The sequence below is a fragment of the Aquarana catesbeiana genome, linkage group LG05 (genome assembly GCF_042186555.1).
Source record: "Aquarana catesbeiana isolate 2022-GZ linkage group LG05, ASM4218655v1, whole genome shotgun sequence".
NCBI lineage: Eukaryota > Metazoa > Chordata > Amphibia > Anura > Ranidae > Aquarana > Aquarana catesbeiana.
In genome coordinates, this window is record NC_133328.1 from 381,877,158 (window position 1) to 381,949,246 (window position 72,089).

At 41.1% G+C, this 72,089-nt stretch overlaps 1 protein-coding gene across 1 annotated transcript; it reads left to right on the forward strand.

The window, feature by feature from the left end:
* Window positions 1-650: 650 nt before the first annotated feature.
* Window positions 651-26,053, forward strand: SNRNP48 (small nuclear ribonucleoprotein U11/U12 subunit 48). The gene is made up of 9 exons (XM_073631019.1): window positions 651-835; window positions 9,584-9,691; window positions 10,521-10,581; window positions 13,692-13,772; window positions 21,057-21,239; window positions 21,386-21,507; window positions 22,336-22,442; window positions 23,220-23,375; window positions 25,960-26,053. Exons 1-9 carry the CDS (start codon window positions 692-694, stop codon window positions 26,006-26,008), a joined length of 1,011 nt encoding a protein of 336 aa, XP_073487120.1. The 5' UTR covers window positions 651-691; the 3' UTR covers window positions 26,009-26,053.
* The last annotated feature ends 46,036 nt before the right edge of the window (window positions 26,054-72,089 follow it).

The window sequence follows — 72,089 nt, forward strand, 5'->3', positions numbered from 1 at the left end:
ACAAAGTCCCTCCTCATTTGTCCCTCATTTTGATCTGTATTGATGTATATAAAATGCACTTTTTATCTATCAAAAAGTGTTTTCCAACACTAAACCTTTCATCTGATTTCTAAATTGCTGCATTTGTAAATTCCAAAAGCCAATATAAAGGAGTAGTAGTGTTAAAAAAAAAGCACTTGTGAGTTTAACCAATCTTGTTTTTTGTACAATTCTCTTTTAAAGGGGCGTTACAAGAGGTGTGTCCTATGTCTGCATACTTTTGCTGATAGGTGTCCCTCATTCCCATCTCAAAAAGTTGTGAGGTATGTGTAACCATTCAAAACAAACCATACCTTTAATTCACCCTAAATAGTGCATTTTATACAGGTCTATGCAGCCGACCAAAATGAAGGACAACCTAGGAGGAAGAAAGAGCAGTAAGATTTTGTTAAAAAAAACGTTTCTCAAACTACAGCTATGAAATATACGAACTAAAAGATCTTTAACACACTCTAAAACGCTGTTATTTGCATATCAAAGAGCAACAAGCTGAATAGACCAGCTAACCATACATAGGAGGACAGTGCCCGGAAGTAAGATGGCTGCTGCAGGCTGTGAATCTACTTCCGGACACTAGGGTGAGAAGGAGGCTTGGAGTGCGTATTCCCGCCTGTTCCGCTTCGTCTCTTCCGTGCAGGCTATGTGCTGGTAGATGGGGGACATGGAGACTCTGAGCGCCGGTAGCCGACAGTCTTTGGTGCAGGAACTGAAGGAATACACTGAGCGATGTCAGAGCCGGCTGTACGATCTGCTGCGGGAACTGGGTTGGGAGCAGAGCCACTCGGGAAAGGAGCAGGTGACAAAAAAGGGGGGGATACACCTAATACAGAGAGCACACATGCCTGTATAGTATTGTCTTCTCATGGACACTGCTGTGCACTGATGAGGATTGCACTTAGCACCAAAATTCAAATACACATTCCCAGTCTTCGTTTTTTTGCTATTCAGCACTGCGCTACTTTAACTGGTACTTGTGCGATCATGCAACACTGTACACAAATGACATTTTATGTGTGTGTGTGTGTGTGTGTGTGTGTGTGTGTGTGTGTGTGTGTGTGTATGTATGTATATATATATATATATATATATATATATATATATATATATGTGTGTGTGTGATCAAATAAAAAGCTTTATTCGTGTGAAAAATAAATATATATATATATATATATATATATATATTTGTTTTGCTCACCACTTTGTCACTTTTTTTAATTAAAAAAAAAAAAAATTTTGGGAAAAAATCTACCTTTTTGTTATAAAGCATATCCAATAAAATGTATTCTGCTGCATGTCTTTTGTTAAATAATAATCCCAATAGGTGTATATGAAGTGGTTTGTATGAAAGTTATAGCATCTACAAACTATGGTGTGTGTGTGTATACTGGGATTTAGGCAACTGTAGACGGTATTCTGTAATGGCAGTGATCAGCGACTTATTGTGGGACTGTAATCATCTCCATACACACAAGCTGAATGTCAGGGGCCTGGACCGGTTCCATAGAAACTGTTCAGTACATTCGGCCTGTGTGTACTGCAGCCAGTCCCACAAGTTGGCTGAGAGCGCTGACTGGAGTGTTCTGGTTGGGGCCCCCCTTTCCCCCAGTCAGAACACAATAGAACAGCAGGGAGATTGTTGTACTAACACGGGAGATCGCTGTACTAACATGTGATTGTTAGTACAGTGGCTCTGACCTGAGCTATCAGTTTCTCTTTTTTCGTTCAGCCCCCTGAGTTGAATGGGGGGGGGTGGGAACTAGCAGTGTGTACTAGGCTATAGGGTGGCGGGCAGTCTGGTGCTTATAGACACTATCTAGAAGGGTCACTAATTGACACTACGGTCGCTAGTGACACTACTGCAGTATTAATACTGTACACTGACAGTGTACTAATGACACTTGCTGGGAAGGGGTTAGCTGTGTGCCTAACAATGTGTAATGTGTGTTGCTTTTTTCTCTACTATCTGAATGATTGTTTTCTTTTTCTCCCTGCTTTTCAGGGAAAAGAATCGGCTAGATCGCTGTTCCTACGCACACAGTTCTGTGTGTCTATGCACACAGAACTCTGAACCCCCTCTTTATTGCACTTCTTTACCTTACCTGATCCGATTGTGTGGACTAAATACAAAATGAAATGCATCGCTCAGATAGTGGATCAGGGCTCATTGCGTCCTTTAACCCGTCTATGTGAAGACTTTAACCACTTGCTGACCAGCCTCTGTCATTAGGTTGGCACGGGTGCATAAATCGCCCTATTGGTGTACGTCGGCCGATTTAAGAGCAATAGCAGGCACGCGCCCGCGTCGCCAGCCACCCGCGATCGCTCCACAGAGAGCCAGAACGGGGATCTGTCAATGTAAACAAACAGATCCCCATTCTGACAGGTACAGAGAGATTGTCTGTACCTAGTGATCAGGAACAGCAATCTCACTGTACTTCCAGTCAGTCAGTCAGTTCCCCCCCCCCCCACAGTTAAAAACACCTCCCTAGGGAACACTTAACCCCTTGATCGCCCCCTAGTGTGAACCCCTTCCCTGCCAGTGGCTCTATTTGTGGGAAAAAAGTACATATACATTTTGTTTGTATACAACGTCACATGACTGCACAATTGTCAGTTAAAGGGGTTGTAAAGGTAAAAATTTTTTCACCTTAATGCATTCTATGCATTAAGGTGAAAAAACTTTTGACAATACCGCTGCCCCCAGCCCCCCCGTTTTACTTACCTGACGCCTCGAATCTTCGCTGCTCGTTCTCGTCATCTTCATTGCAGCTCAGCCTGGTCGCTGATTGGCTGCAGTGGATGGATTGAAAGCAGCGCAGCCATTGGCTCGCGCTGCTGTCAATCACATCCGATGACGCGGCGCGCCGGGGGGCGGGGCCGAGTGATACAGCGAGCGGCTATAGCCGCCGGCTGTATCACGGGAGCGCGCCCGCAAGCACTCACCACCATGCGAGGGAGCTCGCATTAAGGTGGTTAATGCTTGCGGGGAGGAGCTGAAACAGCCGCCGAGGGACCCCAGAAGACCAGGTTCGGGGCCACTCTGTGCAGAACGAGCTGCACAGTGAAGGTAAGTATAACATGTTTGTTATTTAAAAAAAAAAAAAATCTTACCTTTACAACCCCTTTAAAGCGACGCAGTGCCGTATCGAAAAAAATGGCCTGGTCAGGAAGGGGGCAAATCCTTCCAGGGCTGAAGTGGTTAATATCACACACACACTTTTAGCTATAGGCAGCTCTCCCACTCCTTCCATACCCAATTTCCACTGACTTCTTTGAGGATAGTGGAATCGGAAGTTGAACAGATACTCAGAACTGAATGCTCTGAAAAACCCGCGTTTATGCCTACCTGGTGTCAGTTGCCCTGCCTCCATTAAACAAACTGAGAGACAAATGGCTGAGAGATGCACCACGCTTAGATAATGACGACTGGGATGACATTTGGAACCTACCGATTTTAAAGGGGTTTTAAACCCTCGAGATTTTTCACCTTAATGCATTCTATGCATTAAAGAGGGAGTCCACCTAAAAAAAAAAAAAAAAAAAAAAAAAAAAAAAAATTAAAAGCTAGCAGCTACAAACACTGCAGCTGCTGACTTTTAATAAATGGACACTTACCTGTCCCAGGGTCCAGCGTTGTCGGCAGCCAACGCCGATCACTCGCTCGATTCTCGGCAGCTGCCGCCGCCATCCTAGGTGAGGGAATCAGGAAGTGAAGCGTTGCGGCTTCACTTCCCGGTTCCCTACTGCATATGTGCGAGTCGTGCTGCGCATCGTAACTGGTCCTCGCTATCTCCTGGGACCTGTGTGTTTCCCAGGAGACATCGCGGGGGGACGGGAAGTGGCGTAGACTCCTGTGGGAGTCTATGCCAGGAATTGGGTGCAAATACCTGTCTTAGACAGGTATCTGCACCCCCCCTCCCCCCTGAAAGTTGCCAGATGTGACACCGGAGGGGGGGAGGGTTCCAAAAAGTTCATTTTTTGTGTGGAACTCCACTTTAAGGTGAAAAACCTTCTGTAGTGCAGCAGCCCCCCTTTAACTTACCTAAACCCGATCGTTCCAGCGATGGGGACCAACACAGCAGCTCCAGCTGCTGTCTTGGGTCCTCATTGGATAGATTGATAGCTGCGCAATCATTTTCTCCTGCTGCTGTCAATCAAATCCAGTGACACGGGGGGCGGGGCCAAGTCCTGCTGTCTGTGTTAAGATGCAGCAGCAGGACTTGGGAGCGTGCCCGCATGGGTGTCCCCTTGAAATGCAGGTCTCCGAGGGGGCACTCGATGCCGGGAGTAGCCAGGAGTGCCGCTGGGGGACCCCAGAAGAGGAGGATCAGGGCCACTCTGTGCAAAACCTTTGCAAAGAGGAGGTAAGTAGAACATGTTTGTTATTTAAAGAAAAAAGGAACCTTTACAACTCCTTTAAAGGACTAGTTCCTTTACGTAATAGATTAATCCAGTACAATTTAATCCAGCTTATTTCACCCCTTCTAGGCTCCATATAATGCATATGTAAATAGAAGGTGCAATCAGCGCAAAAAATACTAACCCCCCCCAAATGCAAGCTGGACACTAAAAGATTTTCACAAATATCAATAACAAATGATAAAAATATAAGAAGTGCAGCGCAATCAAGCAATAAAACACAGTCCAAAATGCTGGTGAACAACAAGTCCCAGAAAGACGAAAAGATGACTCCACCTGTGAAGTGCTCACTGCAAACATTTAAATGTTTGCACAGTGAGCACTTCGATCTCCCATTTCTTTATATACATACGGTTTGATGCCCCCACTCAGAGTATCGATCTGGAGGAGAAATTCTACCTGATCTGTTTTGCTACCTACCTTTTGTGTGGGACCTGCTAGAATGACTACCTGTTAGCTCAGGAGTCCATGCTTTGAGGTGAGCGTAGAACTTATATCGAAGGTGGAAGGTCTGTCACTATTGTTGAAATTGCTGATCTTCACCGGTGGAGTCCTCTTTCTGGGACTTGTTGTTCACCAGTATTTTGGACTGTGTTTTATTGCTTGCTTGCACTGCACTCCATATAATGAATCCCTCCCATTCCTCGGAATGTTGGAGATGTGGCTATTCCCAAGGGGAATATTCCGATATCTTTTGGTCATGCTCTGTAATTGCAAGATTTTGATCGGAGGTGCTATCCGGCATCAACACTTGCACATCAGTACCAGTCCCTCAAGCCATTGAAATCTGTCTTAGGCCTTGCTGAAAATCTTCTTTCTACTAGGGTGGAAAAAAAACCCTTGTCAGCCTTCTTTTTTTTTTTTTTTTTTTTTTTTTTTTTATGCAAGAAAGGCAATTGCCTTGCATTGGAAGAAGCAAGTTCCCCCCTTTTCTTCTGGAAAAAATTGATTACCAATAATATTTCACTATATAAAGATACTTATGCGAACAGGAGATGCCCTACTAAATATGATAAAGTATGGGCCAAATGGTCAGCAGACCCTGCCGCGGCTTCCTATATACGAAACAACAAAAGGCCTGGAGACGTCTAGCTACTTTTTTGATAGCTTTGTGTTGAGTGCGAATAATTGGGTCAAATTATCTCCATGTATTTGATATTGTCACCAGATGGCAAAGGTTACACATTCACACCATTGCCATCCTGGTGTTGTTCTCACGCTGACATTTGTACCATGTATTCTGACCCCTGCATGGGCAACACTGCTTTATTTGTTGTATTGTTTTTAGGGTTGTTCTGGTCGTACTTGTTTTGTACATTGAAACTCTAATAAAGGTTTAAGAAAAAGAAAAAAAAAAAAACCACAGAACTCTGTGTGTGATTGGACACAGCTGATTTCAGCCAAAATCATTGGCTGAAATCTGCTGCCAAACTTGTGCTGTGTCCCATCAGAGCATGGGTTGACAGGGGGCGCATGCATGTGTGCCCCAAACCCAGAAGAAAAGCCCGACGTACAGGTACATGATTGTGCCTACACCAGCCACCTGCTTGTAGTATGTTTTACAGTCGGCAGGTGGTTTTAATTGATGGTCAGGGGATCAACAAAATAAAAAAGGACCTGTGGGGAAAGCGCTATTTGTTTGCTAAAATAACACTCTGTAGCAGAGGACCCAGCACCGATCTGATTTGTATCAGCTGATCAAGTACCGGGTTCCCCCACTGGATGCTGTGTTTCTTTGTGCTGACACCTAGTCACTACTAGATGTAGCTGTGATGTAGAGGTTTCTGGGAGGAACCACTGTGGGCAGCGGGGGACATGTTTTTCTAGATTCCTGAAGTGTGGAATATGACTGGGAGCTCTGTGACTAAGTGAAGATTTGGTATGTATCTTATGACTTCCTAAACCTGCCTGTCTGTTTTGTTGACCTTTGTGGGGGGTAACTTTAAACTCAATTGAATTTACAGTACCTGTTAAATTCATTTCAAGTGCAGAGACTAAGGCTAGCCATACATTATTCAATTTTCTTTCCTTCAATTACAGTTTGAAGGAAAGAAAATTGCTTGATTTCCCTACCAACACAGTCTGTGTTGACGAAAGGAATCCCTCCTGCGGAGCTATTGTATTCTGAAAGCGGGAGGTTTCCCCGCCATCAGAGTACAATGATCACTGCTGAATGGTATAGCTGCCAGCAGTGATCGAAAGTAGAAAACCCAACAGGCTGGTTGTACTGAAGTTGATTGATCAACTTCAGTACAACCAGCCTGCCCATAGATGGATCAAAATTCGGTCTGTCAATGGCCGGCTTTAGGCTACATTCACATAGTCGCCACTGAGAATCAACAGATTCTCACCAGTGGTTCTAAATGCTGAATGTGCATACTTTGTAAACAGCAGTCTTTAGCACTGGCTGTCAGATTTGTACTCTACAGAATAGAGCTACACAATTAATTGTTAAAGAATCAAAATCGCGATTCTACCCCCCCTCCCGATCTTAAAACAGCATTTCCCCGATTCTATGTATTAAGTGCAGAGAGTTCTCTGCTCACTTCTGACAGCTGACAAAAAATAAAATAAAAATCCAGGCAGCCTGCTAAGTTTATCTCAACATCGGGAGAGAACTATAAACAAAGTAACATTTTGTTCTTAGATCAAAGGGGTGAACTTTGGTCTGCAAATGAGGTCAGTTCAACCACTTAAAGCGGAGTTCCACCCAAAAGTGGAACTTCCGCTTTAAGCACTCCTCGCCCCCTTACATGTAATTTGGCATGTCATTTTTTCGGGGGGGATAGGGTCCCTGGTTTTGACAGGTACTTCCTGTCCCATTTCCTCCTTCCGTTGCTTGGCCACCTAGGCCACCCCTCCCTCTCTGCAATCTTCTGGGACACCTCACAGGTCCCAGAAGATTTCCTGGCCACTAGGAAAGCGCGTCTCGCGAATGCGTAGTGCGTGCCTGGCTGTGAAGCTGCAATCTGTCACAACCGGGCACCCACAGTGGTAATGACGTCGGAGAGGAGTGAGGCTTTTCAGAGACCCCTAGAGAATAAAATGGTGGTTGTTACAATATTTTATGTCGCACTGTATTTGTGCAGCGGTCTTTCAAATGCATTTTTTTAAAAATACGCTTTAATGAATATAAAAAAAACTAAACAGTGAAGTTAGCGCAATTTTTTGGGATAATGTTAAACATGTTACGCCGCGAGAATCGTGATCTTTATTCTAAGCAAAAAAAATCATGATTCTCATTTTGGCCAGAATCGTGCAGCTATAGAACATTGGCGCCACCGCTCTTTGCATGTAACTGCTCATCTAATCTGTTACATGTGAATAAGGCCTCCCAACCAGCCCAGCTTGTATGCAACCATAGCACAGAGGGTTACTTCTTCCAGAGGTTCATTTAGCCACTTCTGAACTCCGCAATCTGTATGCCCCTGGATGCCTGTGTGACTGTAGCTGCAGGCACTTGCACACAAATATTTTATAAAGAATCCACAGCCATAGTAGAAAAGCCTGGACCCTGCCAGTATGCTGTAGAGGAAAGACCCTTGTTCTGTGCCTGGAGGCAGTGGTCTCTCTGCAGACTTTTTATAAAGCTCATGCTCTCTGCTGCACAAAGAGAGTAAGGTTCCTTCTCTACAGCATGCTGACAGGGGACAGGATTTTCAGCTTTTTAAAGAAAAACTGTAAACTTTGCACATCATGGTTTTGATGTACCTGGAATGTATTTTGCTGATTCAAACTGATCCTTCCTTCAATTTGGCTTTAAAATTCTTCTTTCCTTCTTTCCTTCTTTCTTCTTTCCTTCTTCCTTCTTTCCTTCTTTCCTTCTTTCCTTCTTTCCTTCTTTCCTTCTTTCCTTCTTTCCTTCTTTCCTTTTCTTTCCTTCTTTCCTTCTTTCCTTCTTTCCTTCTTTCCTTCTTTCCTTCTTTCCTTCTTTCCTATTTCCTTTTCTTCTTTCTTCTTTCTTCTTTCTTCTTTCTTCTTTCTTCTTTCTTCTTTCTTCTTTCTTCTTTCTTCTTTCTTCTTCTTCTTTCTTCTTTCTTTTTCCTTTCTTCTTCTTTCTTCTTTCTTCTTTCTTCTTTCTTCTTCTTTTTTTTTTTTTTTCCTTTCTTCTTTTTTTTGTTCTTTTTTTCTTCTTCTTTTCTTCTTCTTTTCTTCCTTTTTCTTCCTTTTTCTTCTTTTTTCTTCTTTTTTTCTTCTTTTTTTTTTCTTTTTTTCTTTTTTCTTCTTTTTTTCTTTTTTCTTTTTTCTTCTTCTTTTTTTTGTCCTTTTTTTTTTTTTTTTGTCCTTTTTTTTTTTTTAATATAGATTTGGATACAGTTGAAACCCTGGCAGATGTTTATTGATGTGTTCCCTCTCTTTATTTGTCCTGCTGATCACTGTCCCCAGGACAGAAAGTGATGGGAAATACACAATTTTACAATCCTCCCTGAAAGATTAGGGGAATCCTCCAATAAGCCATTTTCTATCATGGCACTGCCGTAGGCCATGAACCACTTGTTTGCATGCGCTGGATGTAGATATGCCTTACATTGGGGATATCTCTTCTGATGGTGGATTTCCTTTGACTTCTTACTGTCTGCTTCTATTGAACCTTATTTGAATGACCTGCTTAGCATACAAATAGATTTGACAGGTGCTGAAATCAACACCTGTGTTGGACAAAGGATTTATTTAAATTTCAACCAGCTTTGTTTCAGAATTGGTGTGACCAAATATTTTTACAATTTTGATGTCTTGAGCTATTCAGTCATTTTGTGTGATTAGGTCAGTAGTAGGACATCTCTATTTTTTGAGTTTAGGCTCTGTGTAGGATTTTTGCATGTGCTGTCAGTTGTTACATATAGGCTTTATGAGCCTACCTTCGCACCCCTACTGCTGAATATAGTCGGGTGCAGGGGTATCTCAGTCCCAGGAAAATCATCTCTGTGACTTGAACTAATAAAAACTAGTAACCAGTCTTCATCATTGAAATCCAGACATATATGTAACATCTACAGGTACAGAAAAATGGCATGTCAGGACTTAAGTAAAAGTTGTATTTTACTGACTTTGAGCAGCTTTTCAATAGTGTTTTTTTTTCTATTCACACTTTTGCTAACCTTGCACTCCATTCTCTTTCTGTTAGGAGACGGCGATCTGTCCCTATGACTCTAATCACAGGATGCCTATATCTTCTCTGGAAAAGCATGTGGGTATGTGCAGACTACGAAAGCTGGGCTACACTAAAGAAGAGGTAACTCTTAAGAAACGTACATTATACATTCACCTATAATCAGTATGCAGCAGGATAAGTACAGCTTGTGACAACCCCCAAACATTATATATTTTTTTAGCAGAGACCCTAGAGAATAAAATACAGATTGTTGCAATATTTTATGTCACACTGTATTTGCGCAGCGGTCTTTCAAAAGCAATTTTTTTTTAGGAAAAGGTACACTTCAGTGAATTAAAAAAAACTAAACAAAGTTAGCCAAATTTTGTTTTGTTTAATGTGAAAGATGATGTTCTACTGAGAATCATTAGAGAATCGTGATCTTTATTCTAAGCAAATGAAGCTTGAGAGGTCCTGCAAAGAATAACGGGAGAAACTGCCCAAAAATAGGTGTGCCAAGCTTGTAGCATCATACTCAAAAATACTTGAGGCTGTAATTGGTGCCAAAGGTGCTTCAACAAAGTATTGAGCAAGAGCTGTAAATACTTATGTACATGGGATTTTTTTTTTTTTTTTTAATACATTTGCAAAGATTTCAAACAAACTTTTTTCACGTCCATTTTGGAATAAGGCTTTAACATAACAAAATGTGGAAAAAATGAAGCGCTGTGAATACTTTCCGGATGCACTGTAGGACCTAAAACGCAAGTACCACTAGGAACAGCTTTCGACCGCAGCCTGCTATAGACTTTGAAAGGCTCTAGGCGGTGGGGTTGGATGTGGTACCTGTGCCGCCCAGGTGCACAGCAGATGGATGCTCCGTGTGCAAGGGTTCTGTATGCTTTTGATTATTCTTGCTTACCATGTTGCACAAAGTAACTTCTTTTTATTTATTTTTTTATAAATGCAGACAGAGGCATATGACCCAAAGTTTTTCTATGAAGAAGAAAACAAACCTTGCATTGTTCTAGGTACGTGTAATGTAATTCTCAGTTTGTATGTTTATACAATTTTTTTGTGTGGCAAGAGGAGACAGCAGGGTGAATGAATAAATGACCTAAGTTTGCTGCTGCTGTGTTGTCCACTTAGTGTTACTAACCCCACAACAGTAAAATCATTCTGTATATGCAGTAAAGCATGCTTGTTATACTCACTGTGGAACCTAAGGGGTTAATCCTCTGCATTGTGTAAAAAGGCTGTTTGATCCTGTATGTACAGATCCTCCCCTTCTTCCACAGACTCCAAAACATGTCCGGATAAGATAGAGCCTTTGGAGTCAGGCTGCACATGCTCAGTTTGGTGTGTATTGCTAGAGAGTGGGTTTATTTTTATTTTTTTGGGAGAGTGCATGTGATCCGCACAGGGCCTATCGGCACCCTCTAGACAGAGGGTCAGGGGTCCTGCATTCTGATAGTACAGCCAGTGTAGTTTGAAAACTCCTCCTACAAGCTTTAACCAGACACTGATGGAAGTGACAAGACTGTTATATACTGCTGATGAGAGAAAGTATTTTGGCCATTTTATTTACTTAAAATAATTGCATTTCCATGTACTGTGGGAGACCAGATATAGTGAATGCAGGGTCCTGGATTTAGTAACACTTTAACATTCTGGGGGGGGGGGGGGGTTGTTTGACCAGTGTTCCTGACTACGCTCTGCTTCTGCAGTGGTGGTCATTTGATTTGGATACTATGCAGTGGTGTATCATTCATGGGTGTTCGCTGCGCACGGGCCCACTGTGCTCTGACCCACCCTACATCTATGGATAAGCTGTCCCTGGCTGACAGTCAGGACAATCGGTGCGGGCAGTTACAGGCACCGATCTTCCTGTATACCTTTCCGTTAAGCAGCTGACAGCCACGGGAGGGAGATGAGGAGAAGCTCCTCCGCTCAACTTCCCATCCTCTCATTCCTGCGGTTGTCAGCTGCTTAATAGAAAGGAAGGTATACAGGAAGAACGGTGCCTGTAACTGCCCCCCCCCCCTTACCCCGAAGCAAACTGTCAGGATGGAGAGTGAACTGTGTTTACGATGCTTCAGTTTATGAATAAACAGGAGCCTCTGTCTCCTGATCATTGAAAGGGAAGATGTCAGGGGGCAATAAATAATAATAAAAAACCCATGTGAAAAAATAAAAAAAACTACTGACACCGTCCAATGCCCCAACCCCTCTCCTCCCAAAAAAAATTAAAAAAATGAAATAATGTTAAAAAAATAAAATAAAAAGTTACATTGTAAAATAAATGAATAAATAATGAACAAAAAAACTACTGAAACCATCCACTGCCCTACTGACGCGCGTCCATGATACGCCCCTGATATGTCTGTCAGGTGGGCTTAAATTACAATGGTTTAGCACTGAGTTTTCAGAATTTCAAATACTATTGCAGGTTTACCAACAGCTTGTACTGTAGATGCCTCCCTAAACTATTTGTATTCATTATTGTAGGCCCTCGTACAATGCAGCTGCTGTATTATTTTTCCCCTTTTTATGGTACTCCCAGCAAAATGACCACATACACTTTTAAATGCTTACTGAACTTTTTATCTTGTGAAAAAGTGTAATTCTGGCCAGTCATTGTGATTTGTGATTGTCAAACCTCAGCCACACTGCATAGATGGGGTGATAAAATTTGCTGTAGCAGCTCTGCAGTTTTCTGTACTACCTGTTGGAGCATTGCACTATGGTTGGGCATCATTACACTTTTGAATTTCACATTTTTTAAGTCCACTTGTTTTTGTGTATGCAAGTTCCATAGCTGTCATTTTAACCTTTGCTTCACTAATAAGGTAATTTCTTTGTCAGTGCCCACCTTGCTTTAACTCCCACCTATGCTATAGTCAAAAGATGGCTACAGCGCAGCTCTCCGGGTCTGGGAGGGTTTCCATGGATGTCCTCCTACGTGCACGCCGCTCTGACCGATGTGTCCTTTGGACATAGCTGATCACACATGACGGTAAAGGGCTAATCACAGCAGCCCTTTACCATGTGATCAGCTGTGTCCAATCATAGCTGGCCACGTGTAAACAAACGTGCCGTTATCTGCATTCCTTTCCTCGCTCTGCCTCTGTGTGAGGGAAGGAGAGCCGGTAACTGGGAAGTCTGACGGGGCACAGTGAGTACATTGTTTATACTAATAATCAGGGCACTGATCATCAGTGCCCATCAGGGTATATTAGTGAAGAAGAAAAATTACTTATTTGCAAGATTTTATAACAGAAGCTAAGAGAACTTTTTTTTTTTTTTTTTTTTTAATTTATTTAATTTTTCACAATTTTTTTTCACAAACTTTTTTTTTTTTTTTGTTTTCTGTTTTTTTTTTTTTGTTGTTTTTTGGGTGTTTTTTTTGTTTTTTAGTTTTTTTTGGCAAAACCACGATGATTAAATGCCACCAAAATAAAGCTCTATCTCCAAAAAAATTATAAATATTTAATTTTGGGTGCAGTGTTGCATGACCGCGCAATTGTCATTCAAAGTGTGACAGTGCTGAAATCTGATAATTGGCCTGTGCAGGAAGGGGGTGAAAATGCCTGCTATTGAAGTGGGTAAAGAATAAGTGTGCATATTTTTTTTACCTCTTTATCCTGACATAAACAATCCCATCTGCCAGCCTCCGCAGATGCATATTTACCAATATCCGATGGCTGCAGATTTTTTTTTCTTTACATCCAGTGGTGAAAGGCTCTCTCCTGGTCGCACCTGCACATTACAGCTCCATAGGCTTCTAGCCAGGTGACGGAATCAGATGACCCCCATAGACAGTTGTGAGACTTTACTGCACAGGAGCAGCTAGGAGAGAGAGGACTTGTGGGACTGGATGTCAACAAACCCAGGAGGCTGTGGACATTGGATGCTTGTAAGTATGCAGCTGTGGAGGGGGAGGGTGGGATCTGTTAAATTTATATTAAATTTAAATCCAGAGCAAAGCAACTGGTTTGCTTTGCTGCCCCCCTTTTTGGGAGTGCACCCCATATAGGTGCTGCTTATGGTTATTGGTATTATGTGCTATAAAAAAAAATTGTGCTGCTGACCAAGAAATTTGTTGTGTATTGACTTCATAATGTGTGCTTCACTTCAACAGATAAAGCTAGACAGTTTGAGATAATCACACAAGCTAAAGCTGCAGCACCTAATACGAGTGAAGATGGCTTATGGGAGAAAAGTAAGTGAAACCGTAACATGATACGTTCAATTAGAACTTCAGAAGTAATCTCCAGTAAACTGGAAATGTAAATGTTTTAACACAGCTGCCTAACAGTTGGCATTTTCAGAATTTATTATTGATTATACATTGAAAAGCACTATAATAAAATAAGACTCCGCAGTGAAAACAACAAAAGTATTTGCTATCCTAAGCAGCTCAACACACACAAACGTTCAATAATAATCCAGTTACAGAAAACACAATAAATAATGTGCAGCGCTAAGAGTGAGACTACCTATCTCAGTATTACAACCTATAAGCCCCTAAGTCCTAAAAGTGAAAATACTTACTAACCTTCCCAAGGTGCGTGAAAACACATATATACGATGCCTTGAAAAAGTATTCATAACCCTTGACATTTCCCACATTTTGTCATTACAACCAAAAACGTAAATGTATTTTATTTGGATTTTATGTGAAAAGTGTGGTGTGCATTTGTATTCAGCCCCCCCGAGTCAATACTTTGTAGAACCGCCTTTCACTGCAATTACAGCTGCAAGTCTTTTTGGGAATGTCTCTACCAGCTTTGCACATCTAGAGTGTGAAATTTTTGCCCATTCTTCTTTGCAGAATAGCTCAAGTTTTGTCAGATTGGAAGGAAAAAATAAAGGTACCCCAAAGGAAATGAAACTTTAACGGCAACACCAATATATTAAAAAAAACAATATATTGATACAAACTAACATATACAAACACAGCAAATCATATGATTTGCTGTGTTTGTATATGTTAGTTTGTATCAATGAATTGTTTTTGTCCCCACTGAAGAAAAGCATCTCCACAACATGATGCTGCCACCACCATGTTTCCCGGTAGGGATGGTGTGTTCAGGGTAATGTGCATTGTTAGTTTTTTGCCACACATAGTGTTTTGCTTTTAGACCAAAAAGTTACATTTTGGTCTCATCTGACCAGAACACCTTCTTCCACATGTTTGCTGTGTCCCTGACGTGACTTCTTGCAAACTGCAAACAGGACTGCTGATGGCTTTCTTTCAACAATGGCTTTCTTCTTGCCATCCTTCCATAAAGGCCAGATTTGTGGAGTGCACGACTAATAGTTGTCCTGTGGACAGATTCTCCCACTTGATCTGTGGATCTCTGCAGCTCCTCCAGAGTTACCACGGGCCTCTTGGCTACTTCTCTGAATAATGCTCTCCTTGCTTGGCCTGTCAGTAGGTGGACGGACATGTCTTGATAGGTTTGTAGCTGTACAATACTCTATTTCCATTTTCCAATGATGGATTGAAGAGTGCTTCGTGAGATGTTTAAAGAGTGGGATTTTTTTTTTTATAACCTAACCTTGCTTTACATAGTTACATAGTAGGTGAGGTTAAGTCCAACCTATGTGTGTGATTATATGTCAGTATTACATTGTATATCCCTGTATGTTGCGGTCTTTCAGATGCATATCTAATAGTTTTTTGAAACTATTGATGCTCCCCACTGAGACCACACTGCCTGTGGAAGGGATTTCCACATCCATGCCGCTCTTACAGTAAAGAACCCTCGACGTAGTTTAAGGTTAAGCCTCTTTCTAATTTTAATGAGTGGCCATGTGTCTTTTTAAACTCCCTTCTGCAAAAAAGTTTTATCCCCATTGTGGGGGTCACCAGTACGGTATTTATAAATTGAAATCATGTCCCCTCTCAAGCGTGTCTTCTCCAGGGAGAATAAGTTCAGTGCTCACAACCTTTCCTCATAACTAATATCCTCCAGACCCTTTATTAGCTTAGTTGCCCTTCTTTGTACTCGCTCCATTTCCAGTACATATATATCTATAGATAGAGATATATATAGAGATAGAGATACAGTATATATAGATAGAGAGATATATGATTTTATCTTGAAAACAACAACTGTCAGAAAAAAGGTTTAAGTGGTTAAACACTCCTACTTTACATACAGAAGTCTATTCCTTTGATGTAAAAGTCAAATTGATACAATGTTTAGACTTAACATTCCACTGATAGAATGTTTTAAAACTTGACAGACTGCCCAGACTTTGACTTTTGAGAGTAGAGAGAAAATTCTCTGCATACCGAAGATCGGGAAACCCTTTGTCAAGATCGAAACGGGCATAACGATTCTTGACGATTAATTGTGCCGCTCTAGTAGACTGTCAGTAAAAATTAGAAACAATGGTCTGGCAATTACTTGATTGAGTTCCCTAAATACCCTTGGATGCAAGCCACCTGGTCCTGGTGATTTATTAATGCTAAGTTTCCCAAGTCTATTTCTAATTCTGTTCTCTGTTAGCCATGAGGGTGCTTCCTGTGATGTGTCATGAGGATAAACGCTGCAGTTTTGGTTACTGAAGCCCCCCCCCCAATTCCCTTGTGAAGATTGAGAAGAATAAATTCAATACTTTTGCCCATCTCCCCATCCTTTCTAACCAGATGTCCTTCCTCATTCTTTATGGGGCCAATATGGTCTGTCCTCCCTTTTTTACTGTTTACAAGCTTAAAGAACTTCTTGAATTATTTTGTTCTCCTCCGCTATGTGTCTTTCGTGTTCTAACTTAGCTGCCCTAATTGCACCCTTACATTTCTTGTTGCATTCATTATAAAGTCTGAATGCTGATGATGATCCCTCAACCTTGTATTTTTTTTTATTTAATATGCTCTTAAAACAAACCCATCTCTCTTCCGTGTTCTTTGTTCCTAAGATTTTATCCCAATTCATGCCTTCTAACAAGGTTCGTAGTTCAGGGAAGTTGGCTCTTTTGAAATTCAGTGTCTTTGTATTCCCTTTGTTTCTTATTTGTGTGATTTATACTGAAGCCAATTGACCTGTGATCGCTGTTTCCTAAATTGCCCCGTATTTCCACATCTGTGATCAGGTCTGTGTTGTTGGTAATCAGTAGATCCAGTTGGTGCGTCTGCCATCTGAACCATGAAATTGTCCTGCAAGACATTTAGGAACTGGCGAGCCTTAGACGAATCCGTGGTTCCCTCTGCCCAGTCTGTGTCTGGATAATTAAATTCCCCCATTATGACAACACTTCCCATCCTTGCTGCTAATCCAACTTGTGATAGTAGGTCGTCTCCCCCCTCCTCCCTCAGGTTAGGGGCCTATAGCATACTCCCAGTAATATTTTCCCCTTAGCTTCATCCCTTTGGAGCTCTACCCATAAGGATTCCACCTCCTCCCTAGCTCCCTTAGTGTTATCCACAACTTTATCCCTGACCTGTCTGGTGTGTTCCTTGTTCTTCATGATGGTGTTTGTTCACTAAGGTTCTCTAACAAACCTCTGAGGGCTTCACAGAACAGTTATATTTATACTGAGATAAATTTACACACAGGTGGACTACTAATTGGGTAACTTCTGAAAGCAATATCAGTGTGGCATGCATTTGTATTCAGTAAAAGGGGCTGAATACAAATGCACGCCACACTTTGTAGACATTTATTTATAAAAAATCTTGAAAACCATGTATCATTTTCCTTCCACTTCCCAATAAAATACATTTACATTTTCGGTTGTAATATGACAAAATGTGGAAAAAAATTTCAAGGGGATATGAATACTTTTTCAAGGCACTGAAATCTTAAGAAAAAATGAAATTAAAAAAAAAAAAAAAAGACACAAATGAAGTGCAAAAGTCAGAAAAAACAGTTCTCTTCATGGTGCTGATGAACAAAGTAAGAGTAATGAATGGTGGTGCTTGTGAGCCTAAAAAAATAATCCTTTTTGCCCCATGGGTTCATGTGCCTTTGGGATTATTACGTTTTTGTTTTTTTTCTCACTTTACGTTTAGGATTTAGGGGCTTGTAGTTGTACTATTGAGATAGTCTCACTCATAGCACTGCATAATATTTAGACCCCTTTCACACTGGGGCCGCCCATGTGTTCGCAGTAAAGTGCCGCTTGTTTAAAAAGAGGTTAAAAACTCCCTTGTTACAGCGCTTTCGAAGCGATTATTCTTACCATCCTTTGAAAAGAAGGCCATTTCTGCTTGGTCTTCAGTTGGATACAATACACAGTCCGACCACTAGAGGGAACTGGTGTTTCTTTTACATATTTAGAGCTAGTATAAACCCTGCTTGGATTTTAATATTGTGAGACTTGACAGTACAACCATAGCCGACTACTAATGCTTAATTTTCTATTGAGAGATCTTACAGAAAGGTGCTTACTTAGAGTAAGGGGAAGTTGTATGCTTCTTCTGCCATTCAAAGACTAAATGATAGGTCACTTTAATGAATCTGGGACATACAAAAATATCTATAAGTGAATGAGTTGTAAAGAATAGGGTTATTTAAATGTTCTATGGGTTATTTAATGGGTGGGGGAAGTTGTGTGCAGTGAACGTGTTTAGTTAATCCTTTTTATTTTTATTTAAACAATATCTCTGATTCTCTTTCCCTTTTCACAGCAGTGGTGAGTATAGGTCGGGATAAATCTTGATATTACACAGAACCACTGTGCTTATGTGCAGTATCCTTTTTCCAAGTGATATCCTTTTAAAATTACCTGCCTTTTTTATAATCTAGTTTAAAAAAAAAAAAAAAAAAGGTGACCATGGCTGGATTTGTGTTTTCGTGAGATGAACTAAGATCAACATTTCAGTATTTGACTAATTCTAAGGGGTTAATATGTCAATTGGCTGTTTGTCTAAAACAGACACCCAGTGTTTTTGTTGTACCTTCTCTTGGGGCATGGTGTATGATTGGGAGGTATGCTGTGTATGTTCCTTATACAGTGCTTCATCATGACTGACTTATGCAAAGCAAGTCTCCTATTGGATGAGGTGGAGATTGTGTTCTTGCCCCACCTCTACATCTCATCCAGTCAGAGAACGCCTTCCATTTTTGAGAAGAATGCAAGGCTTTCTGTGAATGATGCTGAGCAAGTGACCTTCTGTGGTCCCTATGCAGCAGGGCAGCCAATCAAATTAGGAACTGGGAAAACCGTGATCTCTGTACTAGCAGCAACTACTAGTGATTACCCACTGCCACAGTGGTCCCATGAGTATGACATATGCATACTCAAATTGGTCCAAGCTGCACCAATATAACTATACAATAAATTCCATACCAAGAGTTCAGCTTTAACCACTTCCTTACCAGGCCAATTCTGACATTTCTCTCCTACATGTAAAAATCATCATTTTTTTGCTAGAAAATTACATAGAACCCCCAAACATTATATATGTTTTTTTAGCAAAGACCCTAGAGAATACAATGGCGGTTGTTACAACTTTTTATCTCACACGGTATTTGCGCAGAAATTTTTCGAACGCGTTTTTTTTTTTTGGGAAAAAAACAGTTTTGTGTTTAAAAAAAAAAAAACAAAACAGTAAAGTTAGCCCAATGTTTTTACATATTGTGAAAGATGAAGTTACACAGAGTAAATAGATACCTAACATGTCACGCTTCAAAATTGCACACGCTCGTAGAATGGCTCCAATGTTCGGTACTTAAAAATCCCCATAGGCGACGCTTGAATTTTTTTTTACTGGTTACATGTTTTGAGTTACAGAGGAGGTCTAGTGACAAAATGATTGCTCTTGCGGCGATACCTCACATGTATGGTTTGAACTCCGTTTTCATATGTGGGCGGGACTTCTGCGTAATAGGAATATAACATGACAGGTCCTCTTAATAGTGAGATATGGGGTCAATAAGACCCCATATCTCACCACTAGGCTGGGAAGCCTGAAATAAAAAAAAAAAAAAAAAAAAAAAAAAGATCATCGCTTCCCAGCCGAAGCGGCGCCGTTTTTTTTAATGGAGAGGCCGGGCGTGACGTCATAACATCGCGCCCGGCCTCCGATGATCATAGAGACTCCGGCGACCATCTGGTCCGCCGGAAATCTCTATGATCTACATCCGGCGCCGGCGGATCCGCTCTCCGCCTCACCGATCGTAACGGTGAGTCGGAGCAAGCACCAGAGGGCGGCGGGAGGGGGGGGCGTCCCCTCTCGCCTCCCATTGGAACGATCAAGCGGTGGAACGGCCGCTATGATCATTCCTATGGTGTAGAGATTCGCCGGCTGAAACCGGCAATATCTGAATGATGTCTGTAACTACAGGCATCATTCAGATATACCCGCCCAAAGCCCAGGACGTCATATGACGTGTGCGGGCGGGAAGTGGTTAAGCACCTTGTTGAACTGGAAAGGAGAGAGAAGACTAGGAAAATGAAGGTTGTTGGTACAATGTCCAACTGACTATTTCTATGGCAGAAATTTTATTTGGGTAATAAGTAGGGTTGCACCGATATCGGTGCCGATACTAGGCATTTTTGTGATTATCGGTGGACATGGATTACTGGAACCATGTCCTGTGGTCTAATGAGACCAAGATAAACTTATTTGGTACAGATGGTGTCAAGTGTGTGTGGTGGCAACCAGGTGAGGAGTACAAAGACAAGTGTGTCTTGCCTACAGTCAAGCATGGTGGTGGGAGTGTCATGGTCTGGGACTGCATGAGTGCTGCCGGAACTGGGGAGCTACAGTTCATTGAGGGAACCATGAATGCCAACATCTACTGTGACATACTGAAGCCGAGAAGGATCCCCTCCCTTCGGTGACTGGGCTGCAGGGCAGTATTCCAACATAACAACCCCAACACACCTCCAAGATGACCACTGCCTTGCTAAAGAAGCTGTGGGTAAAGGTGATGGACTGTCCAAGCATGTCTCCAGACCTAAACCCTATTGAGCATCTGTGGGACATCCTCAAACGGAATATGGAGGAGTGCAATGTCTCTAACGCCCACCAGCTCCGTGATGTCATCATGGAGGAGTGGAAGAGGACTCCAGTGGCAACCTGTGACGCTCTGGTGAACTCCATGCTCAAAAGGGTTAAGGCAATGCTGGAAAATAATGGTGGCCACACAAAATATTGACACTGGGCCCAATTTGGACGTTTTCACTTAGGGGTGTACACACTTTTGTTGCCAGTGGTTTAGACATTAATGGTTGTGTGTTGAGTTATTTTGAGGGACAGCAAATTTACACTGTTATACAAGCTGTACACTCACTACTTTACATTGTAAGAAAGTGTCACTTTTTCAGTGTTGTCACATGAAAAGATATAATAAAAAAAATTTACAAAAATATGAGGGGTGTGCCCACTTTTGTGAGATACTGTACGTACATACATATGCAAATTTTTCCTAGTGTGTGTGTGATACAACTTAGTTGGTTTTGATTTTACAGGCCTTTAATTTAATTTATTCATATAAACCATACAATATACTTGAGTATGTAAATAAATGGATGTTTTATACTTTAGGTGTGTATTCGTCTTCCCCTGTTGAAGTTCCTCAGAATCACAAGCATGCAATTTGTGATTTAACGTCTGCCGATCGCCTTGCAATCTATGACTATGTTACACAAAAGACAAAAGCGGATAGATCTGGTTCTGAGATGAATGAAGCAGATCTGTTTGAGGATTTAACTGCCAAGATCAAACAAGGTACATGTTTCTCTTCCTTGCTTCTTGGTTGCTTTATTTATGCCACTCTGAATTCATTTTGTCTGAAATGTGTGTTTTTAGTAAAAAAAACATTGATTCATTTCTGTTAAGAGTAACTGATATCCATGTCTGTATTTTCTGCAAAGATGATGACCAGAAGTGTCCAAAGTCCCATCTTGAAATCATGGCAGAAATGAGGGACTACAAAAGGAGACGACAATCTTACAGAGCAAAGAATGTTCACATAACAAAGAAATCCTACACTGAGGTAATACTTTGTCAGTTTACTGAAAATCATGATGATTTTGGGGCAAATGTTTTACAAAAAAACACGTAATGCATATTAAGGGATTCCCAGAGCGCTCTGGTTTATCTGACTTAGAGGAACTGCCGTCTGCTTACATAATTTGTAATAAAAACATCTTTGTCATTCTGAAGCTTCCCTCCAACCACTTTGCATATTATTTTATATATACTGTGATTCTGTACTTGCCATTTTTGCTGCAGAAATCTCCCTCCACTGAGTCTGGCTGCAACCATTTTAACTGTGGGCAGCTGAAGCTGCTGCCTGTTCACTTCCTGGATTTACACACACTCCCCTGCAGCTCTCATTGGCCCTCTTATGACTCCCCCCCCCCCTTTCCTGGCAAACGCTCACGAGAGTTAGATAGAGCGCTGTGCATGATGTCATAAGCCTAGGCTTTTTACAGACAACAAACAGAAAGTGAGCTGTAGAAGGTATTTACTTGCAGAAAAAACAGGAGCAGTGCGAGAAACCGCATGTGATTCGGACAGGAACGCCTGTTCAAATCACATGCGATTGTTTGCAGTGCGATTTGAACCCATTTATTTTGTATGGGCTCTAATCGCACCCGCAAAGGTATCAGTAATTGGTATCTCCTTCCTTCCTTCCTTCCTTCCTTCCTTCCTTCCTTCCTTCCTTCCTTCCTTCCTTCCTTCCTTCCTTCCTTCCTTCCTTCCTTCCTTCCTTCCTTCCTTCCTTCCTTCCTTCCTTCCTTCCTTCCTTCCTTCCTTCCCTGTGCCTTTCATTTTATGCTCAGCTACTTTTTTTTATTTATTTATTTTTTTCCTTCAGATAATACGAGATGTCATCAATGTTCATATGGAAGAGCTGACCAGCAGTTGGCGTGATGACATGCATGATGATGCTAGCTCCTCTATTTCTTCTTCCTCAATTAATAGGTAAGCCTGAAGGCTATTTGCCCATATAACAAAATCACCCTAATTATAAATCGTTAAAATTACATTAAACCCACATCATTAAAAACTATCAAATGCTGGATTACATACTGCTCATACTCACTCAGTCACTATGGGATTCGTTTTCTGTATTTTGCAGAAGACCTGCTTTTCTCTTTCCCCCTCCTGTCCATGTCTCCACTGCAGTTGGGGATTTTAAAGAGTAGTGTTGGCAGCTAGTGCACATGCCCAGTTTTCAGTGTGTTTTCTACCCTAAACATTTACTCCCTATTACATCTGAGCAGCCCTTGTGATTATAGATTCACACATATGGGTGTATACACAGTGGTAAAAGACAGCCCACTCCCTCCCTCCTTGCTCACTAACTGGCTAAGCACAATATCAATTATTCATTTTTACTCTGTATCCCAAATCCTTTGGGGTGGTTTTTTGTTTTTACTGAAGTGTCCATCAGCTGAGCACTAGAGGCTCCTCCTGCCACTTTTTCTGTGCAGACAGGCTGGGAAAGATCTGGTGGGTCATGTGACAGCTGTGTATCAATTATGAAAAAATGATTCTTGGATGTCGTGTGTGGTGGGTTTTTGTTTTTTTATATAATTAGTGCCATCATCCACATACAGAAAGGGGAGAGACAATGTAAATTTAACCGTGTGTGTAGTAGTATCACTTTAATGATTTCCTTTATATAAAATTTCCTGTTGTAATGCTCTTATAATCCAATGAAATAACCTGATAATCCTTTTAACATTTTATACACAGAAAGGAGCAGCAAAGATCTCCATCTGTTGAGTCCAGACAGTCTTTAGGAAGTCAAAGAGACAGGTATCGATCTGGTCGTAGGAAAGAGCGCAGCAGAAGTCCACGCATACGCCGAAGCAGAGAAAGAGACAGGGGATTTAGACCTAAAAAAGACAGGCAAGTGTTTGTTTTTTTTTTGGGGGGGGGGGGGGGTTGTACTTTTTACTGTATTTATTTTATTTTTATTCACTAATATACAGCACCACTGCCAAGTGTGCCATACTAGCCAAGATCTGCATTAGGTCCAAAACAATACAACTCTTTCAGGCTTAATGCATGAGTGTTTTAGCAGTAATACCTTCTAATTGATTTGCATGTTTGATTGTATTCCTGCTTTTAACTTTAACTTGGGGTGCAACAGACAAAACTGCAAAATTAAGTCCAATTATTAGCCTCAATGATTTAAATGACATGCAAAATCACATGTCATGGACTTCTGCAACAGTGCTCATAATTTCAAATACTTTAATATACATGTACTCATGCTTTGTGAACATTGAAGCATTGAAGTGCACTATATACTTGCTGTTACTTAACAGTCTGGGCCATAAAAGATGGTGATGGGAGCTGAGCAGATTTCCAGCTAGTGATTGCTGTCATTTTTGATAAAACAGTAAAGAGTAAACACTAGACACGTAACCTGTTTGAACGCACTCCTTTTTATAAAGGCACTAAATATCCCTGATAACCCATACTTTACATAGATTAACAAAGCTAGCTGCTCATGTATTTTTAGAGAAGAATGGAGTTTGTTGTTTTTGAAACCCTAACACTTCAACCGATTTCAACACGCACTATAGCTGAAAGACGGCTACAGCACGGACTCACATTGCCGGGAGGGCGTCTATGGACAACCTCCATGTGCCCCCTGTGGCAAGCACTGGCACAGATCTGCGATCGCCGTGTCCTTTGGACACAGCTGATCACAGATCTGGTTAAGGAGCCAATCGCAGAGCTCTTTACCATGTGACCAGCTGTGTCTAATCACAGCTGATCAGTGTAAAAAGGCTTTGCTGGTTATCGGCAGTCCGATAACCGGCAAATCCACATCTACACTGATAATCGTGGCACTGATCATCTGTGTCCTAATTATCGGTACAGCCCCAACAGTGCCCACAAGTGCTGCCTGTCAGTGCCACCCATGTAGACCACATGTCAGTGCAGCCTTGTCAGCACACATCAGTGAGGGAGAAAATTAACTTTTAGAATATTTTATAACAAACAAAACCCTTTTTTTTTTTCTTTTTTTTTTTTTTTTTTTTTTTTTTTTTTCTTCAACATTTTCGGTTTTGTTTAGCATGAAATAAAAACACAGTGGTGATTTAAATACCACCAAAAGAAAGTTCTATCTGTCTCAAAGAATGAAAAAAATTTCATATGGGTACAATGTTGCATGACCACGCAATTGCCATTCAAAGTGTGACAGCGCTGAAATCTAAAAATTAGGTCTGGGCAGGAAGGGGGTGAAAGTGCCCAGTAGGCAAGTGGTTAAGCAGTTATAGCAAACTTTTTTTTTTTTTTTTTTTTTCTGCTTTTGGATAAAGGCGCTTTTTTAAAAGGGGGGCTGACCATTGTAAGGCCCCTTGTCAGTGATTTGTCTCAATCCATGTTGTTCAATGCCACTTTTGCTGGAAAACTTGGTTTGTTAAAAGAAGTTGAAAGACAGACTCACTGGCAAGATCACCCATGTGACCAGAGAACAACTAAATAGGAAACTATCACAATCCTAACAGAAGAAATCAGCCGCTCGGCTCATGTGTAGCCATATTTTAATAAATATCCTGTGGATCTCCTCCTCATTACCTAATTTGCAGCAATGTATGGGTATGTACTCTGTGGGACCTGGTTAGTTTTCTTCTTTCTTTTTCTTTAAAAAATAACAAACGTTACATTGTCTATTCACACACGCACACAGCGTGGATCAGCCTCTCTCATTGGCTTACTGGCTTTGACAGCAGCAAGAGCCAATGGCTTCCTTTGCTGTGTGAGCTAATTAAGGAAGAGAGACCCAGGAGAGCCGCTGCTTTCATGCACATTGCTGGATCGAGATGGGGATCGGGTAAGTATAAGGAGGGGTCTGAGGGGGAGGTGCTGCACCCAAAAGGTTATTTTACCTTATTACATGGAATGCATTAAGGTAAAAAAATCTTCTGCCAAGAAATAACTAGGTTGGTAACCAAATTGCACAATATTGGTTAGGATGTTCATAGTTTTATGATAGGTTGTTAGGTCACACTTTAACAATATTTGTGTGTTGTGTATTTGGTATTTTATTTGTATTCAATTTTTACCTTGTGAGCACTCTTGGTATTACTTTTTATATATATTTGTGTTAAATTTATACTGTAGAACCCAGGTTCTTCCTAGATAGGTGTCCTTGCAGAGTATCTTGTAATTTTTACAAGTGCAATTTAAGCCGTTTATGCGCTGGTTGGTATATACACCAACTTCAGCTGGTCTTTACATTTTAGAGGGCAAGTTACAAGCACAATTAATTGTTGGGCGTTAGAGTGGAGTGCTATGTTTTCTTATATTGCTGTGTTTGATAAATATGCTTTATAATATGCAGCTGAATTCTGTGAAGGATTGTGGTGGTTTTAGAGTTGAACAACGCAATCCTTTTTTTTTTTTTTTTTTTCTGTCTTATGTATTAAACAAAAAGGCCAAGATGTTGAAACTAAAGCTGTCTTTTTAATTTTAGGAATGAAGACAGATACCACAGCCATAAGAGAAGAAAGGATAGTGACTAGACTCCATTTCTTGCACTTTTTCTGTGCTTTTTTTTTTTTTTGGGATCTCCCCTCTGGTTTCAAATTGAACCTGCACATGTTGTATCTTTTTATTTTACATTAAAAAGTTCAAATTTTGTGTTTCTGTGGTATTGCTTATGTTTCCTACCAATACTTACTTCAGAATGCAATTACTCACACGGTTAACTTCCTAAATTTAGCCACTAAATGTAAGAAAGCACTTGATTTTCTTCAAGCTCACATTCAAATATATACTTAAAGCATTTGTTACCCAAAAAAGAAAAAAAGGATCCTGTTCTTTTAAAGCATGAATAACATCACAGTGCTTGTACTGTGTAATTTGGCCCCCTGTATCGCCTAAAATACCTGGCTGATCCTGCCTGGCTCTGTCCTCCCCCTGTAAACTGACCACTGTTAATCATGGCTGCTAAGCCCTGACACCGTGGTCAGTTTACATGACTCAGTCATCCGCAGCTCTCCTCTCTGCTCTCCTGTGTACTGCTCTCCCCTCCCTGCCTGTCAGCTCTATGTGTGCGCTACCAGTCCCCTCCCATTCTAGCACCATTCCAAGCAGTGCAAACATTACTGCACACAAGCACTGCCAGCCCCTCTGCTAGGATTACATTTAGTATATACTGTATACAGTTTTGTAAAATTCATCTTCTAACTACCTTGTTTCTTCTCCCCGATCAGCGGTCTCACGTGACCGCCCGTCGCTGTCTCCTTTCAATGTATGCACTACAGAGGGAGATCACATGATCGCCCGGCAGACGTCAGAGGGAGATCTTGGCCCCTCCCTCCGTAGTACATACATCAGAGGAAGAGAGCAACGGGCAGTCATGTGACCGCTGATCGGGAGAAGAAATAAGATATTTAGAAGAAGAATTTTACAAAATAGAATACAGTATATACTACAGGTTATCCTAGCAGAGGGGCTGGAAGTGCTTGTGTGCACTGCCATAACAACCCCTTTAACTGCCATTAAAGGGGTTACGTCTTGCTTGGCATTTTTGTAAAATTATATATTTTAAAGGCTAGGCCAACCTTTAAGACCATGTTACGTCTTGCTTGGCACCATGTTACTATGTAGTGACGTCATCCTGTGCTGGCCAATGAAGACTGCCAAAGACCGACACCGACAGGGGACCATTGAAGGAAAGGTAAGTTTAGGTTCACTTTCATCTACGATTTTATATACATGCATTTTCATGTGTCGGCACAGAATAATGTACTGAATCTTGCATCTCCATCTGCAGTGTAATCCCATTCGTGGACTTGTACTGTGTAAAAAAATGTAATGCATTTGTAGAGTTGAGATGAGTTAAGGATACCAATTGTACTGCTGAAAATATATAAAATAAATACTATGCTAATAGATTTTTTCTTTCAGTGAAAGATCCATATCCTCTGTAATTTGACTCTTCTCACCTATGTGGCACTTTTAGCAAAGCATGACATTTCACAAGGCTGAGCCATCTCATAAGTCTTGCTTTTATGTGGATATGGGTAAAGGGCTGACCAGGGACGTTTAGTATATGTGAAATATATTTGCATTTCCAGGGTCAGGCATTTCTCACTTGCTTGGGTGCTCCTTGAAGCCCCCAGCTCACAGACACACTGACTGATATGCAGAAGGCCATCGACATGCTGCAGTAAAGACCTGTCTCTCCACACTCAAGAAAACCGTATAGCCTTTTCTATAGCTGTAGATGATCTTAGGATATCTTTAGTATGAATGTAATAAATATATGCTAGAAAGGACGTGATTTTTTTTTTTTTCAAACTTAGAGGGCAATCATTTCATGAAAATCATGGTTTCAGACAAGGTAAGTCCTGCTTAAATTCTTTAGTTACCATGATTTCTAAATTTTGTTCTTTCCTTTCCTTTCAACGCATTGACATGCCTGCTATATATTTCAAAAGTGTATGGTAAATCTGAGGACTGTATGGGTTTTTTTTTTTTTTTTGTTTTTTAGCACTGTAGGGTGTAAAATAATACTTGTTTTGTTGTTTTAGCTCACCTGTGTATGCAAGAAATATTTCAGGTGCTTACTTCAGGCTGATGTAAAATGAACAGTGTAGTCAATACAGTAACTAATACACAAATGGAATTCTTGGCTGCATAGGCCATTTCATTGCAGGTGGGAGGGTGGAGGCCCCTACGTTTGATGTCCATACTTAATTTTTTGTGTGCAGAAAACATTAGATCTTACAGAAAAACAATCTTAGGATGACATAGGTTTAAAGAAAACTGCCATGATAAAAGTAGCAAGCTGGGGCTAATAGCCCTGTACTTGGAACTACTCCAGGGGGCAGATTTAAAAAAGAAACAACTGGAGACCATTGACTGCTATAGGCAAGTGTTCAGCTTTAGATATATTTTAACTTGTTTTAATATGTCAGTGTCTACTCGTGTTTTGATATTATTCATATACTAGGTTTTAGGTTTTCTTTATATAAACTGTTGCCCATTTTTAAAAAACTTTTCAAAGGTAATAAAGTTCTGTGTGAGTGTAGGGTAATATGCGGTATAGAACTGGATTACAAAATCTGGTGCAAAAAAATATGACATATGACAACTAAACAGGTTTCAGCTTTCAAAGCACAGTTTACAGAAAATGGGGCAGTTGCTCACAGTAACCAATGGGCTTGTAAGTTAAAAGGGAAGCAGTCAAATTTGCTGACACACTGAGCCAACAGCTCGTTTTTCAGTAAATCTGATGCTGTACATTAAAGAAAATAATCCACACCAGGTTTCCTTTACCCAATTTTTAGACATTTTGATACATAAAATCTTTCTCTTTGTATCCACTACACTACATGCTAAATTGTTTGCCATGCATCTAAGCTAAAGCAAAGCATTTAAGGGGTAGTGCATATGGGGTGTTTGTAGGACCTATATACGTTTGTTTTTTTTTTTTGTTTTTTTTGTTTTGTTTTTTTTCCTGTTTAGACAATGCATATAACGTGTTTGGGACATTTCATTGTTAATTGCCTTCCAGCGCACTATAGGCAGCACATGGCAATGTTGCAATTTGAAAAAAAAAAAAAAAAAGCAGTTGGGATTTTAAGGAAGTTGGGGTGTGTTGCCAGTCCATCAATTTTAATAGACTGTTTTAACGCAGTGCACGTTAAAGTATGACATAATTTAGATTACAAAGATGTAGATGAGCCCTTACTGTAAAAGTGGATCCCTGCATCGGATAACCCATATTAGACTAATCAGATTTTTGTAGAACACATAGGTGTTTTTGTTCCTTTTTGTCTCGGTGAACTTCTTTAGTTCACATTTAATAACATTCAAAGATATTATATTGCAGTTGAAATCTGAGATCCTTGTAAACTTTCTACCTCTGATTAAACAATGGGAAATCAGGTTAAGGGAGATGCTACATATGGGTTACAGGCAGTGGTTTGCTTTGATATCAAAGTGTAACAGACCTCTAAGGGAGTAATCTATTTCTGGGAAAGTTGGACTTTATATTGAAAGAATATTGTTAAAAAGGTGTCCGGATGTAAGGTTGCAAAGAACAGCTGATGCCTTCTGTACTGTGATTACTTTCTCTATCCTTGGAAAAATGTACCTCCAAGCTTTTGCAGAGGAACTCTGTTAATAGAAAAGACACGTTTACCATTTCACAAACTCACAAAATACTGGGTAATTTTATTGTAAGACAAAAAGATATGAACACATTGCAAAATAAGCAAACCTACACATCTATGGTTGAGCAATAAAACATTTCTTTTGGAGCTTGTTCACTTGTTAAAGATGATAAAGTTCTAGCGGCAATATTTTGCTAAATATAAATGTCAGCAAAAAATAGAATATATTTTACACCTATCTGTCTTATTTCACGTGGTGTTGTGAACAAACAGCTATATACCTAGTCCTCTGCAAACCTAAACCGCTTCATTATCCTAGTTGTATTTAGACAACTCTTAGGAGTGTCAATGACCTGTGAACAGAAATGTATAGATGTCTCACAGCTAAGATGTAAATTTCTGTCATTAGGAGATCTATCATGTGCCTGTGAAAAGCATACTTGTATATATTGTAAAAAATGTTTTAGCTATAACTTTTTTTTAATCTGCTCCCACCCCTACATTTAGTATCCCTTACTACATGGTCAAATTGTAGGAAATTAACACCAGACCAAGTATCACAAATCCGTTTACTATTGCCTTTTGAAAAACTAAGATTGTATTAGTTTTCATTTTCCAGGTACCATGTTTTGAAAAATGAAAGTAAAAATCCAATAGTATCAGTTATACCATTTCAGAGCACAGTTGTTTTTTGTGACTGGCCAAGAGGAGTCATGGCACCAATTGGGCTCCAAGGGTTCACATGGCCCATAGTTCAAGTACTTGGTGCTCTTTTCTTTCTCAGTTTCTAGCCCAACATTCAAGCTACTTGAACTGAGTGGCAGTTGAAAAGGGTGGTATATTTTATACCGTGTGTGTGTGTGTGGTGGATGGAACAAATGAACCTCCTGAAACAAAGATTCAGATGGCAGATGAGCCAACCAATGGTACATTTCCCCAGAAAAAGGGGAACACTGAAAGTTCCTAAAACCTGTGTTTGAGAATTACAGTTAAATGTTAGCCCGATAGTTTAAACAGCAATAAGTGCAGTTATGATTTAAAAATCGTTACATGCATTTTAAGTGCAATTAGTATGTAAATTGAATTTTATTTAGTATCCGCCTCCTGTAATGTCCTGTACAGTAACACTCATACTTTGAAAGGAAGGGGCAGGAATGGGAGTCAGTCAGCTGAGATTAATTATATACATAGGATTTTAAGAAACTTTTTCTAACAGGAGGAGAAAAGAGATAAGCTTACCCAAGTCTGTTACTGATCCTTTAGGCTCCATTCACACTAGCGCGTTTTTTGATGCATTTTGCATTTTGCAGAAATGCATGGGAATTTTTTAACATGGGTTCCTATGGAACATGTTCACATCAATGCTTTTTTGTATCTCTGCGTTTTTGGAAAGGGTCGGGGACTTTTTTTCATGCAAAAAGCAGCGTTTTGCATGTAATGGATTTCAATGGACAAGCATCAAAAACGCAAGTGCACCGTTTTTGCAGCGTTTTTGGTGCGTTTTTGCCGTTTTTTTTATTTTTTTTTTTTGTAATTTTTTTTTAAGACAAAAAAAATGAAAAAAAAAAAAAACGCAAATCGCGGCAAAAACGCCGCAAAAACGCTACAAAAACGCTGCTCAAAAACGTGCCAAGCATGAAAAAAAAACCTCCAAAAACGCTCAAAAGCAACATGCATAGGTGTGAATCGAGCCTTAGAGCAGATTCATGTACAGTATGTGCATGCGGGTAGATGTACCTACACACCTTACTATGCATTTTAGTGTACCAGAATACACAGATGTAAACCAACAGCGTGTGTTTGCCCTCCTACAGTTGCCTACCAGACCAATTCTGCCATTTCTCTCCTACATGTAAAAATCCATTTTTTTTTTTTTTGCTAGAAAATTACACAGAACCCCCAAACATTATTGCAACTTTTTTTTTTTATCTTGCATGGTGTTTACGCAGCAATTCTTCAAATGCATTTTTTTTTTTTTTTTTTTTTTTTTTTTTTTGGAAAAAAAAGTTTCATGCATTTAAAAAAAAAAAAAAAAAAAAACACACAGTAAAGTTGGCTACATTTTTTTGCATAATGTTGAAAGATTTTACACCGAGTAAATGGATACCTAACATGTCACGCTGCAAAATTGCACATGCTCGTGCAATGGAGCCAAACTTCGGTACTTAAAAATCCCCATAGGGGACGCTTTAGCATTTGCTAGAGTTATTGCTCTCATTCTAATTTGCAGCGATAACCTCACGTGTGGTTTGAACATTGTTTACATATGTGGGCGTTACTTATGTATGCTCGCTTTTTCTTTCTTTTTTTTTTTATTAATGTTATTTTTCTAGTTTGAGGCTTTCTTATTACTTTTTTTTATCACTTTTATTCTTATTACAAGGATTGTACACATCCTTTGTAATAGGAAAAGTGCGTGACAGGTCCTCTTTGCAGTGAGATCTGGGCTCAGTAAGTCCCCAGATCTCACCTCTAGGCTGGGAAGCCTGAAATTTAAAATAAAAAATTCTGGCTTCCCAGCCAAGGCGGCGGCATTTTGTAAAAGGTAAAGGCTTGATGTGACATCATAACATCGTGCCCGGCCTCCGTACGATCATAGAGGCTCCAGGGACCATCTGGCCTGCCGGAAATCTCTATGGTCAACATCTGCCACCGGTCAGTTCCTTTTCTGGTTCGCTGATGGCAGGGGTGAGCTGGGAGAAGCACCAGAGGGCAGCGGGAGAAGAATGTCCCCTCCCACCGCCTATAAGAACGATCAAGTGGCTGAATAGCCGCTATGCTTGTTCTTATGGTGCAGGGAATTGCCGGCTCTAAAAGAAGATATCTGAATGATGCCTGTAACTGCAGGCATCATTCCGATATCACCGCACAAAGCCGACGATGTCATATGACGTTGGGTGGGCGGGAAGCGGTTAAAGGCTGGGGTGGAAAGCCAGGTCACCAGGTTTGCTGTGCTTTCTGAAGTGCAAAAAAAAAATACTTTGGCAGGTAAGATAGCAGTTGTGTATGTATTTTAGCTGTGCATTAGACCATTTGCTTGGAGTTTAGTTGTTAAGAAATATTGATGGGGGTGCTATTTTTTTTGTACTCTAGGATCTCCAATGTTGCAGTTTTTTTTAAACATGGGCTCAACTTGCATCACGAGAGAGTTACTATAATATATTAACAAAAATCCCTTTGCGCTGCTATCTTCGCAAAGAATACAATACGATCAAACCTGGTGATCCAATCAACTTCAGCTGCCTAAATCCTGCACCGCTTCTCATGTATGCTTAAAAACAAAGCTAAACAAAAAATGGTGTGGCGCTATTATTTTATAGTGATTTTACACAGAAAAAAATGTTCACATATACCAAAGTCTGCCATGTCTTTCAGCATGTGTCCCCTTTAAATTGGTTCCTCTTGGCTCCAGCTTCTAATCTCCACCCCTGTAAGAGGCGTCAGATCCCCTTTAAATGCAATCCTTGGTCCAGCAGGTTCCTTATTTTCTCCACTCCTCCAGTGTTATAGCATTAGAGCAAAGATAAAAGCTACACAGTGCTTTAAACTTTTAAAACACTTAATTAAAACCCACTCACATTTGTAGTACACTCACATTTTAAAAGTGCTCAAGTGCACCACTTTGACAGCATCCAAACAACACTGCTGGTATTGTGGCTGGCTACTACAAATACAGCCCTTCTGAGTTTCCGCATGCTAACCTCACCCCAGCTCCACCCTAACGTGTTTTGTCACCAGGACATGTAATTTCCTCGGGGAATTTCATTAGATGACAGATGAGTCTAGTCTTGGTTGGCCATGCCATTTTCTTGGAGACTATAATAAATGTCTCCCTACCTGTGCCATCTTGTCTTCTTCAGCAATAGGGATGGTCTGGATGTTAATTTTTTCTCAGAACAAACGAACATATGGGGCGTTTGTGGCAAATTGGAGTGCCCTATAATGAACTGTGAGATCGCAGTGCATTGATGGCTGCTGATTGGCCAAAACATGCACCTGACCCACATGCTTTGGCCAGTCACAGTGCGATCTGCTGTGAGAGCCATGATTTGCCAAAGACATGGTGCCTTTGGCCAATCATGACTCAGGGGCTAAGTCCACGCCCCACAGTACATAAGGCTACTTACACCGTATGTAGTGTGATAATGTGGAGATTGAGAACTTGAGCTAGATTAGGCAGGTTAATTAGTGGTGTGCAGGCAGTTCAGTGTGTGTGTAAATAAATATATATAAAGTGCAGTCAGTGTACAGTATATAATACAGTACAGTTGTGATCAAAAGTTTACATACCCTGGCAGAATTTAAGATTTCTTAGCTGTTTTTCAGAGACTATGAATGATAACACAAACAGTTCTTTTACTCGTGGTTAGTGTTTGCCTAAAGGCAGTTATTATAAGTCAACTGTGTTTACTCTTTTTAAATCATAATGCCAACAAACTACCCAAATGACCCTGATCAAAAGTTTACATACCCTGGTAATTTTGGCCTGATAATATGCACACAAGTTGACACAAAGGGGTTTGAATGGCTATTAAAGGAAACCATCCTCACCTGTCATCTGTTTGCTTGTACTTAGTGTGTGTGTATGAAAGGTCAATGAGTTGCTGGAGCCCTGACAGACCCCTTGCATCTTTCATCCAGTGCTGCACTGACGTTTCTGGATTCTGAGTCATGGAGAACGCAAAAGAATTGTCAAATTATCTGCGGGAAAAGGTAGTTGAACTGTATAAAACATGAAAGGGATATAAAAGATATTCTGGGAATTGAGGATGCCAATCAGCAGTGTTAAAACTCTAATCAAGAAGTGGAAAATGAGGGGTTCTGTTTAAACCAAACCATGGTCAGGTAGACCAACTAAAATTTCAGCCACAACTGCCAGGAAAATTGTTGGGGATGCGAAGAAAAACCCACAAATAACTTCAGGTGAAATACAGGACTTTCTGAAAAAATGATGTGGCTGTTTCAAGATGCACAATAAGGAGGCACTTGAAGAAAGATGGGCTGCATGGTCGAGTCGCCTGAAGAAACCCATTACTATGCAAATGCCACAAAGTATTCTGCTTACAATACGCCAAACAGCATGGAGACAAGCCTTCTGGGACAAAGTCATTTGGAGTGATGAGATCAAAATTTAGATTTTTGGCCATACCATAAACCATAAATGCTACATTTGGAGAGGAGTCAACCAGGCCTATGATGAAACATGGAGGTGGATCGCTGATGTTTTGGGGATGTGTGAGCTACAAAGGCACAGGAAATTTAGTCAAAATTGATGGCAAAATTAATGCAGTATGTTATCAAAAAATGCTGGAGGAACATTTGCATTCATCAGCCCGGAAGCTGTGCATGGAACGTACTTGGACATTCCAACATGACAATGATCCAAAACACAAGGTCAAGTCGACCTGTCATTGGCTATAGCAGAATAAAGTGAAGGTTCTGGAGTGGCCATCTCAGTCTCCTAACCTCAACATCATTGAGCCACTCTGGGGAGATCTCAAACGTGCAGTTCATGCAAGACAGCCCAAGAATTTACAGGAACTGGAGGCTTTTTGCCAAGAGGAATGGGCAGCTTTACCATCTGAGATGATAAAGAGCCTCATCCACAAATACCACAAAAGACTTCAAGCTGCCATTGATGCTAGAAGGGGGCAATACACGGCATTAAGAACTGGGGTATGTAAACTTTTGATCAGGGTCATTTGGGTAGTTTCTGTTGCCTTTATGATTTAAAAAGATTAAACAGTGTTGATGCATAATAAATGGCTTCAGCCAAAAACTAACCATGAGTGAAAACAGTTTTTATCATTCATATTCTCTGAAAAATGGCCAAGAAATCATAAATTCTGCCAGGGTATGCAAACTTATGAGCACAACTGTATATAATAGAGTATTGAAGTGGTTAAGGGGAACCCTATGACAGAATTAAGAAAAAAACGGCATGGGTCCCCCCCCCTCCCAAAATCCATACCAGACCCTTATCCGAGCAAGCAGCCTGGCAGGCCAGGAAAGGGGCGAGCGAACGCCCCCCCCTTTTGAACCATACCAGGCCGCTTGCCCTCAACATGGGGAGGGTGCTTTTGGGGCCCCCCAAATCACCTTGTCCCCATTTTGATGGGGACAAGAGCCTCTTCCCGACAACCCTGGCCATTGGTTGTCGGGGTCTGCGGTCGGGGGGGGCTTTTTGGAATCTAGAAGCCCCCTTTAACAAGATCCTGGCCCACCCATGTGAATGGGTACCCATTCACCAAAAAAGTGTCAAAAAGTAAAAACCACAACAGAGACAGTTTTTGACAATTAATTTATTGTGTCCCGCAATGTACATCCATCGTCAATCACGCCGCCCAATGGACCCGAAAAATGGAAAAAAAAATAAAAAAGCTCCACCTCGATGGGACTGCTGTCTCTTGGCTGTGACAGCTGTTATATAGGCAAGGGCTGGACCACCCGGTAGACGTAACCGAGTGACCCTGCCCCCTTCTGACGTCAGGGGGGTGGGGTCACTCAGTTATGTCACCGGGTGGCCCCGTCCTTGCCTATATAACAGCTCTCACAGCTGAGATAGTTGTCGGGAGGCCTCCCAAGGAGGCAGAGATTTTTTGGGCAGGGGGGGAGTTTCAGGTTCATTGGGCAGTGTGATTGACGATGGATGTACATTTGACATTCTTAATAAAGGAATTGTCAAAAACTGTTTTTACTTTTTTTGGTGAATGTGTAGGGGTATACCTATTCACATGGGAGGGGGGGCGGATCTGGGGCCCCCCTTGTTAAAAGGGGTTTCCAGATTTCGATAAGCCCCCCATCCACAGAGCCTGAAAACCAATGGCCAGGGTTGTCCGGAAGAGGCTCTTGTTCCTATCAACATGGCGACAAGGTCCTTTGGGGGGCACCCTCCCCATTTTGAGGGCAAGCAGCCTGGTATGGTTCAGGAGGGGGTGCGCTCGTTTGCCCCCACCCCCCTTCAGGCCTGCCAGGCTGCTTGCTTGGATAAGGGTCTGGTATGGATTTTGGATTTTGGGGGGACCCCTTTTTTTTTTTTTTTTTTTTTTTAATTTTGGTGTGGAATTCCCCTTAAAATCAGAATCAGAAAATATATAATATTTTGGGGGTTTTATGTAATCTTCTGGCCTAAAATGATTTTTTTTTATGTGTGCAAAAATGGCTCTGTCAGCGAAAAGGTTAAAGCACTATATAGCTTTTGTCTTTGCCCCAATGTTATAACCCTGTAGGAATGGAAATTAAATAAAGAACATGGAAAATGGACTTTGCAGGCACCAAGTGTAGAAAAATATACAATGAATTTTATTAAACATTTATTACATAAAAAAAAAAAACATTTAAAATACTGTCAATTGCAGTGAACAGCTGAACCTCTCCAATATGGATCAGGAAAATCAAGAACATGTCATATGGGACATGTATGACTATACTACATTGTAACATACAACAATAGCTCTGCATGTTTCAAGAAAATGAATAAAAAAATTGGATAAGCTCCAACACAGGATGGAACTGTGGGAGCCTAGGATAGCGCAATGCCACTTCCTACATAATAGTGATTAAATAAAGAACATGGAAAAATTGACTTTGCAGGCACCAATTGTAGAAAAATATAAAGTGAATTTTATTAAACATTTATTACATAAAAAAACATTTAAAATACTGCCAATTGCAGTGTACAACTAAACCTCTCCAATATGGATCTGTAGGAATGGAGAATATAAGCAGCCTGCTGGACAGAGGATTACATTTATAGGGGGCCTGAGGGCTCTAGCAGGGGTGGAGAAAAATATGAGCTGGTGCCCAGAGGATCCCATTTAAAGAGGACACATGCTTTTTATGACCTTACATTACAGTGCATCGGGAAAGTATTCAAAGCACTTCACTTTTCCACATTTTGTTATGTTACAGCCTTATTCCAAAATGGATTAAAAATGTATTATTTTCCTCAAAATTCTACAAACAATACCCCATAATGACAACGTGAAACTAGTGTGTTTGAAATCTTTGCAAATTTATTAAAAATAGAAAACGAAAAAAAAAAAAAATCACATGTACATAAGTATTCACAGCCTTTGCCATGACACTCAAAATTTATTAAAAGCTCAGGTGCATTCTGTTTCCACTGATCACCCTTGAGATGTTTCTACAACTTGATTGGAGTCCACTTGTGGTAAATTCAGTTGATTGGACATGATTTGGAAAGACACACACTTGTCTATATAAGGTCCCACAGTTAACAGTGCATGTCAGAGCACAAACCAAGCCATGAAGTCCAAGGAACCTGTTGACCTCCAAGACAGGAATGTATCAAGGCACAGATCCGAGGAAGGGTACAGAAAAATGTCTGCAGCATTGAAGGTCCCAATGAGCACAGTGGCCATCCATAGATGGAATAAGCTTGGAACCACCGGGGCTCTTCCTAGAGTGGGCCGGCTGGCCAAACTGAGCAATCGGGGAAGAAGGGCCTTAGTCCTTAGGGAGGTGACCAAAAACCAGATGGTCACTCTGACAGAGCTCCAGCATTTCTCTGTGAAGAGAGGAGAACCTTCTAGAAGAACAACCATCTCTGCAGCACTCCACCAATCAGGCCCGTATGGTAGAGTGGCCAGACGGAAGCCACTCCTCAGTAAAAGGCACATGACAGCCTGCCTGGAGTTTGCCAAAAGGCACCTGATGGACTCCATGAAAAACAAAATTCTCTGGTGTGATGAAACAAAGATTGAACTCTGGCCTGAATGGCAAGCGTCATGTCTGGAGGAAACCATGCACCGCTCATCACCTGGCCGATACCATTCCTACAGTGAAGCTTGGTTGTGGCAGCATCGTGCTGTGGGGATGTTTTTCAGCTGCAGGAACTGGGAGACTAGTCAGGATCGAGGGAAAGATGAATGCAGCAATGTACAGAGACATCCTTGATGAAAATCTGGACCTCAGACTGGGGCGAAGGTTCATCTTCCAACAGGTCAATGACCCTAAGCACACAGCCAAGATAACAAGGGAGTGGCTATGGAACAACTCTGTGAATGTCCTTGAGTGGCCCAGACTTGAACCCGATTGAACATCTCTGGAGAGATCTGAAAATGGCGGTGCACCAAAGCTCCCCATCCAACCTTAATTGAGCTTGAGAAGTCCTGTAAAGAATGGGAAAAACTGCCCAAAAATAGGTTTGCCAAGGTTGTAGCATCATGCTCAAAAAGACTGGAGGATGTAATTGGTGCAAAAGGTTCTTCAAAGTATTGAGCAAAGGCTGTAAATACTTATGAACATGTGATTTATTTTTTCGTTTTTTTATTTTGAATAAATTTGTCAAGATTTTAAATGAAAAAAAAATCACATGTTCATAAGTATTCACAGCCTTTGCTCAATACTTTGGAGAACCTTTGGCACTGTCACGTACCAGGCTCGAGGCTGCGTTGACGAGAAGGCTCCCTGAGTGCAGAGTATCCCTGGAGTTGGAGACAGAGGGTGCTATGCCCAGAGATGTACGGGTTTCTTGCCGGTGAAGCTGTCTGATGGTTCCAGGAGCAGACACCCAAGAGCAGAGATGGTGGTCACAGCCAATGAGTCCCTGGAGGTACTGGCGGATCTTAACAGGTGGAAAAGCAGAGACGTCGTCAGAAGCCAGGCCGGGGGTCAAACACAGGAAGTCAGTCAGAAGCATAGGCAGGAGGTGTAGTTGTGATCAAGCCAGGGTCAAACACAGGAAGTCAATCTGGAACAGACAAGAGCAGGTCCGTGAAACAAGCTGGGTTCAGAGCCAGGAGAGAAGCCAGAGCAGGTCAGGGTAAGCCGGGTCGGTAACAGGTAATCAAGCAAGAAACACAGGATACAGAGCTGACACTCGTCCTGGGACTGATCAAGCCTGGCTGTTTTTCTCTAAGCTGATATCTATAAATCCTACAACAGGATTTGAATAAAGTTTGTTCAGTTTGGTCTGCTTTGTTTTCTTTTGCTTTAGTCCTCAGGTCAGGTACATTATGGACTTCAACTGAACTTAAGCTCTCTTAGAGAGCAGATCTCTGCAGTCCCTGTCATGTCCAATATCTCATGGGCAGACTATCCCTTACTCATCCAATACTTTGATGGGGGCTGCAGCTGAGACTTGAGCGAGAGCCAAGATCCTCTAGGTGGGATTTACTACTTCCTTGCCAACTCCAGATGAGATCTCTTTTCAGTCCAGCATGGGTAAAGACTGAGCTATGAAGACATCCATTCTAAGGGTTATCTCATCAGTCAGGAAGTTTGCCAAGATCAGAGCTTTAGGCTAGAAAGGATCCTTTGGTGACTTCGAGCTTTAGGTGGGATCACCTCCAGTCCAGCTGGAGACGACCTCCAAAACAGGAATGGTTTTACAGGTGGAGGTTATTGACATTTTTTTTCCCTACTCATCTTTTCTGACCGTTTTTCACTAGTTTTGCATTTGGCTAGGGTTAGTGTCACTACTGGTAGCATGAGGCGATACCCGGACCCTATAGAGGTTGCACAGGCAGCCCAACTCCTCCAGGATGGTGCATTAATACGTGCCATTGCCAGAAGGTTTGCTGTGTCTCCCAGCACAGTCTCAAGTGCATGAAGGAGATTCCAGGAGACAGGCAGTTACTCTAGGAGATCTGTAGAAGGTTCTTAACCCAACAGCAGGACCGATATATGCTTTTTTGTGCAAGGAGGAACAGGATGAGCACTGCAAGAGCCCTACAAAATGACCTCCAGCAGGCCACTGGTGTGAATGTCAGCCCAGCCTCATGTGGCGAGAGTATGCAGCCAGTTCCTGGAGGATGAAGGAATTGATACCATTGAATGGCCCCCACGCTCGCCTGACCTAAATCCAATAGAACACCACTGGGGCATTATGTGTCAGTCCATCCAACTCTGTCAGGTTGCACCTCAGTCTGTTCAGGGGCTCAGTGATGCCCTGGTCCAGATCTGGGAGGAAATACCCCAGGACACCATCCGTCATCTCATTAGGAGCATGCCCCGACATTGTCAGGTATGCATACAAGCATGTGGGGACCAAACAAACTACTGAGTGCCATTTTGAGTTGCTTTAATGAAATTTCAGCAAAATGAAGTAGCCTGCTGCATCATTTTTTCACTTTGATTTTCGGTTGTCTTTGAATTCAGCCCTCTGTAGGTTGATTATTTTCATTTCCATCAAACGATGTGGCATCCTTTTGTTCCTAACACATTACCCAGTCCATATAAGTATAGATATCCAGCAAGATATTTTTCCTTATTGAGATCTGATGTGTTTTCAAAGTGTTCCTTTATTTTTTTATGAGCAGTGTATGTGCCTAATCAAGAGAAGGACCCTAGTGGATAACTCTTTTATATGATCCTTCTAGCTTCATCTGCGCAGTCTGCATTAACTGATATCGCCTATCCAATAGCCAGCCTTTTGTTCTTGCCACTAAGATTTTTTTTTTTTTGCTAGATAACAAGATTGAAGGTACACTTGATATAAAACATTTTGACCAGCCTGAAAATGATCAACCTACAGAGGGCTGAATTCAAAGACAACCCGAAAATCAAAGTGAAAAAATGATGCAGCAGGCCACTTCATTTTGCTGAAATTTCATTGCAGCAACTCAAAATGGCACTCAGTTTGTTAGACCAACACCTTAAAAAGGCTCATTCACACTGATGGGTTGTGGCTAAAACACATGTTACTGCAATGCACATTAAAGCACAATATGATGTGTTGCAGTGTCATTAATTTAGAGTGGCATTCCAATGCAGTGACACAGTAGTTGTCAAAGACCACCACAATTCACAAAATGTGTGTTGTTTTATGGTACATTAACATAATGCTGCATGTGTGTTTTTTCCTGCTTTAATGTGTGCTGCTGCATCCATGGCTGTCATAGGGATTTGATGGTTTCATTACTTTCTAAATTACAGTGTTAAAACAAATATGCAGATCAGGAGTTCTAACTTGCCTGATTCGACCTGGTTCTAGGTCAGTGTTTCAACATACTGAAGCCACAGACTTCCAGGTATCTAACATTTTCAGAAGACAGTCAGCAAAGATGGCCTCCATATTTCTCCCAGAACAGGCTTTTTTTTCTGCACACCTGAGCATTTAAAACTGAGCATATGATTAACCCACTTACCCTGGATGCCAACAGTACTTTACTTTAAACTGGCTTTGACACATGAGGTCAGAAGGAGGGGCTCCCAACCATTGTTATAGGCTGCACAGTGCTGATGTCATTAGGAGCCCATCCTACCAGCTCCCAATCATTGGTAGTTGACTGTGAGCTGTCGCTTACAGCTCAGTCACAGTTCTGGGGGTGCCAATGGAGCATGTCCTAAAACAAGACAGTACAACATATACAGTATGCGGTGGCTGAGTGTTGAGGTCTACCTGCCCTGCCAGTGCATTTGATTGTGCTGTCATAAATAATTACAAATACATAAGCTCCTTCCGGTCTCTTGAGCTTCTACATTGATCCCTAAAACAAACTTGAATTGAGAGAAATATAGTGGCTGCCATTGCTGTTTTGAAAATGCTGGTTGTCTTTGGCTTTTTAGTACTTTGATTCATTGACCCAGAATAAGCATACCGCTAGGAAAGTCAGAGAAAAGTCAGGATCCTTGATCTGTATACGTGTTCCCATTACAAAGTACAGAAGCTTTTGAACAACAAAGCAACTAGCCTATTCAAAGAGGGAGTTGGGAAATTTACAGTACAAGGCAAGAAGCTTGCTACTAGGAGATACTGTTTATCAGTTTGCTGCTTCTCCATTCACTATATAGTCACAGGCTGGGGTGGAGAGGAGCCCTTTTAAGTGAATTACTGCAGACAAAAAAAAGCAGGTGTCCTGCTCTGCCAGACAAGGAATCTGTAGTGTGGCTGAGCTCCATAAATCTTAGAATTGGATGGACAGAAATACAAATCCATTGACAGGTGAACAGTTCCTTGACTTCTCTGACTGTCCACCTAAAACATAGCATACAGCTAGGGGGCAATTTTAATGTAGCTTTTAAAGTTGCCAGTCAGCACTATCTGTCAAACTCACCTATTTAAGTCATTGGGACCAATTGCAAGCCAAATGCTTGGCTCATGGTTGCAGTGTGTTCCATTCAAAATTCAGCAAAGAAAAAAAAAGATGAGGCAGGATTGCCTCCTAAATGCCTTGAAACTGCTGCTTAGTCACTCTCTGAAAAGCATTCCACTGCAGGTGCCCTAGTGTGAACCTTAAGCAGTTTGCCCGGAGTTCAGTTTTTAAGTGAATGGTGACCTCATGGACTGACTTTACAGTAGTAAAAGAACACGAATAGGCTCCATTCCTACATCTAATGACTGTTTAAAGATTTTTACTAAAGGTTACCTCCAGGCCTGTGCTGGCCATCGGGACTACCGGGAGTTTCCCGGTGGGCCGATTGGCAGCGGGCCACTACACTTCTTTGACTGTCAGTGTCTCTCTCCGAGTCTCCATTGTCATTAACGCTGGGCGGCTCCGCTCCTGCACTCGGCGGGCGGCGCCGGCGTCACACAAACACAGGCATCATCACGCTATTCACTCCCCCAGGCACTCCCCCTAACATTATAGCCTTGGGCGGCCTCCAGGGGCGGGCTGGGCCGGGGGGCAGGGTGGCGCCTACATTATCTTTAAAACGGCCGCTGGCTGTCTGTTAATTTTTTTTTTCCAGCCTGTGACAGGCAGCGCCACAGCGGCCTGGGTTACACAGTGGGCGGCAGTGCTAATAGATGTCGGCCGCGGCGGCCGCCGATTGGTTAGCTCGATGCTGCTGGCCAGCCTGTACTGCATTGTGGGAGTTGTAGTCTGGCAGCGCTAAAGTTCCTGGTGGTGTGAGCGCAGCAAACTACAACTCCCACCTCCCAGGAGTCTCAGAGGCAGGCCAGGTCGTGTGGCACGTCAGGGGAGGGGACGCCCAGCGTCAAGAACGTCACGTCGCACGTGACCTGCTGGGCTAGTCTACTGGCGCTAGCAAGGACCTGGCTCAGTGTCACTGTCTCCTCACTGAATCACAACGCTCCCCAGCCTGAAGTAAGTTGTGATGACCCATGCGATATAGCCTTTACAAAATGACTTATTGTAGAAAATCCCCATTCACCAGTAAATTGTAGAAATGATGCATAGCATAGTCATCATCATTACAATTTGACATTTTGGCAGTGACGGCTCGTGTTTTTTTTTGGGGGGGGCGGCAATCAACCAACCCCCCGCCAGCGGACTCATCTATCACCCTCCCCCCCGCCAGCGGACTCATCTATCACCCTCCCCCCCTGCCAGCGGACTCATCTATCACCCTCCCCCCCGACAGCGGACTCATCTATCACCCTCCCCCCCGACAGCGGACTCATCTATCACCCTCCCCCCCGACAGCGGACTCATCTATCACCCCCCCTGCCAGCAGACTCATCTATCACCCCCCCCTGCCAGCGGACTTATCACCCCCCGCCAGCGGACTCATCTATCACCCTCCCCCCGACAGCGGTCTCATCTATCACCCTCCCCCCCGCCAGCGGACTCATCTATCACCCTCCCCCCCGCCAACGGACTCTTCTATCACCCCCCCGCCAGCAGACTCATCTATCACCCCCCCTGCCAGCGGACTTATCACCCCCCCGCCAGCGGACTCATCTATCACCCTCCCCCCCTGCCAGCGGACTCATCTATCACCCTCCCCCCGACAGCGGACTCATCTATCACCCTCCCCCCTGCCAACAGACTCTTCTATCACCCCCCCTGCCAGCAGACTCATCTATCACCCCCCCTGCCAGCGGACTTATCACCCTCCCCCCCGACAGTGGACTCATCTATCACCCTCCCCTCCCCCCGCCAGCAGACTCATCTGTCACCCCCCCTGCCAGCGGGGCTGATTCAGTGGTTTAATGGGCCACTTGACTGGACTTGCCCCCCAGGCCTAAGGCTGCCAGCCCTCCCCTGGCGACCTCTTTGTCCCGGCGCCGTGACGTCATTCTCACGGCCGGAGGGCGGAGGCGGCCCGGGGACGTAGGAGGAGGGGGAGCCAGGGCGTATACTGTTTTTGTGTGTGTTTGCAAAATTAAAGTGGGCCGGTCTGGATGAAGTCCAGGGCCAAATTTTTGTCCCAGTCCAGCCCTGGTTACCTCAGGTTAAAAATCTGCACACTCTAACAAAACGCAGGGCCCGATGGCTTTTCAGCTTTATATTATAAAAAAAAAAATTCAGAAACCCTGGCCCCAGAGCTAGCAAATTTATACAACCATTTAAATGCCCATTCAGACCTTCACTCTTTTTGTCTATTGGCTCACATTGCTATGATCCCAAAGTCTGAGACCAATTAGACCCACATAACTGCAGACCCTACTATCTATTGATTGTAGATATGAAAATCTTTTCCAAAATGTTTGCCACTAGAACATGTTTCTAGAGACGCTAATCCGGGCTTTAGATAATACCTTCAAAATTATCAGATAATACCTTCAAAATACCTTCAAAATCTTTCATCTAACCCACTTCACACACAGAAACACTAATGAGATCTACATAAGGCATTTGACACTGTCTCCTGGGACTACCTATGCTACATTTTGACTAAATGGGGGTTTCAGGAAATTGATGTCATAGTTAGCGGCCCTCTACCGCAATGCCTTAGCGTGTGTCTGCTATCTCAACAGCTTCTCTCAGACATTCGCAACAAAAAGAGGTACCCAGGAGTGATGCTCTCTTTCTCCCTTCCTGCTCTTTCTGACCATTGACCAGCTAGAACACCTTATGCAATCAAATCCAAATTTACATGGCCCTAAATTTGGAAGTGAAGATCATAGACATAGATTATTTGTTGATGATTTGATCTTTACTCATACGCAACTGCATATATTGTTGCCAGATTTGTTTGCTATATTGCACTTATTTGCACAAATCTTAAGTCTATCAAATTGATATTCCCACACCTACCACAACTACCCTTACTTAACAATCCTGCATTTTCCCTGGGCATGGAGTCCCAAGCAGTTTTCACCTAGAGGACCTTCCATAACTTTAATTTTGTCTATTCATTCTTAGAACATTGGTCTCGTGGAGGTTGGCCAGGCATTAAAGCAGAAGTGTGGGATTTGAAAAAATAAACACATATACAGTGCCATGTTGGCTCTAACACCAAGAACTGAGCAAACACATGACTGCCGATTGCTCAGTTTTTGGTCTGCCCATCTGTCACTGCTCTCCACTCTGGTCCTCCAGTGCTCACTGGAGTGCTGGGCTGGAGAGAGAGCAGAAACAGCTGGCTCTGGCTCTCAGCAGCATGCTGAGAGGCTGAGCCAGCTGCCAAACAGGCATCCTGGTGGATCCGGACAATATTGGCAGGATTCTTCCAGACCCTAGAGCAACTCTGCCACATCAGCTGCTAGCAGGAGTTAGATTGCTATTAGCTGATTCTGGGTCACAGGAGTGCAAAAGTAAGTGCACTCCTGTGACCCACAAGAGAAGTATGGCCACAAAAGCCAAGACAACCTACAAGCAACTAACACAGATGGCTGTAAATATGCAACTTAGAGAGTGGAAATCATCTTTAAAGTGTTACTAAACCCAGGACCCTGCATTCACTATATCTGGTCTCCCACAGTACACAGAACATGGAAATGCAATAAATTTAGTAAATATAAACTGCTAAATACCTTTTCTCATCATCAGTATATAGCAGTCTTGTGACTTCTATCAGTGAGAAAAATTGGGAAAAAAACTGCGCATCAATAAGAATAATAACAATAATATGTGCTGCAAAGTCCTATATGTGACACAAACACACAAACGTAAATAGGAAAAATATTGACTCGCGCATCTAAACAAATTACAATATATGTGACTGAATATTTTAAAAGCAAAAAGTGCAAGAAACCATATGTGCATACAATAAACTCAAAAATAGGTACGAGGTTTAAATGGTCCAACCTCCCCCTAGGCAGGTATGATAGACCATATAAATATGAAACATTGGTGCAGAAAGTAAACGTGAAAAAACTGCAATGTATATTAAATAAGAAGTATAATGAAAGTCCACACACATAAACACCAAAGGGTGATGTTACAATCCAAAGTTTATCCAATAATATGTGAAATCCTAGGTATATGGGTCCGCCACTATGAATAGAGAGCCTGGCCGCTTACCAGAACCCCATGACCCCCCGTTACAGAGGGTCTAAATGGGCTTTGAAATCCTGCTGTTAAAACCGCCAAGGAATCAGGTGGGAGCTGTGCTAGGACATCAAGAACTTAAATGCAGATAGATGGATCCACAAGGAAAGGAGGCTCATCTCTCAGCGAAGTATTATCATCATAAAGGGAAAAACAAAGGGCTCCGATAGTGTAAAACCAAATGATATTTATTAAAATATAGTAAAAACTCACATGTGGTTAAGAAAAAACCTCTGAAGAAAGACAGTCTGCGGCACCGGCCGGATGTTCGCAGATAGCCCGTCCAGCTGGAGTAGCAACGACAGAGGGAGGTGACGCGATGACACCGCTCAGCCCTACGCTGCGTTTCGCAAGAGAATTGCGTCTTCCAGGGGCCCCTGAAAGACGCAATTCTCTTGCGAAACGCAGCGTAGGGCTGAGCGGTGTCATCGCGTCACCTCCCTCTGTCGTTGCTACTCCAGCTGGACGGGCTTTCTGCGAACATCCGGCCGGTTCTATGTTATTCCGAAACATGTAGAGTGTCCTGTGCTGTTTTATTTTCACTCCAGTGAGCTGACCCTTGGGTCTACTGGGATGATCTATTACAACACTATAGCAGTTAGATCACAATTGATTGTTGTCTCCTCCATCTCTTTGATCTTTTATTGATTCTATGTTTGTAGATATTTTGCATATTTTGTAAACAATAAAAACTTTGTGATAATCTTTTTAAACAATACTACTGTATTCTATTCTTGCACCATATAATTATTTCCTGGTGTGGTACTGCCCATAATATCCCCCTTGGGGCACATACCCTCTTTTGGCTTTCTTCCTTATATATGGGATGTGGCAGAGACCCCCGGAAAAACTCAAACACTGGTTCCTCCCCATTTTCTTTATTTCATATAATAGAACAAAAGTCTAAATAAGTGTGTATAAAAGTTTATCAAGTGCTCGACGTGCACATATAAAGTCCTTCACCGTGTAATATCTGATGTGCCTCCACCAATAGAAAAAGTGCACACTCAACAGACTGAATTGCTGTCTAAATTATAATACAGCATTATGTGTTTGTCATTTGCCACTTGTCCAGGTGGTAAATGATATAAATGCATAATAATTTACTTCTTGAACCTGTTTTTGCAGTGTATACCTTTCCTGTATACTATGGAAAGTGGTAATATCAATTATTGATAATAAGGCCTCATGCACATAGGACATTTTACAGACTCTCCTAGAAGCCTTTCCTCCTGGTAGTGGCATTTTGACCGAAAAAACATCTGATACTTGCAAAAGTGTGCAACAGGTTTATGTGCATTTAAGCACGTTTACAGGTGTCAAGTGCTTGGACATTTTTTCTGGCAACACTCTGCTGCTCCTGGATGCACTGGCAGAGGATTGTATTTTCTGCCTCTAAAAAGATTTTTACATGGGTTGTTACTGGATCAGGAGATAATTTTTTTCATGTTTGAATCCACCCGATTTTCTACTGGTTAGCATTAGGTAAAAATCTCCGATGAGTGTTATATACAGTATTAGTATCCTAATACACTTATCAGTGTTTCCCTATGTTGTGAAAGGCTGGGATGCCAGCATGTGTACAAAAAAAAAATTCCTGGCGCCAAATAAACATTTCAGTGTTTTCATTTAATTCATAACAAAGAACAAAGTGCAAGCTGTATTTTTACTAGGTTGAGTTTACTGATAGGTTTGCTTGGCTAGGTCAATATTGAAAACAATCTTTGTTTTAGTTAAGCACACTGCTTTTACATTGAACAAAGTCTAATACATAGGCGCGTTACTTGGAATGTATTTGACTGACGTATTTACAGGTACAGTAGCTTATCACCGAAAAAGTCAAACTAACAAAAACAAAACAATGTTGATTATTTTGTTCAAAAGTTCTACTTTTCTGAACATTACGATAAGAGCCATTTTGTTTTGTCCCAGGATCATTGAGTAAGGACACCACATCCCATATTATCCTGACAGCTCACACAACTAATAACCTGGGGAACTTTAAACTATCTTTATCTATGTAGACATCAGCAATTCATCTCTAAACAGATGTTTGTTTTCCTCTGTATCTTTACTTGAAAATTAATAAATATCATTGTTAGCAAAAAAAATATATACAAGTAACTTTAAGGGATCACATAAGGGTAAAAATATTAGACATACTTCTACACTATGCTATGATAGTGTGAAGCCCTTCAATGGTGTGAATTTAGTAAATTTGTGTAAAAATTACACCGAATTTCAACACCTTCCCGCCCAACCTATAGCAGAATGATGGCCGGGCGGTGGCTTTCCCATCCTGACTGGACATCATATGATGTCCTGTCAGCGTGGCCGCTCAGCGGCGCGATCTGTTACCGGCTGTGTCCACGGGACACAGCTGATGACTGATCAGTGTACCAGCTCACTGCCAGTGCCATGTGACCACCGTGACCAATCACAGCAGGTCGTATGACAGTTGTAAACAATGGATGGCCTCCTTTCATGCCATCACTTGTGTACAATTGTGTTACTAGCTGTAATTGGTCAATTTGATCACATGGTACAGACAGGGCCAACCACAGCCCATCTGTACACTGTGATTAGCTTTGACCAATGACAGCTAATCGCAACAAAACTAACTGAATGAGTTAGTTTCATTCAGTAAAATGCTTGCTTATAGCAATGTAATACACCACTATAAGCAAACATAAGGTGTAAAAAAAAAAAAAAATCCTGATCACTTTCCCAGAGTAGTACATACAATGTTACTATGGTAACATTATATTGCTCTGGTCACAGTGTGTTAAAAAAAATCGTAAGAAAAAGAAAAATGTAATAAAAAATAAAAAAAAAGTAACCAGTCAGTGACCTTGATCACCACCACACCGCTTATATCATGATGCTGTACTGCACTGGTGACAGTATTAAAAAAAAAAAAAAAAAAAAAATTTCCAATTTCTTTATTTTTCCCAACATTATGACAAAAAATTACAACTTCAAAAAACCTGCCATGCCTTTTACTTTGGACTATCTACTTTACAAAAAGTGGTTATTTGAGGGGTATTTGTACTGTACTGGCATTTTAGGGCCTCAAGAAATGAGATAGACCGGCAGTATATCAGGATTGATCTATTTTCGGATATATACCATAGTTTGTGGATGCTACAACTTTCCTACAGGCTAAATAATATACACTGATTTGGGTTATTTTCACCAAAGAAATGTAGCAGAATACATTTTTGGGCAAAATTCATGAAGAACAATTATTTGCAAAATTTTACACCAGAACGAGAAAATGCGTTTTTTTGTTTTTTTTTTTTTAATTTTCAGTCTTTTTTTTATTTATTTAGCAAAAAATAAACCCAGTGGTGATTAAATACCACCAAAAGAAAACTCTAGTTGTGTAAACAAAATTATAAAAATTTAGTTTGGGTACAGTGTTACATGACCACGCAATTGTCTATCAAAGTGCAACAGCGCTGAAAGATGAAAATTGCCCTGGGCAGGAAGGGGGCAAAAGTGCCCTGTGGTTAAGAAGCTCTGCCAGGTAGTACCATCAAATCCGGAGAAAACACAGTTTTCTCTGGATTTGATAATTCTGGTTCGGGGCCTGGAGCTTGAAGGTTCCAAAGAGTATTGGCCAGGACGGAACCTTCAATCCGGTGCCCAGGCTTTGCTAATTGATGGCAGCCTGTGTGAGTGCACAGGTGTGCAGGGGTAATCTAAGCTTAATAAGAGTTAGTGCAGTGGCAAGTGGAGTTGGAATTGTAGCAGTTGCTACAGCCAGGAGGGAGGTGTGCTCCTTTCTCCTTTTTGAAGACTAAGGCAAGATCCTCAAGCCAGAACACCATGTGAGAGAGGTTCCAGGCCATTGGACAGAGAGAGTTGGGCCAGCCAAGAGATTATGGGAGATTGCGAGAGTCTGGGAAACTTGAGCTGAGGCAACTGGGATAGATTCCAGGGGAGCCAGAGGAATCTGTGAGTCCGGGAGGAGTAAGAGCATCTGGGATATCAGGAGACCTTCTATCTAGGGGCTAAGAGTGGGCTTGTGCAGCGAGATACTGCAATTAAGGCTAACAGAGCCTAAGGAACCTGTGGTCAGGGAGACCATTACCAACAGTGGCAGAGATGCTAAACATTGCCAGGTGAGCAAGTTTTGTTTCGTTACCCATTGTTGCTTTGTGAAGCTGAAGCCCCTGCGTGGGAAACCCCATGTTAAAGAGACTTTGTTTTCTTTTTAACAAAAGTGGACTATTAGGCCCTTAACTATAATTCCTGTCTGTCGTGGACTCACTGCAGAAACACATCTACCATAAGAGCTAACATCCCCCAGATCAGAAATCCCATACATATGACATTTACCATCTACTTATTGGCATATATATACAGTACATTGTGGGGGATTTTCTAAGGCTGGTGCAATCAGAATCTGGTGCAGCTGTGCATAGTAACCAATCAACTTCTAACCTCTGCTTGTTAAATAAGCTTTGGCAATAAAACCTGGAAGCTGATTGGTTTCTATGCAGAAGTGAGCCTGAATTCTCTAGCTTTAGTAAAATAAACCCCTATGTTTCATAAGTAAACAAGCTTTTTCTTGAAGAATGCATCATTGAATTAAAACTGAGGTGGCAACAATTATGTTATATGTTTCTCAGAATCAGGTTTGCTTCTGAAGAAACATCCACATAAAGTATAAATGTGGAAAAGTTAAATCACATGTTCATCTTATATACATCAATATCTTCATACACTGACTCCAATATCCCTTACATATGTTATATGCACATCAATTGCATATGTATGGTCCAATTACCCTTAAACAAAAGCATGGCTCAAAGAAAGAGCAACCCTTGCTATATCCGCAGAAAAATCTGAAAAAAAGTAACATTTTATAAAAATGGTCCCAAACTGAACTTGCCATTGAGACTAAAAGCCTGGATGGATTTAATTGCCATATCCATCCACTTTCTTTCTGGAACTGAATAGTCTCACAACCTGACAATAGGCTTGCAGTTTTCCCAAATGATGAGCTTCAAGAGACATTAAAGTGGTTCTAAAGCCTTGAGGTATTTCACCTTAATGCATTCTATGCATTAAAGTGAAAAACCTTCCATGCTGCAGCTCCCCCCAGACACCTCCTTTTTCTTACCGAAGGTTTACAACCACTTTAAATTATACATTCCGAAACCATATAAATGTTGATATAATCTCTGCTTCCCCATTTTCTGGATCTTACCCACATGTTATGATCCACAATCACAGAGAAGGATGAAGATGACTCTGAGTACTGAATGTAGCTTATATTCAACATTTTAACAATGTTTCTGTTGTCAAGATGATGCTTGCACCTTCCTGAATGAAAGGATAGTATTTACAGCTGCCATATTTCTCTCTGGTTCTCTCTCACCCTACCACTCTCTCTTCTAAAGTATATTAGCTTTTAATCAAAATCAGTGAAATAAGAGGTACAAATAGCACTGATCTGCAGCTTTGAAATTGTGCTGAAGTAAGTAATCTTCATAATCTGAACAGTTTCTGAAAACACACATGTATTTTCTTGTAGGTATTCCACAGATTAGGGGGCTTAGGGTGAAAACTATTCACACATAATAGACTATTAGATGCTGTGAGTTTCCTATAAATTGTTTTACCACAACCATGTTCCACACTCTCAATTGCCAAGTCCAAAAAGACAACATGCTTTTATTGATTTCAAAATAATTTTGTGCACCAGTTAAAAGTAAAGCTGCAAGGGGGGCGCATGCGCGTAGCCGGCTAAGGCAGACATGTCCCGCTAAAGCTCCGTATATCTCCCGGGACCCCGCAGCCAGATAGCACACCCGCACAGCTCCGAATAAAGCACACAGAGAGCTGTCAACCTTCACTGAGGTATTGGGGACACAAAATGGTGTTCGGCGGGGGCCGCCCAAAGACTCTGGTAAAAAGAATACCAGAGACACTGCCTAAAGCAGTGGTTCTCAACCTTCCTAGTGCCGTGACCCCTTGATAAAATTTCCCAAGTTGTGGGGACCCCTAACAGTAAATTTATTTTCATAGCATGGGTTGTCATCACCCAAGGCAAGACAAGTAATTTGTGCCCCTAATCCATGGACATTTAGGACTCCTTCCACTCGTACAGTATTAAAACCCCTTATGGTACATTTGAGGATGTACCACTCTTTCTCTTTGTTCTCCTTTCCTTCCCTTTTTTCTCTCTCTGTCCTACTTTCTTGTTTTCCCCCAATCCCTCTATCTAGCCGTCTTTTTTGTTCTTTCTCTTATTATGTCTCTCCCTTTTTCTTTGTTCCTCCCCCTCTTCTCCTCTCCCTTCCATGTATTCTCTATTTTTATTCTTTCTCTTACTCCTTGGTGGGGGATGCGGGGAATGGGATGAGTGGCAGTACTGGTGGGGGAATGGGATGAGTGGCAGTGCTGGGGGGAGTTCTGATCAGCCAATTTAGGTGCTCTGGATCATCATCAGGTCATCTGCTGATCTGAGAACTGTAGTGGGGACTTTTAATGGCAACTCTAATCACAGGTAGTGTTACTCACTATGTCTCAGGCTTCACTGTGTCTCCTCCAGCCCCTCCCACTTCACATTCCTCGCCAGTCAGCTGACCTCTACTCTTTGTGCCCCCAACCATGCCGTGAACTGAGTGGGCGGCCGCGGGCTCCAGGGAAAGTTCTGCTGGGCGGGCGGCAAAAGACTGGGAGAGCGGTGCGGGCTTCAGAAACAGCCCAGGATTCGGTGACCCCTGGCAAATTATCATTCGACCCCCAGGTTGACAACCACTGGCCTAGAGCCATGTCTAAAATGGTGCCGCCCCCTTTACCTCACACCAGCTCCTCTCATGTTACTAAACAGAGGCAGAAACAGCAGCCACGGGATGATACAGCTGACTGCTGAATTTGATGATGAATGCACTGCTTTTTCACAAACTGCACAACCAGACTCTTTACATCCTAATGTAATAAAACAGTTTGAAAAGATGCTACAAAAAGCACTAAAGCAGACATCAAAACATATCACAGAAAGCCTGACTAAGGAAATCCGTGAATTAGGCCAACGTACATCTGACCTAGAGAATAGAGTATAAGATGTTGAAACACATGTACAGTCCAATACCTGTGAACTGGAAAATCTTAAAGAGGAAAACCTCACTTTACAAATGCATCTGGAAGATTTCGAGAATAGAGCGCGTCACTCTAACTTACGCATTCGTGGAATTCCTGAGGTAGTTGTTGATTTCCAATTGACTATAACTTCTCTATTCCAAGAATTACTGCCTTCAATCCCAATTGATCGATTAGAGCTTGACAGGATTCATAGGGCTTTAATGCCACACAAAGCTGAAGGTCCACCTCACAATATAATTGCAAAACTTCATTTTTTTCGCACCAAAGAGCAACTTTTGGCTGCAGCACGAGGAAAAAACTCCCTCACTTTTCGGGTTCACCCTTACTAGCTGTTTGCTGATCTTTCCCCAATTACGGTTGCTAAACGGAGAGCTTTAAACCCTCTTCTTCAAATCCTTCAACAAAATCAAATAGCATATCAATGGGAATTTCCGCTCTTGGTATGCTTTACCTGTCAAGGTACCAAATACACCTGTAGATCCTATGATGAGCTGCAAAATACCCTACACAATTTACATCTCATAGATAGATCTTCTACTTCTAGTGGTCCTCGCCATCGTACTACACCTGACTCTCCACGAGATTCCTCTTGTACTAATGACGACAGAAGCTGCCAAAATTCATCTAAACGCAACTGTTTCACATCTCCTGAAGAACCTACGGATACTATGGACTAATTGATCCATATATTTTTTGGATTCAGATTTTCAAACATGTTCTGCTTTTTCTTTTTATTTCATTTGATATGTTGGTAAAGGTTGACACCATTACCCTTAGTTCATTCTTACTTGATACACAACATGAGTGAATAGTGCTTACTCTTATCCCTAACCTCATCTATCCTAGAATTATACTCTTTGTGTATCAAATTTATAACCCCCCCCCCCTCCTTTCCCCCCTTCTCTCCTACCCTTGTTAACCAACTGGTCAACTGACTTAATACATAAGTTCATACCTTATATAGTCACGTAATATATTTTGACTCAGGGTTTTTCCGCTCCTTTCCATCCCCGCTTACCTATCCTTTCTTACTCATCCCCCCCTCCCTTTTTTTTTCCCCTTCCCATTTACCCTATCCCCTTACTTAATACCTATTATAGCCGATTGCGGGTGTTAATATAATCTACTTTTTGCCTATATGTTTTGGCTGTCGTGGTCTTGGGAGACTGTCACTGCTCTCCCCATCTTTCTATCTTTGGGTATTCCTCCCTCCTGTTGTTTTGTGGGAATTCCCTGGATAGCTATTAGGCCCCTGGGTTTGTGATTCTCGTGTACCCAGTACGCCACTTTCTTATTTACTTGCATAATTAAGCTTAATGATTGTTTACATTAACCCTATCCCTTTTCTTTATCTTACAAACTTTTTCCTACTTTTCTACTGGTTCTTACTCTTTTCTGAGGTAAGTGTGGCAACTCAATTTGTACAGACTAATTTTGAATATATACTTCTTATACCCTTCCTATGGCCCCCTTAAATATACTTACTTTAAATGTACAGGGTTTAAATATACCACAGAAGTGGACTAAAGTCTTTCGTTCATTGGCATCAACTAAGGCGCATGTTGTGTGTCTCCAGGAGACTCATTTCTCTGTTACTGCAACTCCTAAGTATTTTAGCCCTTTATACCCACAAGTTTTTACGGCTTCAGCTGAAACCAAACAAAGAGGAGTATTGGTGGCATTCCATTGCACAATGCCTTTCTCCCTCCAAACAGAGATCAAGGACCCTGAAGGGAGATATCTAATACTAACAAGGTTTCTATCCGATTCCCCAGTTACAGTGGTATCTTATTATGCCCCGAACAAAACTCCAACATCATTTCTTTCACACTTGCTACAGGTGATTGATGCACATAAAATGGGCACATTGTTAATCTTCATTCCAAAGCGTCAAGCGGGAGATAATATACGTAGGACGTCACTATTGATGCATATTGCCAAAACAAGGAAAGTCCCACTTTGTTTTCTGTCTCTAGATATCAAAAAAGCATTTGATACAGTTTCGTGGCCCTACTTACGCTATGTCCTACAACCCTGGGGATTTGGCCCCCATTTCCTTAGTTGGATCTCCTCTTTATATGATAAACCTAAAGCATATGTAAAATATGCAGGGTACAAATTGAACACATTTAATATCTGCAGAGGTACAAGACAAGGTTGCCCATTATCCCCACTTATATTTGTCTTACTGATTGAACCCCTTGTCTAATCTATTTGTTCTGATCCCTCAATTAGAGGTATTGAGCTAGCTGGACACCATCACAAAACCTGTTTCTTTGCAGATGACATCTTACGTTTTATGTCCTCTCCACATATTTCAATCTTATCCAAAAACTTAATCGTTTTGCTCATATTTCTGGTTTAGTCATTAATCCTCAAAAATCTATGGCACTAAATATCTCTCTATCCCCTTCAGCTGTACAACAAACGCAAGCATCTCTCCCTTTCACATGGCCTGCTACCTGTCTTCCATCCTAATCTTACACCTAATCTCTCTAAACTATTTAGGGCTAATTTTCCACCTATCTTACGTGAAATTACCAACTTATTGACTCAGTGGTCTTCTCTCCCCATATCTTGTATAGGTAAAATAATTGTTATTAAGATGACTATACTACCTAAAATCTTGTATCTTTTTCGGGTTTTACCCATCTCGGTCCCAGCATATTTCTTAAGAATAATACAGCGTAAATTAACAACCTTTGTTTGGGGCTCTTCAAAACCTCGCTTGCCTAAACACACGCTATATCTTCCAAAGCTTCAAGGTGGTCTTGGATTTCTTAATATATCTACATACTACCATGCAGCTCATTTGGCACAAATGCCTAAATACCATGCAATCAATGAAGTACCACTCTGGGTAGCTTTGGAATCTATAGATTGTGACCCATTATCAATATCTAATCTTTTATGGTTACAACCCTCTAACCGGAAAAACCTAACAAATCCGATTACTAAACAATCCCTCGTAATATGGGAAAAAACTAAATCGTTATGTGGCCTACAATCCTCACATAATCCACTCTTATCGTTTCTTAAAAATTCTCTTTTTTATCCTGCCTGGAAATTTCCTAAAACTTTTAAAGCATGGATCAAACTCAGAAATTTTCAGATATCTTCAGATTAAAAATTTTTTTATGCCTAATATTCATGGAAGGCCTCTACTTGATAAATTATCATACTTTGAAAGCGTATGTAAACATGGTCCCCATGTGAAAAGACTTACGCCCAACCCATTTCTAAAGGATTCTAGTCCGCCCACGTATGTAGCTAAATGGGAATCTGATCTTAGATTTACATTAGTTACTACAAAATGGGACAAGATTTGGACAAATACAAAATCTTCCTCTCAAAACATAGCTGCTTTAGAAACTAACTATAAAGTACTTACACGTTGGCACTTAGGTCCTACCAGAATTGCAAAATTTGCTCCCAATTATTCCTCCTCTTGTTTTCGAGGCTGTACTGAACCTGGGTCACATTTCCATATATGGTGGACCTGCCCCATTGTCAAAAGATTTTGGGAAGACATATTTCACATGATTTCGACATTATTCGCAGTGTCCACCCTCCCAGATCCTTTGATTGCACTTTTAAACTTAAAACCAACAACTCTCTCTAATAATTAATTTAAACTATTATTACAGATAACTAGGGCCTCGAAACAAACAATCGCTAAAGCCTGGAAAACTCCTACCCTGATATTAACTGAAACAAAACATAGGATTAATCAAGCCATGGTACATGACAAAATAGAGGCTATAACCCATGACAAAATTCCTAAATTTAAGAAGATATGGCTCCACTGGACGACACACTATCTGCCCTCTAATTTCGATGTACCATTATTGATGCCTGGGTAAACTTCCCATATGCTTTCAGTATTTTTATTTTTTATTTTCTTCACCATATTTAAAATTTGATTGGAAACACACATTACCTCGGAGATCCCTTTCCTTTCACTTCTCTTCCTCTCTCCTCCTTTCTCTCTTTTCTAACCCCTCTGTTACTTTACTTTTCTTTTCTTCTCTTATACCTCTTTCTCTTCATCAGGTTCTTATATTGTTCCTTTGAATCGTATTTCCTGTTCATATAACGTTATGAAACATAGAAATTGCCTCCTGCTTGAAAAATTACTGCAATGTTCCCTTAATGCTTCCTGTATTAAGAATCTTTAGATAATTTCAGCTATAATTATTTGGAGACTCCATTTTCATATCATAATTTATGTTTAGTAATTTATGTTCTCTTAACATTATAGGAAATAGTCTCTCTAAGTTATTAACCTTTTGACTAAAGAGCAAGATTAATTTATCCTTAGTCATATAATATAATTATACTGTACCTTAATATTGTATACTCCTGTATCGCTTTTGAACTTGTCTCGTGACTTATAAAATTTCAATAAACAAATTTGACAAAAAAAGTAAAGCTGCAAGCAAATAGCGACCGGCGATCACTCCTATAATGTGTATATATAAGTGCTTTGTTGATAGTATAAGTCATTTAAAATCTGAATAAGCACATTCAAATTCTCTGTATTATTCCAAGAGACAAGCAAAGCATAAATATATTGATGCCAGGGTAAAATTTGGAACATATACATTTGGATATACTGCAAGCTTATCATCAGCACAGATTGTCTGCTCCCATTCCCACGGATACAGGTTTGCATAGGCCAGAGCACATTTGGTGCCAAGTAGAGCTGCACGATTAATCGTTAAGAATCAAAATCGTGACTCTTTTCTCTTCTCGATCTTCAAAACAGCATTTCACGATTATGCAGAGTGCAGAGAGTTCTCATAGCTGACAAAAAAATAAATAAAAACTAACCGGGCAGCCTGCCAAGTTCTATCACAACATAGCGGATAAGTATAAACAAAGTAACATTTCTTCTTAGATCAAAGGAATGAACTTCTGCCTGGAGATGAGGGAAGTTTAACCACTTAAAGACTAAACCTTTTTCTGACACTTGTTGCTTACAAGTTAAAATCAATATTTATTGCTAGAAAATTACTCAAAACCCCCAAACGTTTTATATATATATATATATATATATATATATATATATATATATATATATATATATATATATATATATATAAAACGTTTGGGGGTTTTGATAAATATATATATAATATATTTGTTTAGCAGAGACCCTAGAGAATAAAATGGTGGTTGTTGCAATATTTTATGTCACATTGTATTTGTGTCTTTCAAACGCAATTTAAAAAAAAAATACACTTTAATGAATAAAAAAAAACCGAAACAGTAAAGTTAGCACAATTTTTTTGTATAATGTGAACGATGATGTTACGCCGCGAGAATAGTGAGAGAATCGTGATCTTTATTCTGAGAAAAAAAAATCGTGATTCTCATTTTAGCCAAAATTGTGCAGCTCTAGTGCTAAGCAGAATTCCGTTTCTGGATGGAGTTGGAGCGATTAAATACAAATTATTATGCCTTAAAAGAAACTGAAAGAGATTCAATATAAATATATTGTGTGGTCTCTTTCTCATCTCTTTCATTAAGAAAATGTTATGCGAGTAGAGTGCCTTGGTGTTAAGAGTTAGCCATTATAATATCAGGGGGTACTGCCCCCTGATATTTGGACACAGAAATTGCAAAACAAAACCACCAAAATTGCCAGCTCAACTTATACCCAATATATCAACAGTACAAACAAATGGCCACTGCCCTCGCCTATAACTGGCCTTTGCAGCAAGGAGCGCATGGAAGGGCAAAGCAAAACCAGCTGCCTTTAAGGAGGGGTGGGCTACCTCCAGGCTCACCTGCCCTCTGCCAAGCCATTATAATGCATGTGCTTCTACTGTGGAGGCTTTAAAAATGTAGAGTTAGGACTACAAAACACTGGGGTGCCTTGGCAAAGCTCTGTAGCTTACTCATGTATTTGCGAATGTGTGCAGACTAAACCCCTGTTTTTAACGCATAGTGTTAGACAGGACAATTCGGTTGGTTGCAGACTGGTCGGTAAGTTGAGCTGGGAATTTCTTTGGTTTTGTTTTGCATGCATTGCCCTTCCATCCTTGCTGCAAGGGACAGTTATAGGTGAGGGCAGTGCATTGTGAAATTCCATGTGTGGACTTAATATTTTCTAGATATTTTTGAGACTGATTATTGCTTTTGTTTCATATGCAATCTGGGAAATTGAAATGAGAGACATTACTTGCAATTCAGTCTGGGCTCGTTATAAGGTGGACAGAAAGCATATGATTGTGCCGTTCGACTTCTATAGTAGGTTATGTGGACAGTGGACAGTGCTTATACTGAATAATCCACCCTTCTTTGGAGATAATAACAAGTGGTCATTAAATACACAGGTTCTTCTTCTCCACAGAAATATTGAAAGTTGTTGAGTTCTGAGCTATACATATATTTAGATTCACAAGTGCTTATATATTCCCTTGGAGGACACAACTGTACAGTTGTGCTCATAAGTTTACATACCCTGGCAGAATGTATGATTTCTTGGCCATTTTTCAGAGATCATGAATGATAACACAAAACCTTTTCTTTCACTCATGGTTAGTGTTTGGCTGAAGTTATTTATTATCAATCAACTGTGTTTACTCTTTTTAAATCAAAACAGAAACTTCCCAAATGACCCTGATCAAAAGTTTACATACCCCAGTTCTTAATACCGTGTATCGCCCCCTTTAACATCAATGACAGCTTGAAGCCTTTTGTGGTATTTGTGGATGATGCTCTTTATCTTCTCAGATGGTAAATCTTGGCAAAAAGCCTCCAGTTCCTGGAAATTCTTGGGCTGTCTTGAATGAACTGCACGTTTGAGATCTCCCCAGAGTGGCTCAATGATATTGAGGTCAGGAGACTGAGATGGCCACTCCAGAACCTTCACTTTATTCTGCTGTAGCCAATGACAGGTCGACTTGTGTTTTGGATAATTTTTTTGTTCCTCCAGTATTTTTTGATAACTTACTGCATTCATCTTGCCATCAATTCTGTCCAAATTTCCTGTGCCTTTGTAGCTCACACATCCCCAAAACATCAGAGATCTACCCCGTGTTTCACAGTAGGAATGGTATACCTTTCGTCATAGGCCTTGTTGACCCCTCTCCAAATTAAGCATTTATGGTTATGACCAAAAAGCTAAATTTTGGTCTCATCACTCCAAATGACTGTGCCAGAAGGTTTGAGGCTTGTCTCTGTGCTGTTTGGCATATTGTAAGCGGGATGCTTTGTGGCATTTGCGTAGTAATGGCTTTCTTCTGGCGACTTGACCATGCAGCCCATCTTTCTTCAAGTGTCTCCTTATTGTGCATCTTGAAACAGCCACACCACATGTTTTCAGAGAGTCCTGTAATTCACATGAAGTTATTTGTGGGTTTTTCTTTGCATCCCGAACAATTTTAATGGCAGTTGTGGCTGAAATTGTAGTTGGTCTACCTGACCATGGTTTGGTTTCAACAGAACCCCTCATTTTCCATTTCTTGGTTTGAACACTGCTGATTGGCATTCTCAATTTCTTGGATATATTTTTATATCCCTTTCCTGTTTTATACAGTTCAACTACCTTTTCCCGCAGATCCTTTGGCAATTCTTTTGCTTTCCCCATGACCCAGAATCCAGAAACCGTCAGTGCAGCGCTGGATTAAAGATGCAAGGGTCTGTCAGGAGTCCAGAAACTCATTGACCTTTTATACACACACACACTAATTACAAGCAAACAGATCATAGGTGAGGATGGTTACCTTTAAAAGACGTTCAAACCCCTTTGTGTCAACTTGTGTGCATGTTATCAGGCCAAAATCACCAGGGTATGTAAACTTTTGATCAGTCATTTGGGTAGTTTCTGTTTTCATTATGATTTAGAAAGAGTAAACACAATTTATTGATAATAAATGGCTTTAGCCAAACACTAACCTTGAGTGAAAGAAGTTTTTGTGTTATCATTCATATTCTCTGAAAAATGGCCAAGAAATCATAAATTCTGCCAGGGTATGTAAACTTATGAGCACAACTGTATGTATGGTGCAAACATACAATCTTATATTTATCCTCACTGAACAAAACTCTTTATGGGAATTGGTAATAATAGTTTCAAGCACTTAGCTGTCTATATTGCACATGGTAAAATTACATGAAGTAATACTATTTTTCCATTTCTGTCACTTCAAATAGTTGTGGCATGTTGTTCCTAAAAAAAAAAAAAAAAAAAAAAAAAAAAATCTGAATACATTTTTGTATTTGTTTTGCAAATAAAATAATGTTTCTAGCACTTTCCTTTAAAATCAGTGGAGGATCACAGGAAGAGTAGTGATATTCTTCTCATGAAATACATTTGTGATACTTATAAATTAATGAAAAAATTGAGAGTAGTATAGAATTATATTTATTTTTAAAAATAGGGGTGTTCCCTATAAGCCTAGATTTACTCAAACCTGAGAGTATACAACTTTGTGTGCTCCTTCTTTATTACTGTAGTTTCCTGACCTCTGTTCCCAGCCATCCTGCAGTAATCTGGATCCTCTATGCATTTGCAGCCACCTGTATTGAGAATTCTGAGTTGCGTACAAAGATGTCAACTTGGGAGAACAGTTTATAGGGTGATAAGGTAATGGAATGCAATTGTTCATTCTTCCAGTATCTACAACCTGGGCATGCCTTACACACCTAATCCTGTGCCACCCATCTAGTATATAATCCCTTTGTTTCTTAAAATGGTGGCGGCTGCAAATTTGAGTGAAAAAAGCCTGATTGGTGACCTATATTTCACGCTACTGGTGGCAACTAGTTCAAAGATCCAATGCAGATGTGATAAGACATTGGGATAATTGATGGGGAACAGTGGACGGAGGCCCTAGAAATTATTGCTAAGGTTTCTTTATTTCCCTCTCAAACATGTACACAATTGTTTATAATACATAGAATATATCATACTCCTCAAAAACTTTATCCATGGGGTTGAGCAACATTTCCCTGCTGTCCCAGGTGCTCCAGAGATACTGGCACTTTAATACACATGTTATAGGAGGTGCCTTAAACTATTTTGTTGTTGGTCATCAATCTTTTAGACAATAAATTATTTAAGCTCCTTCCAACTACCTTTTGATCCCGAAATAGCACTTCAAAGTAATATCCAGAATTTTTTGGTACCCCCAACGTCTAAATGGCAGTTTTTTACGTTTACTTTTTCTTGCTCGCAAATTGATTGCACAGAACTGGCTCTTTCCTACTCCTCTGTCATTCATGCAATGGAGAAAACACATCCTAGAAAGGGAAAAACTGACTCATCGGCATCGAGGTTGTCCGAAAAAATTTCACAAGATATGGTCCCAATGGTTGTCCTCACCCACCCTAGGCCCATCTACTTCTCTAAAGTTTAGCTTGTCTCCCTAATAGTTTACCAATGTTTATTGTTTATTAAACCATAACTATTTTTTTTTTTTTTTCCACATCAGTGACCGTTTTCGGGAAGGTAGATTTCAACTTTGCAGTTCAATATTAGCCCGACTCATTATTCACATCATAATGGCATATATTAAATGTGTTTTTTGTTTTTTTTTTCCCCTATGTAAACTAGTTTATAATCTAGTCTTTTACCATAATTACATATATCACTAAAAGAAATCTACAATGTTTACGATCTGAACCATCTTAAGACCCCTCTTCATTAGTGGCTAGTCCAATACCACACTTGTCTAAACCCCCCCCCCCCAGTTCTACCCCAAATCCCCGAATACCCCCCGAAGTCCTATATATCATTCCACCATGAGCCTCAAGGCCTACCGGGTCAGCTCCACTCATAAACTCCGCTCATGTTGTTTTTTGCCGGTCTCTAGCTAAGTGAGGGCCAAACCATGTTGGCCTTTTAGATTCCTAACCACTCTGCAGATCTTATTGAACTTTTAAAATCTAGCCAGTCCCTCCATTTTTCCTCGAACTCCTCCATTTCCACTCCCTCAGTATATATCAGGTATTCGAGATTTTGGATTTCATTTGTTTTATCGAACCAATCTTGTAGTGTTGGACAGCTTTAAACCATAAACTAAACTGATCATATGCCAAACATGTCTCTAACAAGCAACATAGCTCTTTTTATTTATCGATTATAGCAGGCAATGTCAGCAAACATAAAGATAACGAACCCTTTTACTAATACCGCCATAAAAACTATGGGTGGTTTTACACGCTGCCGAGCATGTGTAAATCTGACAAGCTGACTATCGGCTGTTAGATGGAAGCAACCCGACAGCTATGTATACATTAGATCACTTCCACACACTGCCATTACTGCCAGTTCCCCCTATCCCCCTGTGCACCCCAGCTGTGTTGCTAAAGTTTGATGCTGTGTCACGGATGTAAGCAATTTTAACCAGTTCCCTCCAGCCTATAGCAGATTGACGGCCGGGCTGGATGCTCCTCATTCCGGGTGGACGTCACATGACATCCTCCTGGCCACGGCGCGCAGCGTAACAATTGGTGGTGAGCCGTGTCCCTCGGAGCCTCACCAGTCAGGGTAAATATAAATGATATTGGCTCTTTACCATGTGATCAGCTGTGTCCAATCACAGCTGATCCCATGTAACAAATGTCAAACAAATGTAATCGACATTTCCTCAGTGCTGTCACTACGTAAGGAAAGGAAAGCCGATAACCGGTTTCCTGTGACAACAGACATTTAAACTGATAAACAGGGCACTGATCATCAGTGCCCTAAGTATCAGTGCAGCCCCATCAGTGCCAGTCAGTGTCCATCAGTGTAGCATATCAATGTCCATCAGTGCAGCATATCAGTGCCTCTGCATCAGTGCTCATCAGTGCCTATCAATGCAGCTTATCAGTGGCCATCAGTGCCGCCTAATCAGTTCAGCCTCATCAGTGTAGCCCTTATCACTGCCCATCAGTTGCAGCCTCATCAGTGCCCATCAGTGAAGCCTCATTGGTTCCCATCAATCCATCCAGCCTATCAGTGACCATTAGTGAAGGAGAAAAATTTATTTTTGCAAATTTTATAACAGAAACAAAGAAAAAGGTTGTGTTTTTTCAAAATGTCAGTTTTTTTGTTTGTTCAGCAAAAAATAAGAAACCCAGTGGTGATTAAATACCACCAAAAGAAAGCTCTATCTGTTTAAAATGCTAAAAATTTCATTTGGGTACAGTGTTGCATGACCGCGCAATTGTCATTTAAAATGTGACAGCACTGAAAGCTGGCCTGGCAGGAAGAGGGTAAAAGTGCCCAGTAGGCAAGTGGTTAAAGTTTGACTTTCTGTGTATCTATTTACTCAGCATAACCTCATCTTTTCTACTTTACTAAAAAATTGATCCTGTTCTTCCACATCCTAGAGAGACTGCACACCAACCTAAAGGCCCCAACTAAGCCAGCAGAAGAATCAGTTTTTCAAATTGTTCATGCTTAGGGACTATCTTTGTAGAAGTACTGGTGTGCACGAGGTATAACAGATTTTCCTTGAGTATTAAACCTAGACTCTCCTGACTGAGGACCTACAAATGAGCTAACCTGTTTAAGTTTCTTGAAATCCTTACACGACTCACTTGGGGAGTGATCTCCCAGTCAGAGAGCTACTGTTTATACCCTCAGTCCTGCAGGACATAGATGGTCACACTTCAAAGTGTCTTTTACCATACTGTATCATTCTTGTGTTGACTCATTGTACTTATTCATTAACCTTTAAACTGTTACATTGCTGTATTATTTTGTTCTTATCATTATAACCAGGTCATTTTTACCACAGCTGGTGTGAATTTTTCTTGTGTGAGACCTTCCAGCTAAGGTATTTGTGTGGTGTCAGTAGGAGTCGGGCTCCAACCTGGGCCAAGGAAAGAGCAGAGGATTCAAATCAATCAGCGGCTCCTTCAGGGTCACGCTACATAACGTTTTGGAGACTTCATGTAATATTAAGCCTTAAAATGTTTTTTTAAATGTGTGGAAAACGGCTTTGTCAGCAAAGGGTTAACATTAAAGTAAACATTGCTGGTTAAATCTCAAAATACCCATTGACTTGTATGTATATACAGCAGATGGAAACAGTTACATTGATTCAGCTTGGGCATATGTATCTATGTATAAACGATATCTGGGCGATTTCACTGGAAGCTGGAAATGCAGCAGTGTCTACTTAAATGATCTGCACTAGCTTCTAGGTCCCATGCTCATTGGCCAGCCTAATGCATTCTGAACACCGGAGGTTGGCCACTAGGCAAGGGAATGCTTTGCACTTTCTAAATAAATGAAAAGTGTTCTCTGATTGGACAAGGTATAGAGAGTGAAACTTCAAAAACGAATGCCTTACACGTTACATATAGCCATGCATGCCAGATTAACAGCAATAATTCAAGGCTCATTATTTATGGTTAACTCTAAACAAATTACCTTTGGGGGCTTTTAAAGTGTCCCTGTGAAAAATATAGGGTAAAGTTTGTTGCCATTTCAAGGTAACGCACAAGGTTTGACATTGTTGGGCATCTATTTCCAGTAATGTGCAAAAGTTTTAGGCAGGTGTGAAAAAATGTTGTGAATATTCAGAATATTTTCAGAAATAGAAGTGTTAATAATTTATTTTTATCAATTAACAAAATGCAAAGTAAATGAACAGAAGAGAAATCCAATTCAAATCAATATTTGGTGTGACCACCCTTTGCCTTCAAAAAACATAATTTCTTCTAGGTACACTTGCACACAGTTTTTGAAGTAACTCGGCTGTTCCAAACAGCTTGAGAAACTAACCACAGACCTCCGTGGATGTGGGCTGCCTCAAATCCTTCTGTCTCTTCATGTAATCCAAGACAGATTCAATGATGTTAAGATCGGGGGTCTGTGGGGGCCAAATCATCACTTCCAGGACCTCTTGTTCTTCTTTACACTGAAGATAGTTCTTAATGACATTGGCTGCATGTTTGGGGTTCTTGTCTTGCTGTAGAGTAAATCTGGGGCCAAACACACGCCTCCCTGACAGTATGGCATGATGAATAAGTATCTGCCAGAATTTCTCAGCATTGAGGACACCATTAATCCTGACTAAAACTCCAACTTCATTTGCAAAAATGCTGCCTCAAACTTGCAGGTAACTTCCACCATGCTTCACTGTTGCCTGCAGACACTTATTCTTGTATCACTCGCCAGACCTTCGCAAACAAACTGCCTCCTGCTACATCCAATGCTTCAAATTTTGACTTATAATTTCAGAACACTTGCTACCATTTCTCTGCACTCCAGTTCCAATGTTTTTGTGCATAGTTGAGTCGGTTAGCCTTGTCCCCACCAAAACCACTTCTGGCCAGACTTCTCTGGACATTAGATGGGTGTATCTGTGCCCCACTGGTTTCCCCCAGTTCTGTGCTGATGGCACTGCGGGACATCTCTCAGTGTCAAAGTGAAATAAGCTTGATGTGTCTTTCATCTGCTGCATTAAGTTTTCTTGGCTGACCACTGTGCCTACGGTCCTTAACAATGCCCATTTGTTTGTGTTTCTTAAAAAGAGTTTAACCACTTCCCGCCCGACCTATAGCAGAATGACGGCCGGGAAGTGGTTCTGTTATCCTGACTGGGCGTCTGTCAATCTGACACGCTGCATCTCCATTCATGATAAGGAGCCTCTGTCAGAGGCTTCTTACCACATGATCAGCTGTGACCAATCACAGCTGATCGCGTGAACCAGGAAGTGCCGGTAAACGGCATTCCTCAGTTCGCGCTGACAGGGAGAGCTGATCGGCGGTTCTCCCTGCTCAAAAACACTCACCAGATGGAGTTGCTTGTATATATAAAAAAAACAGCATACACAATCAAATCTAAAGATTTCATCAGGATCTTCAGGATACCTTCTCCGTACAGCACCTCCACAATCTGTCAAATCAAACCCAACTTCTCTAAACATCAAAGAAGGAGGAAGAAAAAGGAAACTTTCATAGCGTAAAATTGTCTATTTATTACTAACAATTCAAATATTCACCGCACATTTACAGTACATTAAAAAGTGTCTTCACCAACACTAGTAAAAACTGCATTGGGATATCAAATATGAGCCGGCTCCAGCCGCTCTCCTATAGCTGAAAGCTCTAGTCTGATCAGCAGAAAATCAGGTCTGCTTGAGTGAATCATTCTTCTAGATATGTGATCATTGACTTCCTGGCTACCACTCATTCATCTATTGAGTCTGGGTATTGGCAATGTATATATAAAATATGAAGTTGTTCTTACTTTCTAATATGTGTTTATTTTTTTAATTCTAGGATACATATGAAAAATTGAAGTATAGTGTAACATGGCTGCTTGTGGGTTCATTGCTCAGTGTACAATTCATTCAGATTCATGGACAGGAGGGTTCAGGAGACCATTCAGGTAATTCATTTTAATTTTCTCATTGAAAACTAAGAAGGGATTAATTGAGCCAAGAATCGATTTAGCCATAAACTACATTTAAATAAGAGCTAATACATCTAAATGAACTATTATAAACAGTATTGTAATATTTACATTGAATGTTAATGCTTTGTAAATATGTATGAATTACATTTTTGTATTGTTTCTGTAATACTATCACTCATCATGTCATAGTTGAGGTGATGTGTATAGGCAACCATATAATATAAAGCCAATCTTTAAAGCTGAGCTCTGGGATAAGCAAATATTGTGTAAATATGGATATTCTTACTTTAATCTTGGTGTGCTTTGTGTATTTCCTCCAGATCTGTGCAGTAATCCAGCATGAAACCTTGCCTCTGTGCAGGAGCTTCCTGTAATAAAGACTAGTCACCATTTCTCTCTCTCCTTGTGCAGGGTGACTGGTCTTGTCTCCACCCCCTCCTGTAGTTTTCTGCAAGAAGCCTGTAGTGGGTAGGCCTGATGGGCCCCTCACACAGCTCTGTTCTCTGCACGGGCTATGAGCAGCCCAGTGGTGATGTCACTGACACTTGTAGTAGGTAATCACTAGGTTTGCAAAGGCATTTAGTACAAACACACAGTGAATTTATATCCTTTGTGGCTATTGAGGAATATATATTTTTTTGTAATTCACTTTATTTATAAAAATAAGTCACTGAATACAAAAGAAATAAAAAAAATGCAACTATTATTTGTATAAAGGAGTATGTCAGTATTCCAATATAGCCAACAATACAATCATAAAAGATCAACATCTTAACAGTTTAATGGTAAGAAGATTAAAGATGGGAAGGTTGCAATTGCATCTGAGGACACAACATAATGGAAATATAAGTGGAGAGGAAAATATCTTTATAGAAAACCACATGTCCAAGACAGCTCCAAGGTTATGTTAATTCCCGGGGACTAACATCAGTACCAACTTGTTTAGCGCTATTGACAGGGATCATGGCCTGTTGTGTATATACACATTATTATAGGCTGAGTGATCTAACATCAGCAGGGGAGAAAGGCGGAGGGGGAGGGAGGGTAGCAGAAAACAGGCAAAGCAGGGAAAAGAAACAGGAGATTCTTCCTGGGCTGGGATAGGAGGACAGCGGTATTGGTCACTCTGATTGTGTAAGTGTATTTAAGTAGGTGTATAGATAAAGTACTGCCAAGGCATCAACGTAGGCCTGAAGGTCTCTTCGGTTATGAAAAGGTGGCTGTAAGATCTTCCATGTCCATAATCTCATTGACCTCCGTAAGCCAAAGAGATTTTGTGGGTAGGCTTATTTTTTTCCACCAGAGTGGAATACACTTCTTCACCGCATTTAAAAGATGTGTGGTCAAAGAGGCTTTATACTCCTAGATGGGTCTGTTTGAAAGGTGAAGTAAGCAGGCCACCAGGTTATTACAACTTTATGCCAAAAAGGCTGTACTTTTGGACACTGCCAGAATATGTGCCCTGGTGTCTTCCACTCCTCCAACCGTCACTAGGGACCTGTGGAGAGATGTGATGGAGGGTGGCAAGGACTCTGTACCATGCTGTGAGTATCTTATAACCCATGTCCTGGAGTCTGGTGGCAATGAAAGATTTGTGGGCAAAATGGAGATTTTTCTCTCGTTGCTGGGCTGTCAATCAGATTCCCAGGTCAGTTTCCCATTTCGATAGGAAGGAGGAAGTATAGACAGGGTCAGATTTGGTTAAAGAAGTGTATATGATGGAAGGACAGTGGTGTTTCGGTTCCTGTTAATGGCAAATGCATTCAAATTCTGTCAAGGAGTGGGCAATACCCTGTTGTTTGGAGATCTTGCGAAGGAAAAGACCGATCGGCTTATGTACAACAAGTCTTTTAGGTTTTTCTTGAACGATCAGTGCCGCCGGCTGCAGTTGGCAACACTGATCAGTGTGTTCTGATGGCAGGGAAGGCTTCCTACTGTCAGAACACAATGGCAACAGCGGAGATCTGATCATTTAAAAAGAATATTAAAAGAGAAGTATGGCTTTTGAAAAATAGAGTTACAATCACCTAGGTGGATGCAGCATCGGTCCGATGCTGCATCTGTCCCCTGCTGGCTCTGCACTGAGAACTGAGTGGTCAAACACTGTTGAATGGGTGGGACTCTTCTCACGGATGCATGCTTCGGCTCGCCAGCCGTGCGATATCAGTGTGAAAGAAAGTGGCTGCACACCGACATACCGAAAGTCCTTTTTATTGCATAATCCCAATAAAATGTATGACACACATCACAGGAGCAATAGCCAGTACAGAGGTTGACGCGTTTCACACAGTTACATTGTGCTTACTCATAACTATGATCAGTTACTATTATGAGTAAGCACAATGTAACTGTGTGAAACGCATCACCCTTTCAACCTCTGTACCAGCTATTGCTCCTGTGATGTGTGTCATACATTTTATTGGGATTATGCAATAAAAAGGACCTTCAGTATGTCGGTATCAAGCCACTTTCTCTCACATATTTTTTCTGCTCTGCCTCCCCAGGGCTCACTGGTGCGCTGGACTGTGGAGAGGCTGGGACTGGGTGGCTCAGTCTCCCAGCACCATGCTGAGAGGCTGAGCCAAGTGCTGATCCAGGCTTCTGGGTGGATCCCGACTTTAAAGCCAGGATCTTTCCCGAGCATAGACCGGTTGAGTGACGTCAGCTTCAAAAAACAGGTCACAGGAGTGCAGAACAAGCTACACTCCTGTGATTCCCAGGAGAAGTATAGCCAAAATAGCTTTGGCTATAATTCTCCTTTTTTTTTTTTTTCTTTTTTCTTTTTTTTTTTTTTCCACTTCAGAAACCAATAAGCAGAGGGCTCGATGTTCATTGACTGTCGCCTTCTCCGGTTTACATCATAGTGGATTATGCATTACCTCAATTCCTTTTATGCCATCCCTCTGAATACTTTAATGTATCACTTTAGCATCAAGTCCTCCCTTACTCCAAACACCTAGGCTCAATCTGTAGCTACCCTAAAGCCCAGTGACAAGTGGGACTTTATCATTTTCTGGGCCAGGTTGGAGGGAAGAGGAACTCGTAAAAGGAAGTACAAATATAGGAAAGGTAAAGGAAAGACAGGAGAAGGATATATAATAGAAGGCTTATGGGCTCCCCATGCCCATCATTTGCTGAGCTGCCTGGTATTTCACGAGAGATTTACCTATTCCCAAATCAACCCCCGCCCCCCCTCAATATTTAACCTGCATCCAACTAGATTATTTATTTAATCAAAGAAAGAAAAAACGAAAAAAAAAGAAATAAGACACAAAAAAAAAAAAAAGAAAATATGCACACCAAAATCACTACACTATAGCGCTCCTTGTCCTCAAAGATCTCAGTTACCTATATAACTGTGTTAAGCCCCTCTCTTGGTCTAATCCTACGCCTTGCCTACTAGGGACCTCCTACTTTCTCTAGCCATGGCTTCCATATATTTTCAAATTCCTGAAGGTTGCCTCTCTTTATGTACTCCACTCTTTCCCTACTCAGGGTTTCATTAATAGTAGAGATCCAGTCTTTCACCGAGGGGGGGTCTTTTGATTGCCATCTTAGTGTTATCATCTTCCTGGCCTGAAACAAGGCCCGCGTAATGGCCAGCGTGGTACTCAGTCTCTCACCCAGAACTCTTCTATACCCCAGGATACAGGTTATGGCCTCCTTTACTACTATAGTGCCAAAGATACTTCCCAAGTTTCCGGTTACCTCTTCCCAGTATCTAAATAATTTGGGACACCTCCACAGCATGTGGATGAGGTCTCCCGACCTCTGACATCTGGGACAGTTGTCATTAGGCCTTCTCCCAAATTTAAAAAGTCTTTTAGGTGTATAGTAGGCTCTA

Bases quoted from the DNA above. Each gene is read 5' to 3' on its own strand.
- SNRNP48 (XM_073631019.1), top strand. From the start codon at position 692: ATGGGGGACATGGAGACTCTGAGCGCCGGTAGCCGACAGTCTTTGGTG. The intron at 9,692-10,520 runs GTAACTCTTAAG...TTATAAATGCAG, and splicing joins TGGGCTACACTAAAGAAGAG to ACAGAGGCATATGACCCAAA. The intron at 21,240-21,385 runs GTACATGTTTCT...TTTTCTGCAAAG, and splicing joins AACTGCCAAGATCAAACAAG to ATGATGACCAGAAGTGTCCA.